The sequence below is a fragment of the Lactuca saligna genome, chromosome 8 (genome assembly GCF_052625555.1).
Source record: "Lactuca saligna cultivar CGN05327 chromosome 8, ASM5262555v1, whole genome shotgun sequence".
In the NCBI taxonomy this organism is placed as follows: Eukaryota; Viridiplantae; Streptophyta; class Magnoliopsida; order Asterales; family Asteraceae; genus Lactuca; species Lactuca saligna.
The window spans coordinates 59,504,500-59,576,588 of NC_136424.1; the positions used below are offsets into that span (position 1 = coordinate 59,504,500).

Sequence of the window (72,089 nt, forward strand, 5' to 3'; positions counted from 1 at the left end):
CACTTGCTTCTAAGAGATCCCAAGGCCGATTTCTACCTCCTCTCTTCTCTCTCTATAGCCTCTCCAATCGCTTCTGGTGTTTGTGAGCCATTAGAGGCACTACACTTGTGGTGCTTGCTTTCAAGACTTAGGGTTTGAAGATTTAAGTTGTTATTGCAATATAACGACAAGAGGTATGTGATCTAACCTTATATATGAATTTCGAAAATAGCAATCTATTTTAGGGTTTTATTCATGTGTTCATAATGTTGTGTATCTAATAATAAAAACATAGATCCAAATCTAGGGTTGCATGAACACATAGAATTGTTTGTATAAAACCCATCACGTCAAACAGATCGTCTATGCACGGTAAGGGATATCGGTTCTTGATCGTGAGTTTGTTCAGTTTCCGGTAATCGATGCACATGCGAAAAGATCCGTCCTTCTTGTTTACGAATAGGACCGGTGCTCCCCATGGTGAGAAGATCGGTCTAATGAATCCTTTGCTTAAAAGTTCATTCAATTGGCTGGATAATTCCTACATTTCTGCCGGTGCTAGGCGGTACGACGATTTTGCTACTGGGGTAGCTCCGGGAATAAGGTCGATCCTAAACTCGACTTGACGTTTTGGTGGGACTCCTGGAAGATCTTCAGGGAAAACGTCGGGGAAATTGCAGACTTCCGGAATGTCTTTAATGTCTTTCATTTCCCGTTTCTTGTCTACCATGTGGGCTAAAAAGGCATGATGTTCTTTGCGAAGGTATTTTCGGGCTTTGACGCAAGAGATGATTTGCAAATTGGTACTGGGTTTGTCCCCATAAATGACAAGAGTTTTGCCGCTTGGCAGGTTAAGGCGAACGACCCTTTAGTGACAAAGTATATCGGCATGGTGAAGGCTTAACCAATCCATACCGATGATGACATCAAAACTTCTTATATTAATCAGCATAAGATCTATTTGGAATGAGTGTTCATTTAAATTTAATGTACAACCTATGAACATATCGTTTGCGCTTTCCGTTTTACCGTTTCCCATTTCTACTGTGAATACTTTATTGAGTTCTTGGGGTTTTTGATTAAGTAAGTGTTTGAATTTATGACTCATGAAACTTTTCTCTGCACCACAGTCAAAGAGTACGCATGCATAAATGTTGTTGAGGAGAAACGTACCCGTAACCACTGTGGGATCGACTATTGCCTCGTTCTTCCCTATTGCCAGTACTCTTCCTACACCGCCAACGTTCTTTGCTTTAGGTTAGTCGCTCTTGTAGTGCCCAGTTCCCCCACACCCATAACATGTCTGGCTCACTCCATTACTAGGAACTTGCGTGATTAGTCGCGCTGGTGCTTTATAGAAATGGGTTGTGTGCCCTTTCCTATCGCAGTTTTTACAGTGCATCTCTCGGAAATTACTATGGTGGTGGTAATTACATTTATTGCACTTTGGCAGGTTCCCAACATATTGTTTTCTCGGCGGGGTTTAGCGGGAACAGCAGTGGGTGCAGTAGCAGCATGGACCGCCACTATTTGTTTCTTTGAAGGTTCCTCCAAAGTTTGACCTTTCCTCTTGTTCCAAAACTTCTTCTTGTTGTTGTTGCCATTGTTGTCATTGTTGTTGCTCCCTTTGGTTGGTTCCGGGATGACGGTTGTGACACTTTGGCAGACTCCATGATCAACGAGAGATTGTGCCAGTTCCTTGGCGCTATAGAACGTTGTGGGTTTGGAAGCTAGCACACTTCCTCGAAGCTGGGGTGACAGCCCCCAGATGTACCTTTCCACCTTCTGGCTTTCCAGAATCATCATTCCTGGACAAAGTATTGTCAAGTCACTGAATCTATTTGTATAGCTTGTGATGTCTGAGCCTACCATCGTAAGGCCCCAAAGCTCTTGTTTAAGCTTCTGAATCTCGCCCCTTGGGTAGTACACTCGTAGTAGCAGCCGTTTCAGGTTCTCCCAACCCATGGAGTTTGCCACCACCAGAGTTAGTGACTTGACATGGCCATTCCACCACGTTAAGGCTCGTTCGGAGAAAGTACAGGCGGCAAGTTTTACTTTGCTTTCTTCGGGGCATGAGCATATCTCGAACACAACTTCCATCTTCTCTATCCATTGGGATATAGCCATCACTCCCCCAGTTCCATTAAAGGGAATGGGTTTGCTGTTGGAGAAGTCCTTATAGGTACATTCCCCGGAGCGACCTGGGTTTTGGCCATTTGTAGAGCTATTGATTCCTCCTCCTGATCCAGTGTTACTCATTTGTGTCATTGCTACGGTTACGGCAGCTGTTACAGCAGCCTGAAAGGTAGCAGCATCCATTGATGGAGGGGGTGGTGGAGGTGGTGTTGGAGTTGTGTTTCTATGTAATGATCTACGAGGAGGCATTGTTCTGGTAAAGAAATAACAATGAAGACTATAAGTCTTTAATGATTGACAATCGTGCATTAGAGGGTTAGTTATATTTGCAATTTGTTTTGACCTTAGTCAATGATTTCGAAGTTGATATAATAATTTAGATAATCTAGTGAATTACGAGAGGTGTGCAAATGTATTTAAAGAAATACTTCATATATATATATGTCAAACATATGGTGCGTTACATTTTTCTTTGCGGTTAGGAAAATTTGACCTATCTAAAGGTCTCCGATTACAAGGTTAAGGAATGTATATATATATATATATATATATATATATATATATATATATATATATATATCCGAGGTCCTATTCTATAACAAATTTTTTGGAGCCAGGCAAGTCCTACTTGCGACGCGTTTTGCGCTGGGAGCTAGACTCCGTGTCCAATTGTTTGGCTCCCATTAAACGTCTTTCTAAGACCGCTTGTTGTTCTTTCATCTCTCTTATTTCTGCAAGTGCTACCTCCATTTGGCTTTGAAGCGTCCCTGTGTGGAGTTGGGTATCTTCGTATAGTCCATCCAGACGACAAATATCTGTGGCGTTACCCTGTACATCAGCATTGATCTCACGAATTCAGACCGCTTGAACTCCCGATTGGTAGGTCTGGTTGACAATTTTTTCCACAATGACAGGAAGCTCTCGATCAGCTATAATTCCACCACTGACGTCGTAGAACTCCCGACACATGCCAAAGGGAGGGCGTACACCCTGTTGTTGGCTCCAATGGTGGATATGGCTTCCCCAAACGGGAGTGGGACATTGGTAGCCCATTCTAATTGCGGGGGGTCGGGGAGCCGGTGGGTTGATGATCTCCGACTCTGAGTCTGTTCCATCGGGACTTTCCTCTTCCTCCTCCATAGGCTCTTCTTCCTCTTCGGATTCCTCTTCTACTTCCTCTTCAAATTCCTCTGGGTCTTCTTCCGGATCTTCTTCTAACCATCCACCGTTACTTTGGTTCGGGTAGTAGGGATCTCCCGGCATATGGAATCCGACCATTTTGTCTGTACTAGAATAGAGGTATGAAAATTTTAATAAAAACTTAGGAGTAAAAAGGAAATTTTATTTGACGATTTCCTAAATATAACCAAATATTGAAGTTTGCACGAGTATTATTGTCCTTACGTTTTTAAAATACTCCTATAGTATTTCAAATTTTGTAAGTTTGATTCTAGTATTTTATTTGGTAAGTTTTCGACTTGTTGCCCACTACGACCATTCCTCGACATACATTGGTCACATCCAGGATAAATATAGTTGATCATGCTATATTTATTCTCGATTTGATTACATACCCCGATGCCTAATTGTAGAGTCGCAACTTGTCTTAATACTTTTTATAAAACTTTGCTATGACACGAGACCTTTGCATGCGTGTACTTATACTTTTATAATATATATATATATATATATATATATATATATATATATATATATATATATATCACTGTTGTAAAAATCTCAACTAGATCCCGATTAATCTCTGATTAATCCCTAGGCACTACCCGGCCGATTAGAGGGCGCCTAGCGATTAATCCCTACATACATAATGAGTGAAACAATATAAAAAGATAAATTTTAACATTTTGAAGAAGTTTTATCTCAATGGAGTCTATTTGAGGCATGATTAGTGTTGTATTAATCATATTAACCTATTTAGTTATGATATTAGTGGTATTTATGAACTTTGATATGATATTAGTCATATTTAATTTTTTTAAATTCAACAAGTTAGCAATTAATGGTCCCCGATTAATCACTTAACCCCAGTCCACCGACTAACTAACATCGAGCGTTTTTTACAATGTTTTACTATATAAAGATTACGGTTAATGGATTCACGATTAATACTTCAAGATGTAAATTCAAGATCGACACAATAGGGTTTAGGGTTTAGATTTTAGGGTTTAGGGTTTAGCATTTAGGTTTATGTTTAGGGCTTAGGGTTTAGGGTTTAGGGTTTAGGGTTAAGGTTTAGGGTTTAGGGTTTAGGGTTTAGTGTTTAGATTTAGGGTTTAGGGTTTAGCTTTAGTGTTTAGGGTTTGAATTTAGGGTTTAGGTTTAGGTTTAGGGCTTAGTAATGTTCACTTGGATGAAGTAATAAACGATAATTGAAGAAAGAAAACGGAGATGATAAAACGATAATGAAAGAAAGAAATGTTATGGAGAATGATATGTTTACCAAGTGAAACCAAATCGGGTATATTTATCATAACGACATATTTTAGAGGTTTAGTACCTAAGCTTAGGTGGGGTTGTAATGTATATTCCCTATCCCATATATATATATATATATATATATATATATATATATATATATATATATATATATATATATATATATATATATATATCATTTTTAATTTATTAAAAGTATCGTTTATAAAAACGTTTTGTCAGAGGGTTTTTGGTCCCTTTGCATTTGTAGTTTGTATATCTTATGTGGTCCGATATACTTAGTTCACTATAAACAATGCTCTGATACTAATCTGTCACACCCCCAAACCAGAATGGTGGAAACATTCGGAGGTGGATGACTTCATGTAGTATCATAACAGTTGAATATTACAAAGAAAGTAAACACAACCACCATAAATATAATAAAAGCTTACATTGTTGCGTGTAATACATGTTTCAAAAGAATATTACAAATATGATGATTTAAAATGTTTTGATAATAGACGCATTAGTGTTCCTTCTCCAAAAGCTGATGGTTACATGTATTACTGATTCCCTGAGAAATACAAGTAGTTTTGAAAAGTGTCAACAATTAAGTTGGTGAGTTCATAAGCGTTTTTGTGCTGAAAATTTGTATGTCCTTTAGCAAAAGTATCTGAACGTGTTTCCCAGAAAAATCCAATATTTTCTACATATAGTTAGAAAAAGTTTCAAAGGCTGGAGTGCAATAATATCTTTCGTGCTCAAAATGGTAAAAATGTATTTATACCCAAATAATGTTTTTACTGTATGCATTCAAGAGTCTCGTAAATTAAACTGATGTTAATACTTTCGTGTGAGTTTTATAACCATGTTATTGACCCAGACTGCATTCAGGCGTTGCAGTGTTATGATGTTTGTCACCCCAGACCTGTCGGTCTAATTGTAGCTAACAGTTTAGGTGCGAGACTGTCAATCCCATAAAGATCTATACACAAATATCATGCTCTCCCTCCAAGAGATTATGGTTTATAATACAGGGCTTGAAATGCGTACTTGAGAGTACGTTGAAGTTGAATATCTCACAACACTTAGTATTAATAGATTTATGAAAGAAAAGTCTATATTTCATGTAGATGAAAGTATTTCATTTTCACAATGTTTACGTAAAGATGTAATGAATAACTTGTAAACTATACCCATTATAGTTTTTCCAAAAATGTGTACCGTTTGGTGATAAAAAAAAACTCAATGTAATACTCACTTTGTATATAGTTTATACGTTGACATCGAAGTTGTTTAATATTTATAAAATGTAGGTGGTGTATTTGAATCTATATAAAACGATGAGTTTTTCCTCGTATTACACTTGTATCCCCCCCCCCCTAAAATATGAAAAGACGTGAAAAGAAGGTAGGGGTATGAACTCACTTGGAAAGTGTAACGATTCGAAGAAAGCGAGTTTTTCTCGGGTGGCACTTCGACCGGAAAGTGGCGAGATTCTCAGGAATTTCGGAACTTCGGTCCTTTGTCGGGGCTGGGATATGACACCGGGGTGTCGGGGGTCGTCTCGGGATGCTACACGGGGAGTAAAAGTGAGAGAGAAAAGAGAATTGGGCAAGGAAATTCGGAGGTCTCGCATGATATTTATAGGTAAGCTGTCAGGCTTCGTACGTTGGGCGTACCCTTCGTACGCGGGGCGTACGTCAGCGATGACGTCTCCGGGCTTCTGTCTTCGGATGGGATACCGTAGAGGGGGTAGGGGCGACGTGGCCGATCTGAGTCCGCACACTACGTACGCTGGGCGTACTCCTTCGGATAAGCTTTGTAATGCATGTCAAAAACTTAAAAAAATGTGTAACTTTCGCATACGAGCTCCGTTTTTTACGTTCTTTATATCCACGCGTAGGTGAGAATATAATCTACAACTTTCATTTAGACTACGTCAGCTAATTTTGACGTTAATTTTTATTATTTTATTTTAAATAGGCCAGGACAGGGTAATTTCGTTAAAAATTCATAACTTCTTTATCTGATATCTGTTTTCGTCTGTCTTTTTACCATTGTACTACTATTGTAGAGACCTTCAACTCTCGTTTAGGTTGCGTCGGCTAAAAATCTCTCGATCTTTATTAGGGGTGAGCAAAACCGAACCTGGAAACCGAAAAACCGATAAAAACCGACAAAACCGAAAACGAAGCATAAACCGACGGTTTGGGTTTAGATTTTTTGAAAACCGAAAATTTCGGTTTGGGTTGGGTTTTTGGGTTTGGTAAAACCGATAGAAACCGAACCGAACCGATTATATATACTTTTTATAAAAATATATAATTTATATACAAATATAAATATGTTTACAGAAGTAATGTCAAAAGGATGAGCTTGTTCAGGTAGGTAAGGCTCTTGCATGTGTTTCTGGAGGTTTCAAGTTTGAAACCTGTGGCCAAAATTTTACTTCTTTTATTTTCGCAGCTATATAAACCTTTCCCACATCGACACATGATCGAAACTTAGCTACATATGCTCGCCTACATAAGCTAAACATACATCCTCTTCAGTTTTATTCAACTATTAGCTTTGTCCCACATCGCTTGAGGGATCAAAGTAGAAGCCATCTTCACTTCTATAAAAGTGAGGATATGAAATGATAGAAAAACAGTTTTAGGTTTGGTTTAGCTCAAAAACCGAAACCGAAACCGAAAACCCGATTTGGAAACCGATAATCCATAAAACCGAACCCATGGGTTTAGGGTCGGTTAGGGTTCAAATTTTTAGAAATCGATGGTCGTCAGTTTGGGTTCTGTTTTAGGGCAAAACCGATCCATGCTCAGCTCTAATCTTTATCTCGAGTTTTTAGTTGTCTACCGCTGTTCCGAAATTTAGAAAAATCGTAACTTCTTCATTATAACTCGGATTTAAGTGTTCTTTATATTTTGGAAACCTTGGCACGATATCTAACACTTTATGCATCCCGATTTAGGTTTTAGAACACTTCATTTTTGACACTGATTCCTTTGATTCTAAATAGTTCATTATATTTGACATTTTGAATGTTACATTGGTTTGAAAAATATCAGGTTGTCACATAAACTTAGTGTAACAGTATTATTTTATAATTAATGTCTTATTATATTCAATATTTATACGCAAAAAATTAGCTATATAATTTTATTCTGCATAACACATGGATATTCAACAAGTTATAATAAATGAATGATTGTTTTGATAAATAAGTGAGTAAAGTAAGTAATTTGTATGTTTGGTTCCTAACTTATTTTTTTAATTCGAAATGTCCTTATAATTTGTTTTTGTTGCGTATTTGGTCCAAGTCTTATTTAAAAAGACTATTTTTCTATTATTTTTTAATTTATTTAAATAAGGTAGAGGAATGTAAGGTGAAGTAAAGTGAGGTTGAAGTGGGATTGAGTGTATGTTTATTTAAATAAATTAAAAAATAAAAAGTAAAATAATCTTTTTAAATAAGATAGGACCAAGTACGCAATAAAAACAAACGGTAGAACTTTAAAAAAAAAAATAAGTTAGAGATTATTATACTTTACTCTAAATAAGTCGTCACAGTTAGTCCCGGCAACTCAAACAACGCATTCAAACGAACCACCATGAAAAAGTTGAAAAATGTACTTCAGATATGCTTCCATCGCTCCAAATTTCTCCACCCCAGGTTTCATTACACAACCCTAATTCCATCAGCAACCCATCAAGAACTTGATCCGACCACAAGTTACATTAACTCCGTCTCCTCGAACCCATTATTTCATCTCTTGAGTTCATGCAGAACTCTGTCCTCAGTCAAGGAACTGCACTCTTTGCTCATAGTAAATGGCCACTCAACCCAACTCAATTTGCAAACCAAGCTCGTTAGTTTATATTGTTCGCTTGGGGACACGAAAATCGCCCGCCTGGTGTTCGATCAAATGCCTAACCCAGATATGTTCTCATGTAAAGTAATGATCAGATGGTATTTCCTAAACGATCTACACCTTGAAACTATCATGTTCTACAGGTGTATGACGAAATGCCTCAAAGAACATGACAATGTTGTCTTTTCGATTGTAGTCAAGTCATGTACAAAGCTGCGAGATATTAATGAAGGAAAAAAAGTTCATTGTCATATTATGAAAGCAGGAAACCCCGATGGTTTTGTTTTGACTAGTCTTGTAGATATGTACGCCAAATGTGGTCAAATTAACTGTTCAAGAAGAGTTTTTGATGATATTATCGATAAAGATGTTGTTTCTTGGACTTCTATGATAGTTTCTTATGTGCAAAATGGTTGCCCTGAAGAAGCTTTCATGGTGTTCAATAGAATGAGAAGTGGATTAATAAAAGGCAATCAACATACATTCGGGAGCATCGTTTCAGCTTGTACAAAATTAAGAGCTTTGCATCAAGGAAAATGGGTTCATGGGTATGCTTTAAAGAATGCAATCAATCTCAGTTCACATATAGTAAGTTCTCTTGTAGACATGTATGCGAAATGTGGAGCAATTCTTGATGCTCGATCATTATTGAACGAGCATCAAGAAGCCATGACTGGCTGTCCAAGTGTGAATATTGTCACTTGGACAGCTATGATTGTTGGGTACACGCAAAACGGGTACCCGAATGAAGCAATTGCATTGTTTACAGACAAAAATTGGATCGATATTTTACCGAATTCGGTCACAATTTCAAGTGTGATATCCGCGTGTTCACAATTGGGTGATTTGAAATTAGGTAAAGTGATACATTCTTTAGGGGTTAAGTTAGGGTTAGAAGATGGTAATGTGAGAAATGCTCTTGTGGACATGTATGCAAAATGTGAGATGATTAAAGAAGCTCATTATTTATTCGATACTATTTCAAAAAAAGACTTGGTATCATGGAATTCGATTATAAACGGGTACGCTAAAATTGGTTGTACTTATGAGGTTACAAGATTATTTAATCAAATGAGATCCGAAGGTTTTCATCCGGATGAAATTACTATGGTGTCACTACTTTCTTGTTTTGATCTTCATCATGGTTCTTCTCTTCACGCTTACTCCATTAAAGGGTTCCTTTCATTTGACAATGTTTATATCGGGACATCACTTGTCAACTTCTATGCCAAATTCGGAAAACTAAAAACCGCACGCCACGTGTTCGATAAAATGCCCAAGAGAAATACAATTTCATGGAACGCGTTGATTAATGGGTATAGGACACAAGGGGATTGTAGTGGCTCCATGGAACTTTTTAATGACATGTTGAAGGAAAACTTGGATCCAACTGATGCAACATTTACATCGATTCTATCAGCTTGTAGTCACACTGGAATGATTGAAGGATTGAAGTTCTTCGAATTGATTACAAAAGAATTTGAATTTGTTCCAAAAATGAAGCACTATGGGTGTTTAGTGGACTTGTTGGCTCGTTATGGAAACCTTGAAGAAGCATTTAACTTCATCAAGAAAATGCCTGTTAAACCTGATGTCACCTTGTTGGGATCATTTCTCCATGGATGTAGTATGCACTCGAGGTTTGACCTTGGTGAAGCTGTGATGACGTGGATGTTTGACCAAAATCCAATTGATGCTTCATATTATATTCTCATATCAAATTTATACGCTTCAGATGGAAGATGGAATCAAGTTTTAAAGTTACGCGAATTGATGAACATGAAAAAGATAAAGAAATCGCCTGGATGCAGTGTAAATTTATCTGGTTTGAATCATGCTACACCCTTGAAGCTTTCTGAGACCCGTGGTTTTCATCTTTGACCTCACATCTTCAAATTGTTTCCAATCTTGCCCTTCGGCTGATATATTAGACAACAAAGTGTAGTAACCCGTGTCATCAATCTTCTCAAGATTTTCTTGAATTCTGTTCATTATGTCTAGTCTTCTATGAATCCGACACCCGTTTAGCAAAGAACCCCATACACCGGAATTGAGTGGAAAGGGAATGGAATTGATGATTCCGTATGCGTCATCAAGATAACCCGCTCGACTTAAAAGATCAATCAAACAAGAATAATGTTCCAAACTCGGTTCAACTCCAAAATCTTTCATGGATTCAAAATAAAACTTGCCCTTTTCGACATATCCCGCATGACTACAAGCAGAGAGAATGTTCATGAATGTGATTCCATTCGGTTTCATCTTTGACTTTATCATTTCATCAAAAACCAAGGTAGCTAAGTCAACGTATCCATGCATTCCATAAGCATCAATCATGGCACTCCATGACACGACACTTTTGTTTGACATCATGTCAAAAACACGTTGAGCCATGAAAAGATCACCACATTTTGCATACATATCAACTAAAGCTGTATCTATATATGTATCTATATATCTATCAACATTTGTAACGAGCTTATGATGAATCCATTTTCCCTTTTTGAGATGCCTCAAATCTGAACAGGTTTGAATCGCGTTCAAGAAAGTCACCTCATCCATTTCTAGACCTTCCAAGAACATATGGTCAAAAAGATTCATGGCCTCGATTAAGTTGCCATTATAAGAAAAACCCCACATCATAGAGTTCCATGTCACAACACTTTTATGATCCATGTTGTTGAATATGTTATATGCTATAGTCACAAAACCACATTTAGCATACATGTCAATGAGCGAATTGTGGACAAATTCATTCAAAATCCCGGTTTTAGTAGCATATCCATGAATCTGATTTCCATGATTAAAGTAACTTAAGTTACCACAAGCGGATACAACACTTGCTATAGTGAATTCATCTGGTGATATTTTGCATGACATCATTTGTTTAAAAAGATCTAATGCATGATCAAACATTCCATCACGAGTGTAACCTGATATAACCATATTCCATGAAACTAGATGCCTGTTTTTAGCTGTATCGAAAATCTTGTGGCAAGAAATCAACTTTCCACAATTGGCATACAAATCGATCAGTGATGATTCAAGAATGTTGTTATCAGGGTCGAGGTGTTTTCTAATAACAAAACCATGAATTGACTTACCTTGTTTTAGTGAACTTAGTCTAGCACAAGAAGAAAGAATGCCCATCATTGTGATTGCATTTGGTTCTGTTTTAGATTCTTGCATTTTGTTAAAAACCTCCAATGCTTCTTGAAAGTAACCATTGTGATTGTAGCATGTGATCATGGATGTCCATGATGAAGTACAATGATTGGAAACACGGTTGAAAAGAGTCTCAGCAGTATACAGTTCTCCACATTTTCCATACATTGCAATCAGAGAGTTGATCAGTGTGTTATTCTCGTTGCTTTTGATGTTTCTTGTTATTGTGTAGCTGTGAATTGATTTTGATTGTAGCCCTAAACCCAATTCACCACATGCTTCTGCTATACTAAGTAGAGTCACATAATCTGGTTCATGTCCATCTGTTACCATTTCGTGAAACAATTTCAACCCTTGAATTGCTTGACTGTTACGAACATGCATTGAAATGATGGAACTCCAGGAGACAATATCCCGTTCAGGCATTTCATCGAACACCTTCCGTGCGTGGCTCAAGTAGGATGCTTCTCCATACATGTTGAGCAATGAGGTTTGAACTACAGGATCTGATTCAAGTCCACTTTTGATTATCCTTCCATGAACAGTTTGGCCAACATCCAAATCACGAAAACCAGAACAGGCTCTTAAAACGGATGGGAATATGAAGCTACTGATGAGGGTTAGTTCGTGCAACATATTGTAGTATAAATTAACAGCTTCTGTGAATAATCCGTACCAAACATAGCGCTTGATCAAAACACCATACATGAAAGAATCTGGTCTAGGGAAGGTTTGAAATACGAGTTTTGCAGAATCGAGAGGACCCATTTGGGCGTATGATTCAATAAGTTTAGTTGAAGCGAGATGGCTTCTGTGTTGGCCTGTGACAAGGAGATGAGCATGGAGTTGAGTGAGTGTTCTTGTGGTGTAGCAAGATCTGAATAAGGGCATGTACTGTGACATTTTGGGTGTTCTTAAATCTGCGCAGAGAGACGCATGAATCTGGAATCAGATTTGTGGAATTTGGTTGATCTTTGGTACGTGAAAGATGATTCTGGAGGGCGAGTTCAACCAAAATCATCTGGCATTTATAGTCACTTTTACAAGGAAATCTATAAAGATTTACGTGTACCCATTTTCGTTTTAATTTTATATACCTTTTATTTTTACAAGGAAATCTATAAGGATGTATTTGATTGGATAAAACGTAATGTCTAAAAAATAAAATGGATATATGGAAGTGATCAAGCAAACTAATGAAGCATACGAAACCATTGTTATAAAATTAATTCAATTTTCATAACAAAAATTTATATTTATTAATCAATTATTTTAAATAAATTATTAAATGATGAGATATACCAAAATTTTAAAATTAGTTATAACTTTAAATTTAACATATAACTAAAAGAGTTAAAATTTAAAATCTATTAGTTAAAACTTTAACCTCATTAATTGTGATAGTGATTTGCCTGATATAAATCTTTGACACATGATATAACTTTAATGTAAAATTATATTAGAGTGACACATAACAAAAAAGATTATAACTATTCTTTTATTAGCATATGAACTATTACTATTATTATTATAGGAAAAAATTATCTAAATAAATTAATGTTTGTCGAAATAAATTGATGTTTATATGGATTTTTATATTATATATAAATACAATATGTAGTTGCAGCTCTAGTATGCATATTATTTAATTATAATTTAAGATTTCTAATCAGTTAATCGGAAGGACTAATTTTATTGCATTTTTATCTGTGATTTTTTTTCTTCAAATCCTTACATTTTATACATTTCACAAGTGGGCCCTGCGAAATTAGTGAGCTGTTTATGAAAAAAAAAAAAAAAAAAAACCTTAATTTTTTTATTGTCTAAATTTTAGAAAAAGCTAATGGGAATTAGCAAAATTTGTCTTTTTCTCTGATAAAAAAATTATATTTTCTAATTACTTATAAACACATTTAGATGGATGGATTGTTGATATTGAAGGTTGAACTTGTATCTTTTCTCTATCTTGCCAAATTCACAAATTCGAATTTGAAAAATCCAACATTCCACTTGTTAATCTTCAAGAACAAGAAGAAAAGAAAGCATCCTCGATCCAAGTACAAAAATATATACATTCTATCTATACGACTACAAGGCAATATCACATCAATGGATTACATCCAATCAAGCATCACCTCCAGCCCTCTCATCCTTTGGATCATATGGCACCTCGTGTCGTGGTCTATTGTACTTCTCACGCAGTTGCTTCACTGGAATAAAATCTCCAGCCGAATCCATACCATAAAATAAAAAGGAAGCATACGGATGATCAAACCTAGCCTGCATATAAACACCCACAAAACATAACAGGTCTGGTGTCAAGTCAATCCGACAAAAAATGCAACTTTTTTGTGCAATAGACGTAAATGCCCTTGTCATTCTCAAAATCCAAAATAGCCCTCGAAAGCTTTGTCCAGTCTAGTAAATTACTTACCTTATCTGGTTCTTCTGGAGCCAGTAAATTTTCCTCTGGAACTAAGAAGATGGAAGAAACAAAAGTAAATACTAATATTTTAAGGCTAAAATTGGAATTTGGAATTAGGTTATGAAATTGTAGGAGAAAAAAACTTACCATATGCTACCAATAGATTGGGGTCTTCATGTACATCAACCAAAATCTGCAAGAAAATGACCAAAGAAAAAATAAACCATACAATAGACTGATTATCATAGTTAAGAATTAAAGTAATCAACAAATTTTTTTATGAAAATTAGAAATTAAAGAGATTTTTGGTGAGACCTGATAATATGGCTGATCAGGACCACGAGTCAACTGGTCAACATTTGCAGTTTCCATCCATGATTTTGTTTCACAGCACACTGGATCCATCCCACAAACCACACCTCTGTATCCTTTTATCACCACAACCATAAAATAAACATCATCAACACCTTTTATATATTTCAAACTATATTTAATGTCTTAATAAGGAAAAGAAACTGAAAAAAAAATATACCAAATTTTTTGTGTCTGACTTTCTGGCCTAAACGAAATTCAAATTGAGCATTTTGAAAAGCTTGTGCTTTTATTGAAGCAGCCAATGAATCGGCCTCAAGTTTGGAAATTTGATCACGTAATTCAGCTGCCAATGAATAATTTTCATTCTGAATTGCTTTCTGCAGGTCTGCTCTGAAGGAGAAAATATATATATACATAAAAAATGAAAAAGAATATTATATTAATAAACATTATTTAAAAAGATATAGACGGATGAAGCTATAAAAATATAATATTATATAAAAACTCACCGGAAGCGCAACAAGCTTAATCCCTTGTCTTGAGCTTCACTTTTTATGGATAATCCCCTCTTTGTTTCTTGTTGCTTAATCACTTCAGCTTCAACCTTATAGAAAATGTTACAACAGTAAGTCAATACACCCCCTGGATATTGAATGAAGATTAACAAAAGCATAGGAATCATATTCCTTCAAGAATCAGGTTTCCAATGGAATGAACCATTCCATTCCCTTCATGATTCCAGCATACCAAACACTGTCATAAACTATGTGTGAATAAAACATTACAACCATAAGAGCTGAACTAGATTATCAAACCTCATTGAGTTTGTTTCTCAACTGTTTTGCAATATCATACTCTTCCAAATTCAATGCATACTACAAACAAGAGAAGTGTAGAACTTGATAAGCAAATTAGAGATATCTCTATATAATAGCAATAATAATAATAATAATACAAAGAATGAAGTATGTGAAAAACCTGTACTCTAGTTGCCAAATCCAACTGGTAAAAGAATATGAGTATATCCTCATTGGCACTATCACTGTGCTCTAAACTGGCATCTGAACCCTGTTCACCTCCACCTTTAAAAAACCAACCTGCTTCAACCCTTGTATTTCTTTGTCCAGATATATCTGCAGGGGTTGTGAAAGGGTAATTTTGTACACATTGGTGTGAAAGGAATCTTTTTTCAGTTCCAAAGAATATGTGGCTTGTTTTCAGTCTCAAGTGCCTCCTTGAAGCATTGGTAGATCCACACACACTACTGTTTGTGGATGCTGTAATGGTGGTTACTGACATTCTTTTGTATGAATTGAACACAGATGATGTTGACTTTTACTTTGTTTAAGACAGATATGCTTTCTTTTCTACTGTTATGTATATGAACCTGATGCCAATTTGAATCATGATACTATGATTAGTATATTGATCAAAATAGGTAGCAAAGCAAATTAACAGAGGATGCAGAAACTGAATACAAATGCAGCATTAGAGTACTAATATAGAGATAAATTGACATTCAAGGTCGTAGTTTTTAGTGATTATAAGAAAGGAGAATCAGTAATTCAGCATTAACTAAAACGATGGTTATATAAACAGTTTATGGTCATATTTTTTCGTTTGTAATGAACATTAAATTCACGAACTTATATGCTAATTTGATGATTTCCACAGCTTTAGGGTTCATCATTCAGTGATAACTCTTTTCCTTCATCAAAAGACATGCACGCTCAATGAACCTCGGAATCAGATAATAATCAATTTGAAACAAAACTAAAGGAAACTGCGTCCAGTATAAAAGTAGAAAAAGATCCAAAATATACTGAACTTTTGAACAACGATAATTAGATAGGTGAAGAAATGAGATTACTTACAAGAAAAATCGGAAATCAACGTGAATATCGAATACCGCAGGATTTAATTTCTTGAACCCTGATTTGTTGAGGTTTGATTTGTGCTTCTGTTTCAGCCTCAGAATTTGACTGGTGTATATGGTGTTAGTCTTTCCTGTGCCTCAGAACTCACTATCGACTGCCATAACTTTCAATTTGGAGAGCTGCTTTTCCTCATAACAATTAATGACCGCTACCTTTGGAGTAACTTTGACTTTTTGGACGTTACTTTTGCAAATTTACAGTTTTTTGATATCCATTTGCAGAGAAAAAAAATATGTTACTTAATGAATTTTTTTTCTTTATATGATATTCATGAATTTTTATTTTTTATGCAAAAATTATGTCATTTGATGTCGTTTTCATGAAAACTAAATACATTTACACAATTTTGTTTGAATCTAATTTTGTTTAAATTTGAAAAAGTTTTTATGTAAAAAGAATCAATTTCACAAAAAAAAATGTCAATATCTGTGGATAATATAAAAATTCATGAGATGATGGTGGGAGCACTGAAAAACACATTCGCAAAAGGAAGGAATTTCGAAATGCCATTTTGCAAAATAAGTGGTCCTTTGTGATAAAGGTTAAAAGTAAAGTTATTTTGTGATATAGCCCTCCTATTCTTTTATTTAACTATCTTTTAAGTAATATTAAGGGTTGTAATAAGGGAAAATAACTTATCAGTATAATTATTTTTGTTGTTTTGTTCATATTTAGATAATTTTTTTATTTTTGTACATATTTAACCATTTAACTTTTTATATGTGTTCACATATTATCATTGTCACCGGATATAGCAGGTGACAAGAATAATATATGAATAAATTAACAAGTTAAATGGTTAAATGTATAAAATTAAAATTTAAAAAAAAAATAATCTAAATGTGAACAAAACGAAAAGTTAATTACTCTGATAAGTCATTTTTTCCACTTTTAATAACGATTTTATTTTTCATATTTGTTTGTATTATTTTTTTCAAACTTTATTTTTAAAATATCCATAATTTCCTAAATATTAATTAAATATTGATAAATTTTAAACTTTACTTTTTAATTAATAAATATGTTTTTGTTTTGTGAAATATTTTATATTGCCTCTTATATATATATATATATATATATATATATATATATATATATATATATATATATATATATTTTTTTTTTTTTTTTTTTCTTTTGTTTTAAAGCACATACAATATCTTTAAAGTAAATAGTATCTAACAATAAAAGTAAATAAATTAAATATGTAACAATAAATATGAAGGGTCTTTAAAAAAAAAAAAAAAAAAAAAAAAAAACTATTTAGCAAATAAAAAAACAAAAAGAAAAATCTATATAATGTACATGTTTTAAAATTATTCCAACTTTTTAATTAGAAGTTTATAATCTTCCAATTTTTTTAATACAGTGTTTGAAACTAATATTTAATAAAAGAATTTTAAAATGTTTTAAAAAATATTAAATTGTCATACAAAATCTGTAAAACACTTTAAAAATGTTGTAAAAGAAAGTTTAGAAATAAATATACGAAAGTTATAAAAAATTTTGTATGAAAAAAAATAAAAATAAATAAATAAACACGTTAAAAACCTGTAAGAAAATTTTAAAACATTTATAAAATATTTGGTTTAAAAGCACTTGTAACAAACTTATATGAAAGTATAAAAAAAATTATAATCATGGTTTAAAACATAGTATTAGAAAAACCTATAGGAAAAAAATATCATAAAAATGTGTAAGAAATTATAAAAAAATCTTAAGAAATTTGTAAAAAAAATAAATAAAAAATAAAAAAATTGTTCACATTTAGACAACTTTCTTATTTGGTACACATTTGACCATTCAACTTGTTAAATGTATTTACATATTACCATCATCACATGCTATAACCTTATAATTATTATTAGTTGATCTATAACCTCAAAATTTTAAAATCACTTAAAATGTTACAAGTTTCTCTTGAAATGTGTATCACACAGGACACCATGTTCTTGCTTCGGTTCTACATTATTGCATCTAGCTTCATTTTCTCTAATGTCAACAAAGGTCAGATTATTCCAGATCTTTTTTTTTATTATTATTATACTCATGGCTTTCTCATTTATAGAAGTAAAATAATTAGTACACAAACATATTTGCATGTTTCTACCAATACAGGCAACATACTTTATCTTTTACCCATAAAAGCAACCAACTTACTTTATCTTTTACCCATAAAAGCAACCAACTTACTTTATTGATAAAAAATATTTACAAGCTGATTGCTATAATGGATAAAGTTTATGTAGCAATTTGCGCATAAAATCAAGTATAATATAGTCAAGGTAAAGAAAATCAACAACATTACTATTAAAATTTATTCAACATGATTATCAGTCGGTCCAAACAATAAACAAATATCACAAGAACAATCTAAAGTGTTGAAAACTTTACAGGAGGAAATAAAATACATCACAACTCGCATCTATAAATAGAAGGAAACTTGAATAAATAAAATGGAAACTTTACAGTTGTGTCACAGATTTGAGTCACATCCTTGTGAAACTGAAGAAGAGCCTTGGTGTACTTACTTTTTGCTCAAATTTGCATAAAAATGTCTAAGGTCGTTGATATACATATTTTGTTCTTGGATCCACAATAAGCCCTTTTCCTCCATTCACTTCCAAATCATGCCTACATCATATATCACATTTACTAAATGTAAGAGACATGACTTAATCTGGTAAGCTATTCTTTTTTCTTTTACTTGGTACAGATAGAAGGACTTAACAGAAAAAGTAAGGATTAAGGATGAAGACTCAACTGGAAGACAAAGTCAGGAATTGTTAGCTGTTCACGAGGAACATATCTGAAAAGCTGAAGAAGTCGATCAACATACACAGCCTTTTTCCACACCTGCAAAATCAATATAATTTTATATATTAATTAATTTCTCATCAACTTTCCCAAAATGAGAAAGTTACAAACTAAGGGTAGAGATTTTTGAAAATTAACATTGAGAATGACAATATTACAGCTATTTAGTGAACATTTTTATTATACATTTAAACTATCTATATATACTATAAAATGTTGTAATTTTTATAAAATGTGAGAAATTTCAGGATAATTACGTACCATGCCATCGACTAATAGTTGCAATGCAAGTATGGCAGCCTTCAGTCCAAAGGTCGGGTGGAGGATGTATATTGCCTGCATACGTGAGTCAAACAATTAATTACTCCATAATTTAATGAAAACAGCCTTTTTATACATTTTGCTATTTATAAAAAAGTCAAACATGTTATTTAAACTATAGTCAAAGTCAAACATCGAATTGTTCTTTGTCTTACATGAAGATTGCGCTGGCTTTTCCTACCAAGTATTTGCTGCAATTTCCTCATAAATCCCAAATCTGGCTGCCTGTTATGTTAATTCCACAAAATGATATTTACAAAGTAGAAAAAAAAATCCAACATACTCTATTTCTTACATATTTAGCTCAATATTACAGATAAAAAGTAATGACAACTTACACTTGTAGAGATGCAGCAGAGTGGAAGTAAACAATGCTATAAGGTTTTTGTATCAAGGGTTCAAACTCCTGAAAATATTAACAATTTCAGTATACTTTCACTCCAAAAATGTCAGAATAATTGTAATAAAACATGTGTCAAGAATTGTATTTTACCTTTACTACATAAAGAACAAATCTTTCAAGATCAAGACAACGGAGGAGAAAATGTGCTCCAACTACAACCATTACTGGTCTACCTTCACTATCTACCCCTCCCCTGTATCTGAAACATGAGTATACACTGTAAGCACCATATTATTTAGTCTAATTAAAACACAACAACTGCTTACAGAATCTTCATTTCTGCTATTTCAGAAAGATTAAGAGAATTGGCTTTAGCAAGATATCTAGAATGAAGCGAATATTCTTCAGCAGCAGAAAGTTTTGGGCCTCCAAGATCACCAAACCCTAACATTTTAGCAAAATTAAATCCATTTTGTGCTCGAGCAGTTCTTTCCCATTGTTCCTTACGCCTTTGATCAGGATCTTTAATTATAGACATAAAAGCAGGATCTAAATATGCTTCCAAATGCGAAGAGTTCCTGTCAAGATTCAAACAAAATGAAGTGGGACCCACGAAACCTAAAAAGATTAAAATGGCATTTTTTTTTTTTTTTTTTTGTAATTAATTAACTGAGATTTAAAGGTCACTAACCTTCTAGCCATTACAAGATCACTAACAGGAACATCTAGTGAGGCTCTTTGAGGTTTAGGGCTACTAGTTTTCTTGAGATTTGGTAATGGTTTTATTCTGATTTTTCTTTCATCTATTACTGTTTCACCATTTTCATCTCCAACATCAGCAGGAAGCTTTGAAATTGCAATCTCTTCTTCCTTTTTGTCACGGGGAAAGTAGAGTGGAAGTAGTCTGCATTTTTGTAAAGAAAATAAATGTCATATAGGAAAACAAAACAAAACAAAAAAAAAAAAAAAAAATCCATGAGTTTACCTTTTATATATTTCAGTATCATTTGTTGTTGTTAAACAAAAAACAACACCTGTAATTTTATCCTTTTGTTTCTCAAGTAATCGGCGAACAGTTCCTGATAGAAATAAGGGTCGTTAAGTTTCCAAAACACACAACAAGGAGGGTATTTTTGTCATTTTTGTAAGCAAGTAAAGAACTGGAATTGTTACTTATTGCCACATGGGCTGCTGGTTCTCGTGGATAATTCTTGGCTTCTGTGTATATACACCCCATAGCAATGCTACATTTAAAGATTCCAAGGGATAATAAGCTCAAGTCTATTACATAAAAATAAATATAATAAATGATTGTTAAATTTAGCCTATGGATTTGAAACAACCTTTGGAGTCCATTTTCAATGAGGAGTTCTAAACAAGCACGATAGCAGTGACTCAAAGCATTTTCTGCTGCAGTATGATATTTTACAGCATACTTAGGCCCAACTGTATGTATAACCCTCCTGCAATATAAAATGAAATCAGAACATATGAAAATAATAAAGCAAACAATTTTCACAAAAAACTCACCTTGCAGGAAGATCATATGCATTAGTAACTTTTGCCATCCCTGTTCTACAGCCACCCTGTGAAGCAAAAAGTCGCATCACATCTTCCAATTACCAAAATGCCCTTTTCAAATCACATTACAACTATAAATAGAAAAGCTGTGTTACCAATGTTGCACATTCTTCAGCTAGACCAGGCCCAGCTGCAGCATGCAAACCAGGGCTGCATTGTGATTCATCCAAATTCTGTAGAAAACTCAAAAGTTTGACCAATGAGGTGATAACAAACAAAAAATAAGAAACAAGTCAACAACTGCATACCTCATTTGTGGAATTGACAACAGCATCTACTTCAAGATTCCATGGGTTTCCTCTCCAAAGATAGATTTTTGAGTTAACTTCATGGTCAACAGGAAACCTTGAGACCTTTCCACTACTTTCAGCTCCAGAAGAAGAAGCCAAGGGATCAGGGAAGTTTGAATTTGGAAAATTGGGATCTTCAATTTCATAAGAATATCTAAAATCCCCATCACTCCATCTAGGAATTTGATCAAGAGTCACCACCACATCTCCGCTATCAGTAGGTTGTCCACCATGAGTCTGATCTGCCGCCATATGCCGGTACATTTGTTTTCTATAAAATCTCCACCAACCTCCTTTATCCTTCTCGACTCATACAAGTTCAAAAAACTGCCATTGACAAGTTTTTCAAGCCCCCAAAGACCTTCACAAAACCAGAAATTTAAACAAATTCTATCAATCTCAAAAACTTTACCCATCATATAATTTAGGGAAATTAGGGATTGGACGAATGTCGAATTATATCAGAATCAATCAATTTGATGCGAAATTGAAAAGGGAATAAAAAAATTCCATCAAAGACAGAATCCTCAATCGCTAGCTATTGCAAAACTAATCGAATGAAAGCTCTATGATTTCCGCAAATTAACTAAATACGATGGAGTTTTGCATCATATCATAATCATACAAAAACTGAAAAACATCAAACAAACAAGCAGAAATTCAGAAACTTTTGAGATTATAACAAGTGTATTGAACATATACGACGGATGTTCAGATGCAGGAACTGAAATTACGAAATCCATATACATACCTGCTAATCGGTGGAGAGATTTGGGGGTGTCTATCTAGAGAATAGAGATGGAGAGAGAGGATCACAATTATTGGTTAAACCTGGGTAGAGCTTGTGTCAAAATTACAAAAAGTTAATTTAAAAATAAAAATAAATACACCCGGAGCTTTCATTGTCTTTTTGTGTGGTTTCGACTGCGGCTTATGTATGTTGTAAGAATCACCCTCCATCTTTTTCTTTTTTTCCCTTTATGGTCCTTCTGTTAAATATTGAACAAATAAACCCTCAGGGATCATTGTATAAAACTTCATATTATAAAGAAATCTTATCTTATAAAGTTATAAATAAATTTATGTTACCGGTAATGGTATTATTAAATTATAACCCATGATTTTTTTTAAGATGACTTGCCTGAAACTGGTTGTTTGTTATGTCTAGGTGCTGGAAAAATCCATCGTTGTTTATTTTGCTCAAATATGTTCCTACGTATAAATGAAAAAATGAAAAAGGTGATATGTTGTATTGATATTAATCTAAAGTTATTTTAGCACATTATATAATATTTTTCTGTAATGGGCAAACACACTAAACACTAGGGGTGAGCGTTTGGACCGGTGACCCGGATCGGACCGGTGAACCGGACCGGACCGGACCTTTTTTTGGACCTCCGGGCCGGTTCTCGGTTCTAAGGTTTGTGCCCGCTTCGGTCCGGTTTTTACCGGGTCCGGGACCGGTTGGACATGGTATAAAAAAAAAAATATATATATATATATATATATATATATATATATATATATATATATATATATATATATATATATATATATATATATATATATATTTTGGCCTAGTTATACAATTGCAAAACCGATCGTTCCCTATCCCATAACACGTGATACGGCAGCGGCCGATAATTTGCAATCCAAAATAACCCTCGTGCGAAGTCGAGTAGTCGAGCATCAATCCTCGTTCGAAGTCGGCCGATAATTCTCGTTCGAAGTCTAGTCTCAATTCTTTTCTCTCAAGTCTCAACTCTCAAGTGTGGTTTCTCTCAAGTCTCGATTCACAATTAATGGAATCAAAAACCGGGATAGCTAATTGGATTGCACTTGATGATGATGAAATTCAAGTAAGGGTTACGATTTTTGGTTATTTTTTTGTTAAATTTTGTTGAAATAACAAACAATATTGTTATATTTAGTTGAATACTTGTCAAAACAAAATTATTGTTATTATATGTAAACTAAGGGTATGTTTTTTGGTTGAATTTTGTTAATATTTGTTGAAAGTTATAAAGTATGTCGTTATATTTTGTTGATTAATTGTGAAAAAGTTTGTGTTTTGATTGCATGTAAACTAGGTTTATGATTTTTTTTGTTGATTTTTGTTAATGTAGATTGAATGTCATAAAGTATGTTGTTATATTTAGGTTATTTGTTGGTAAAAAAAAACTTATTGTGATTGTATGTAAAGTAAGGGTATGTTTTTTGGTTGAATTTTGTTAATATTTGTTGAAAGTTATAAAGTATGTTGCTATATTTTGTTGATTAATTGTGAAAAAGTTTGTGTTTTGATTGCATGTAAACTAGGGTTATGATTTTTTTTGTTGATTTTTGTTAATGTAGATTGAATGTCATAAAGTATGTTGTTATATTTAGGTTATTTGTTGGTAAAAAAAAACTTATTGTGATTGTATGTAAAGTAAGGGTATGTTTTTTGGTTGAATTTTGTTAATATTTGTTGAAAGTTATAAAGTATGTTGCTATATTTTGTTGATTAATTGTGAAAAAGTTTGTGTTTTGATTGCATGTAAACTAGGGTTATGATTTTTTTTGTTGATTTTTGTTAATGTAGATTGAATGTCATAAAGTATGTTGTTATATTTAGGTTATTTGTTGGTAAAAAAAAACTTATTGTGATTGTATGTAAAGTAAGGGTATGTTTTTTGGTTGAATTTTGTTAATATTTGTTGAAAGTTATAAAGTATGTTGCTATATTTTGTTGATTAATTGTGAAAAAGTTTGTGTTTTGATTGCATGTAAACTAGGGTTATGATTTTTTTTGTTGATTTTTGTTAATGTAGATTGAATGTCATAAAGTATGTTGTTATATTTAGGTTATTTGTTGGTAAAAAAAACTTATTGTGATTGTATGTAAAGTAAGGGTATGTTTTTTGGTTGAATTTTGTTAATATTTGTTGAAAGTTATAAAGTATGTTGCTATATTTTGTTGATTAATTGTGAAAAAGTTTGTGTTTTGATTGCATGTAAACTAGGGTTATGATTTTTTTTGTTGATTTTTGTTAATGTAGATTGAATGTCATAAAGTATGTTGTTATATTTAGGTTATTTGTTGGTAAAAAAAAACTTATTGTGATTGTATGTAAAGTAAGGGTATGTTTTTTGGTTGAATTTTGTTAATATTTGTTGAAAGTTATAAAGTATGTTGCTATATTTTGTTGATTAATTGTGAAAAAGTTTGTGTTTTGATTGCATGTAAACTAGGGTTATGATTTTTTTTGTTGATTTTTGTTAATGTAGATTGAATGTCATAAAGTATGTTGTTATATTTAGGTTATTTGTTGGTAAAAAAAAACTTATTGTGATTGTATGTAAAGTAAGGGTATGTTTTTTGGTTGAATTTTGTTAATATTTGTTGAAAGTTATAAAGTATGTTGCTATATTTTGTTGATTAATTGTGAAAAAGTTTGTGTTTTGATTGCATGTAAACTAGGGTTATGATTTTTTTTGTTGATTTTTGTTAATGTAGATTGAATGTCATAAAGTATGTTGTTATATTTAGGTTATTTGTTGGTAAAAAAAAACTTATTGTGATTGTATGTAAAGTAAGGGTATGTTTTTTGGTTGAATTTTGTTAATATTTGTTGAAAGTTATAAAGTATGTTGCTATATTTTGTTGATTAATTGTGAAAAAGTTTGTGTTTTGATTGCATGTAAACTAGGGTTATGATTTTTTTTGTTGATTTTTGTTAATGTAGATTGAATGTCATAAAGTATGTTGTTATATTTAGGTTATTTGTTGGTAAAAAAAACTTATTGTGATTGTATGTAAAGTAAGGGTATGTTTTTTGGTTGAATTTTGTTAATATTTGTTGAAAGTTATAAAGTATGTTGCTATATTTTGTTGATTAATTGTGAAAAAGTTTGTGTTTTGATTGCATGTAAACTAGGGTTATGATTTTTTTTGTTGATTTTTGTTAATGTAGATTGAATGTCATAAAGTATGTTGTTATATTTAGGTTATTTGTTGGTAAAAAAAAACTTATTGTGATTGTATGTAAAGTAAGGGTATGTTTTTTGGTTGAATTTTGTTAATATTTATTGAAAGTTATAAAGTATGTTGCTATATTTTGTTGATTAATTGTGAAAAAGTTTGTGTTTTGATTGCATGTAAACTAGGGTTATGATTTTTTTTGTTGATTTTTGTTAATGTAGATTGAATGTCATAAAGTATGTTGTTATATTTAGGTTATTTGTTGGTAAAAAAAAACTTATTGTGATTGTATGTAAAGTAAGGGTATGTTTTTTGGTTGAATTTTGTTAATATTTGTTGAAAGTTATAAAGTATGTTGCTATATTTTGTTGATTAATTGTGAAAAAGTTTGTGTTTTGATTGCATGTAAACTAGGGTTATGATTTTTTTTGTTGATTTTTGTTAATGTAGATTGAATGTCATAAAGTATGTTGTTATATTTAGGTTATTTGTTGGTAAAAAAAACTTATTGTGATTGTATGTAAAGTAAGGGTATGTTTTTTGGTTGAATTTTGTTAATATTTGTTGAAAGTTATAAAGTATGTTGTTATATTTTGTTGATTAATTGTGAAAAAGTTTGTGTTTTGATTGCATGTAAACTAGGGTTATGATTTTTTTTGTTGATTTTTGTTAATGTAGGATACGAATGTTGATGAAGAGGAATTTATTGAGGATACACCACAAATCAATTTTGTTGATGATTCGGCAAAAGATGATCAATCAAATGTTAACAAACGAAAAAGAACAAATAGCAAAACGAAAACAAGTCACAAAAAAAAAAAAAAAAAAAAAAACAAGTGGCAAAGAAACATCCTCTTGTTGGGACTCATTTGATAAAGTTATGATAAAAGAAGATGATGGTATGGAAAGAAGATATGGAAAATGTCAATGGTGTGAAAGGCTACTAAAGGCGGATGTGGAAAGGAATGGGACTTCTAGTTTACTCAAACACGTAGATCGGTGTCCAAAAAACCCGAATAAGCTACAAGATCCAACTCAAACCAAATTGAATCTAAAAAAGGAGTCAAATGGAGATACTAGTGTTAAAACATGGAAACACGATGATGCAAGGATCAAAAAAGCATTACTTAACCTTTTTGTGGTAGGCGAATTACCTTTCAAGTTCGTTGAAAACGAGGCTTTTGTGGAATACACCAATGCACTTAATGCTAAGGTTGTGTTGCCATCTAGACATACAATATCCCGAAATGTTTCCAAATTTTACATAGAAGAAAGAACCAAAATGCTTCAATTTTTAAGTAACCCAAAGACCGCTATACATTTGACAACGGACACTTGGACGTCTTCTTGTCAAAGGACTACTTACATGGTGGTCACGACTCACTTCATAGATGAGAATTGGATGATGCACAAGAGAATTATAAACTTTAGGGAGATAGATAGCCATAAGGGAGAGGATATGGGCCGAGAATTACTCGATTGTATTCGTGGATGGGGAATGAAAAATGTCATGACCATTACCTTGGACAACGCCGCTACAAACGACAAGGCAATGGACTTTTTGGTCAAAAAGTTGCCCAATCTTTACGAGGGTGGAAAGCATTTCCAAGTTAGGTGTATGGCTCACATTTTAAACCTTATCGTAAAGGATGGACTAAAATACCAAAACTATCATGTTGAGTGTATCCAAAAGGCGGTACGGTACATTAGATTGTCACCACAAAGAATAAACAAGTTCAAGAAGGCGATGAAAGATTGTGGCTTACAAACGAAGAAGTTTCTATGTGGTGACACTCCTACCCGATGGAACTCGACTTTCGAGTTATTGAAGTCCGCATATGAGTTACGAGAGGCATTTACGGAATTTGGCATAAGAGGTAATATTTATTTTTAAGTTATATATCATTTTTCAGCAAAATTATTAAGATTTTGTTTAGACTATAATTTTGTTTGTTTATGTATCTTTGACAGATAAATCATATGAAAGGGATCTCGGTAGAGTACCGGAAAATTATGACTTTGAAGTTGTAACCGAAATGGTGAAATTCTTTGAAAAATTCAAAACAAAAACAGAGCTTGTTTCGGCTAAATCAAAACCTTTGGTAAATATTTTTATCAGGGAAGTCTTAGATGTGGACATACATCTAAGAAAGTGGTCAACCAAACCAATGTTTCTCGATATGGTAAAAGATATGAGGACGAAATACGAAAAGTATTGGGGTGCATATAACAAGATGAATGATTTTATGTACTTTGCGGTTTTACTTGATCCTACCACCAAATCACCTTTTTTGTTACATGCTTTTAAAAAAATGATCGGGTACATGGAACCATCATTGACCCCCGCGAGCATAGACATAAAAGCACGTCAAATGGTCCGAGAGGTTGAGAATAGGATGGAAAATTTATTTATGACCTACTTGGAACGATTTGACAGCGGTGATCCATCTCAACAAGAAGCGAGTCAAATAGCCATTGATGTTGATGATGATAATGATTTTTTCGGTGATTTTCTTTGTACGGGAGGTAGCAACTCGGATCCAACGGATAACGAGTTACGAACTTATTTGAAAGAGAATATAGTTAATTATAAAAAAGATTTCTCAATTCTCGGGTGGTGGAGAGTAAACGCAATTAGGTTCCCAACAATTGCTCGGATGGCGAAAAGTGATTACTTTTTTTTATACTTTCATAATTTATTTATAAATTAATGTTATTACAATTTAATTCTTTGTTGTTAGATATATTGGCGATACAAATCTCAAGTGTAGCGTCCGAGTCCGCGTTTAGCACATGTGGTAGAGTTGTAAGTGAGTATCGGACTAGTTTATCGACATTGATAGTTGAAGCTTTGTTATGCACCCAAGATTGGGTGAGAAAAACTACAAATCCGATAATTGACAACGTTGATGACATCTTGAACGATGATGACATAGCTTTGGGTAAAAAAAATTACAAGCTTTGTTCTTTTTTTATACAATATTACTTTTTATTAAATACTAACAACATTTTCATTTGTGTTTATGTAGAGATTGCACAAGCTTTAAATATATTACATATTGATGACAATGATAAAGGGAAGAAGCCAATGGAAGATTAGATTACGAGTTTATGAATTTTGTTGTTTTGATTGCTTTTAAAGTTTAAACTTTAAACTATGTTTTTTGTTGCTATGGTATTATTTTTGTATGTTTGTGTTTAAATTGTTAACTTTTGTTGGTGAACTTGAAATATATGTTAGTTGTTTTTATTTGGAAAATTAAGTTTGCAAGTTATAATATTTTACATCAATGTAGATTACTTAAATTTTACGCAACTAAAATGGTACCGGTCCAAACGTGTCCAAAAACCGGAAAACTTGGACCCGGACACGGACACGGACACGGACACGGTGCATCCGGTCCGGTCCATGGTCCACGATTTTCTCCCTAACCGGTCCGGTCCAAGAGCCGGTCCGGTCCGGTTCGGTCCAAATGCTCACCCCTACTAAACACATTTTTGAATCTACATGCTTGTTCAACATGATGAACTCTCAATTACTTGAGAGAGAGACACATTTTCATCACAATTTGATAATATTAGGTCAAAGGTCTTTTGATTGTCACGTTATATAACTAAGTTAGATAACTTGGTGTTTGTTATAAATGTTTTTTAAGAAAATATACTTCTTTGCATTTTCTTCAACAAACTCACCGACTTTTTGCTTAAAAAAGAAACAAAAAAACTTATGCACTTAGTTACAAAATAAAGTGAAAAACATGATTTGTAGACCATAAACTTTATCAGGAACGATCCAAATATATTTGGATCGGTACCCCCTCAAAGATATATAGAATAAACAAACCATTTAAAAAAAATGAAAAACCTTAGAAAAATTCACCGTATTATTTTTTAGTATCCGAAAAAACCATTATATAATTATTTTGTACAATAAAACCATTTTATTTTTTATCATTCCTAAAATAATGTTTCTTAATCGAAAAACCCTTAATATTCGGTTACCTAGCAATTGTGGCTTTAGAAAAACTCAAATTATAATCATACGGTGCACTAAAGAACCCATCATTATATTTTTTTATGGTAAAACCATTTTATTTTTTGATTTCGTACAATAAAACAATTTTATTTCTTGATTTTATACGATAAAACAAGTATCTTCCCCTTTATGCCCTCATATTTTTCTTCATAAATGATAATAGGTAGATTTTGCACTGATTCTATAAATGAAGTACATGTTAGACTACTTGATCTTAAAAAAGTAAATGCCAATCTTGTTATGGTTTATGTGTTGATGTTGTACATGAATCAAATTCAAGTATATGACATTGAAGTTGACACAATATGAAATGGTGGCCCCAATGGAGTTCATTGAGGAGATTGCAAATCCAACATTGATTGACAATTGCATTACTTATGGTATTCAACTTCGACCCTAAAACGAGAAATAACGCTCTGGTACTTGGATGTACGAGAGATGATATTATCACCTAGAAAGATAAAATATATGGATGTGGAACAACAAGAGTACCTTATATAAAGTTGGAGAGCAAGATCAAAAGTACCTTATATGTAACACACGATGTGTCTCATGGAATGAAAGTGTAGCTCATGAGGATCGGTCATAACAAAATCATTGTGGTGGAAGGAGATGATGATCGTGTAGCTCATGAGGGTCGGTCATAGCAAAATCATTGTGGTGGAAGAAGGAGATGACGACTGAAAGAATACCAAAAATAGAGAGAGAAAAATGTCAAGGAGGGAAGGGGTATATTTTAGGAGGGTGGTTAACTAAGAAACCCTTAATATCATGATAATTAGTAAATGTCTAATTGATTCAATAAATAAAGTACATGTATGATTAGCGATGCATTAAGTAAGAGTTTGAACGGGCTAGAAATCTAAAGATATACTATGGCTTATGTCAGGTTATTGTGTTTCATATGTGGAATAAATGGAAAATTTATCAAGTATACTTTCTCAAAAGAAAAATATAAGGCATAATGGGGAAAACAAAAGCATTTCTTGTATACAACTAGAACATAAAATAGTTTTATTGTACAAAGTCATTACATAAATGGTTTTATTGTACAAATTAATACATAATGGTTTCTTTGTGCATTATAGGATGATATGTTATATTTTTCTAAAGCCATAAATACCCACTAACGGTAACAGGCTATCTAGGATTTGTTTGTTACAAAGAATTATATTAAGTATGATTAGAAAATAAAACTGGTTTTATTGTACATAATAATAGCATAATGGTTTTTTCGAACATTAAGGTTTTCTCTAGCAAAATCTACCAATTTTAATAAAATTACTCCTTTTAGCCTTTTTAGATGTAAATATCTTTAATAATAATATGAGTTTGGTAGTTAAATCATGATCTTAATATCCTATGATTGTTTTTTGGTAGGATGATAAAAATGCTTGTAAGATCGATCGTAATATTGTTATTATTTAGTTTTTTAAATAATAATTTTATTTTGGGTTTAACTAAGTAATTGCATATATATCCTACAAAACTTCTTTTTAATGTTTTATTGTTAAACGATACATTAGAGATGTATTTTTTTTTCATGTTTTAAACTATTTATTGTTTGATTAAATGGTTAACAGATGAATGTATATGTGATTTTTATGTTTTAAATTGTCTTTTGTAGGATTTTACGATCACAATTCGATTTTATGATTATGATTTTACAAAGTGAAAACGATCATATATTAGATTCTGATCTTGACAACTTTGGTACCTATTCGCTCATGACCACCTTTTGATTTGAATTTTCACGAAACTAACAATCAACCGTTATCGAGTGTGCTCCCTTTCGCCTCCGCTCTCCAATCTTGTATCTAATTTTAGCCCTTAAACTATACTCTTATCACTTTTGTTTTCGAAAATATGGTTATAAACTCTATAACCCATACAAATTTTGGGCTCGTTGATAAAGATATGCCATCATAGATTGTCGTCCATGTTGCCCACTTGACTTTTAATAACAATAAACTGTGTTTAGGTAATATAAATTTAAGTGTTGTTTCTACTTTGAAATTATAATACATTTTTTTTTTCATTCGCATATATTATCAAAAGATCAAAGCGATGAATATACATACACTAATGTTTCTACTTAGTAATAAAATATTTGAAATTATTTATCAAAGTTGTACCTATTGTGGTGGAATATCCTCATTGTATCCGTTTCCTATAAGCATCAACAACGTGCAAATTTCAAATAATGCACATGGTAGCAATTTTATTTTGCTTTATTGTAAAAAATTCTCATTTAGCTTATCACCATTTTGGAAATCCATTGCTAAAAGAATAAATTTGCTCTCTCCTTATTTAACTACACATTTTCATCTTACTTTGCAAAAAAAAAAAAAAAAAAAAAAAAAAAAAAAAAAGTTTCCTCTAACACGGTTACTTTAATCATCAAACAACTCTCTATATATCATGAAATAAATAACAAACTAAGCATTTACGCTTCATCTTCTTGACCAAGACAAAAAAAAATACAGTTTTTGTTTCATTGACATCAGTCTGAATCCTAATCAAAAGCACACCAAACACAGTACAATCTGTTCCACTCAATCCATCTGTCGATTCAAATTCTCCAAAACTTCATGAATATCCTCTATTTTATAATTTATTTTCTCACCCGCAACAAATTCATTAACCACACCACCGACCTCAATCGAGCTACACCCAGGTACTTTATCGACCCCACAGGCTCGCATCATCTTTCTAGTCTTTTCCAAGCTATCAACATCATTAGTACTTGAATACAAATTAGACATAATTACATAAACGCCACTATCATTTTCCAATTCCATCAATCTCTCAGCTGCCATTTTTGCAAACTCAATCTCTTTATGACTCTCACAAGCACTTAAGAAAGCTCGCCAAGCCACTGCTATTTCTTTAGGGCTACAAGAATTTGGGATTTTATTAATTATGTCTTTTGCTTCTTTAAATAAACCAGCTCTTGCAAGAAGATCGATTATGCAAATGTAGTGTTCTGTTTTTGGGTTGATGTTGTATTCCTTGCACATTTTGTTGAAAAACTTTAGACCTTCGTGTTCCATGCCTGAATAGCTACAAGCAGTGAAAATGGCAATGAAGGTGACATCATCTGGTTGAGTTTTAGTCGTTTCCATTTGTGAAAAGAGTTTAATAGCACGCAATCCTTCCCCATGAATTGCTAATCCTGAAATCATAACATTCCAGCAAATTGTATCTCTTTCAGGCATTTCATCAAACAGTTTGTGTGCAACATCGAGTTTCCCGCATTTGCAATACATGTCCATCAATGCAGTAGCTAACTTCACACTAGGTTGTGATTTTATTGCATTGATTCGTTTATGGATCCATATTCCGATTTCGAGAGTTCCTAGATGAGCACAAGCGCCGAGTATGCTCACGAATATAGCTTCATCAGGGATGATGCTGGTTGATTGCATTAATCTGAACATTTGTAAACCCTCTTTGAAACAATTATTTTGAACGTATCCAGAAATTATAGAACCCCAAATCCCTCTATCTTTAACCGGTGCTTCATCAAATGCGATTCGAGCTAGCTCTATGTCGCCGGTTTTAGCATACCCAGAAATCAAAACAGTCCATGACACGACACAGTGAGTTGGCATTTCATCAAACACGTAACGTGCGGATTCCATGTTACCAAAGAGGGAGTACATCATCATCAAAGTGTTACCAACAAAACTGTCGAACAAAAACCCTAATTGCAAACAATGCGCATGAACTAGCTCTCCAAGACGAAAACTTTCCATGTATGCACAAGCTTTTAAGATGTAAGGAAGTGTGTAATTGTCAGGATACATACCGTTTTCAAGCAGGCGTTTGTATAACTGAAACGACATGTTTAATTCGTTTCGAAGCAAACAGGCTTTGATCATGGTGTTGTATAAGCAATTAGAGGGTTGTTGAACGTGTTGTAGGATGTTTAAGCCGTGTGATAAGCTACCATGATGATGAGGTTGTGAACAGAAAGCTAATAACCTGCTTAAAGCATAGTGATTATCTCCGAGGCCACATGTGATTGCTTGACCATGAACTTGTTTTAGTTGCTTCATGTTCTTGCATTTTTCTAACAGCAAGAGGCATCTTCTGGTTGTTGTTGACATGAGCGATCACGATCTTCATTGAGCAAACACCTGCCACGGCATGATGAGTACACATTTAGCAAACTTTTCTTTTTCTTTTATAATTTAGATTTTATAACACAATAAATATTCAACGGGTTGTAATTTTATTTTTTAAAATAAATAGTATTGTGAGACAGTGATGCATTTATAAAGTGGCTGAAATAAAACAAAAAAAATAAAAAAATTTAAAGTTAATAAATACAAAGGCATCATTGAAAATCTATATAAGTTACAAAAAATATATTTAATATATATATATATATATATATATATATATATATATATATATATATATATATATATATATATATATATATTTATGTCAAAAAACCGATAAGATGGAAATAAATCACTCATTATACCACAAGATATATCATTGTTGTGAGAAAAAAAATGATGTACTATGTGAGATATTCTATAAAATCATGGGGTATACACGTGATGAGAGTCTTGTGATGATGAGTTAGAATCATGATCGTTGTCTTATATGGTGTATACCACTAGAAACAACAGTCAATCAACTCTTTTTTTTTTTCCATTCTTCTCTTCTTCTCGTTGCATGTACATTAACTAACAATGGTTGGTGTGTCCCCTATACCCCATGGCCTAAGAGGGGGTTAATACTTTATAGTAGTAGAAAAGATGTTATTGATTTCTATTATTATATTTTATATATTTGAGATTGATTTTGTATTTTTTTTAATGGCACGGTTAGTGGTTTTGTAGATTTGACTACTGATTAAAAAATTGAACTATATATCAAGTTAAACTTTGTATTTTAAGCTTGGGAGAGTGGGTTGACATTTGTTTGACATTTGCATGACATGGGTGCAAGAGAGAGAGAGAGAGAGAGAGAGAGAGAGAGAGAGAGAGAGAGAGAGAGAGAGAGAGATGTTTATTTATTTTACTTTTTTTACCCATTTAACCCACCCCTCAAAGTGACATGTCATGCATCTCTTGTGGCAAAAGTGACATGTCATGCACCACCAGCCCTATCAAATCCAATTCCAGCCACAAGAAAGGGATAAAACTTAACTTATGTTTTGCGGACTAGCTAATAGCTAAAAAAACTAGTTGGTAGATAGTAGCTAAAAAACTAGTTAATAAAAAATGACGTTTGATAAAACTAACCGATAAGCTAACTGAAATAATTAAATGACATATATGATTTGAGTTTTTTTTTTTTATAATTAATAAAATGTTTATTTGGGAGAATGTTAAAAAATGTATCTTATTAGCTATTTTTTGGTTTGCCAAATAACCTGAAAAAGCTCGAAAAATAAGTTAGCAGCAACACGTACAAAGAAAACAGAGAAACAACATTGTATAAAGCAGTGATGGAATCCTTAAAACTCAAAAGAACATATAATACTATATTCTATACATTTAAGTTCCTTTGGAACTTTCGAGTTTTATCACGTATACAAAAGATTAAACAATCACAGCTATAAAATATCTGTATCATCAAAGGAAAATCAGCCGATTGGTTTCGTGGGGCCCACTTCGTAAACTAAGTACTAACTAGACAAAAACAGTGTAATCAAATTGATTAAAACAAGAAGTCCGAGTCTGAAAGTTCAAGTACTTTGTGAACACCAATCGGGTTCACCCCTGGCTTAAATGCATTTCCTTCAATGTACCTACAAAAAATAGAAATGTACTTTACTCTTTTTAACAATATTTGCAATATACTTTTTTTGACCCATAATACCAACATACTTACACTCTTTTACTAATAATAGCAATATTGTAACCCTACTTACATTTTCTTTACACACAATAGCAACATACTTATATTTCCTTATTCATAATGCCAATTTTGTGTCTACTTATTTTCAATTTCACCAAATAATTTTTTTTTATATATCAGACAACAATCGTGCATAATCTTGAAATGAAGGAATGAAAAATAAGAGTAAGCTTACAATTCTTTCAGATAAGAATGTTTGTAGAAGGCATCAGGAATCCTTCCACTAAATTGATTGTGATCCAGATACCTGAAATTTGGAAATTTCTGGGAATTATTACACTTTCAGATATAAGTTAAAGATTAAGAGAAAGGAGTATATACTTACAAGTAGGTCAATTTTGGAATATGAGCAGGTCCAAATGGAACTATCCCAGACATTTTGTTGTAAGATAAATGCCTGAAAAAATAAAAATAAAAACAACAAAATATACATTACAATTTGTTTTAAATAATACTTTTCGTTTATGAAAAAAAGTATTAACATTCAATACTCACAGAATTTCCAGATTGGTCAAGTTTTCAAGCTGAGTTGGAATGCCTCCAGTCAGATAGTTGTTATTTAGATATCTGAAAATCATAATAGGAGGGTAAATAATTAAATATAAATAATATCTTCAAAATACTACTTATAGATTATAAATAAAAGTTAATGAGATTAGACATACAGATTGCGAAGAGCTGGAAAACATCCATCTATACGTATCAGTTCCCTAATAGTTCCAACCAAATGATTATCACCAACATCCCTACAAATCACAAACACAGTCATCATTAGAATAATTCACATTTGTAAGATGAACAGATAAAGTGGTAATGAAAAAAGATGAACATTACAAATGGCGAAGATTTTGTAAAGACCCCAATTCATGTGGAATACGCCCAATTAACCGATTTTGATGCAGATGAAGATGCTGCAGTTCTGGAAGATTAGCTAGCTCCCTGGGTATTTCCCCTTTAAAGCTATTGAAACTTAAGTAGCTGTAGACATATAGGTAAAGAATCGAATCAGATGTTCATCTCATAAAGCATATATCCAAAAAAGGGTAAAGAAAAGTAGAAAACACTCACAGGTGTGTTAATTTCTTTAGTTCACCTATTTCAGGAGGAATTACATCCTGCAGCTTATTCCACCTCAGATTACTACAAAGAAACAACACCCATCACCAAAATGAGTACTAAGATCATGTATTTGGGAGTATTTAATGTTTATTTCACTAGCTATATGCAGAAGAAGAAGCAGAAGCACCACAAATTAGTGATACAAAGTATTTAGAGAAGAATAATACAGTATCTTAAGCCGCTTTAATCGCCCAATTTGAGGTGGGATTGGACCAGTCAACTTATTATTGTGAAGATCCCTGAAAACAAAAAGTAAGTAAGATAAAAACACATATCCAAACAAAGTAAATTTGCATTATTGAACAATAAAGAAACAAAAAAGAAGAGCAGTAAGTTATTAGGATAGAGATTTGTACAGTCTAGTAAGATCCAGTAGATTGGTTACTGCAGTAGGAAAGGGTCCCACAATTGAAACTGCATATACTTCCCTGAAATGATTACATAATGTTAGAAAATATCAGATTGGTTCCACAATTTCAAGATTCAAGGACACATACATGATGAAGTAACACTTACAGTTCAGTAACTACTCGATAATCACCTTGTGTGGAGCATGTGACACCAGACCAAGCTGGTAAATCACCATCTCCACATGGATCATCTCCAACCCATGCATATACCACTCTCCATCCAAGAGATGCTTTAATTTCGTTAAGAGCTTTCACTGCGAGTGATGAAAGATTTCATTATTTCCCTCAAGAAAACAGATGAATTATGCATCGATTTTCATTACTTTCAGATCAGAATCTCATTAATAGCAAGTCTAAAAAGCAATTATCAGAGTTCCTAGAACCAAATGAAGGAAGTATCAAGACATCAGTACAACAGTTTCTAGAGGAACGTCAAGAGATAAAACCAACTTTCAGTTTATTGAAGTTATGGAGCTTAATTTCGTAGCTTAAAAGCATGATTGGATCAAGATCAGTTTAAACTTCGAATCACCAAGTAATCATCCAAAATTTTAAAATAGTGAGATCTAAGAGCAATTGAAGAAAGCCGGAATAAGCAACAAATTCACAGATACTCGTGCTAAATTCATAGATATTCGTGCATCTTCGGAATACAGAGCATAGACAATACCATATATGATATATGACCATGTGTCCCGGAAAATGATAAACAACTTACCGTCTCTTTTTAGGGTTTTGCAGTGCACAGAAACGCTGAGAAGGCAAAAAAGTAATATGATCGATGAAAATCCTGTAGATACTCCGAGACGCAACATTGTTGATGTCGATTTAGAATCCTTTTTTGCTTTCGAATTTCAAATCAACATTCGTCTGTAATTTGTATGTCTGAGTGTATCTAACTATACATCAAGTAGATAGGAATACAGATCAAAGACTGTGTATCCGAGTAAGATCTAAGATGGAGTGGGAGATCTTCAGGAATGAGACAACGCGTAAACTTGGCATGTTATCGTCGGCGGATCCTTAAACTCAATTTTCTCTCCTTTCCTTTATTTTAATTTAAACTAATCATTCTAATATTTTAATAAACTATTTAACAAAAAAAAAAAAAAAAAAACTATTTTAATATATATATTTTTTTCAAATTGATGGTTTGGACCTTTTTTTTTTTCAAATAACTCTTTCGATTTATATTGTAATGTAATTTCAAACTCTTTAATATTTCTGTTTTTCAATCAAATGTATATATTTCATATTTGTAATGTTTGTTAAACTTTTGGTTAAATTTTAGTAGAAAACAATATTTTTCTAAAAATTTAGAATTTTTTTTATCAGATTTCATATTTGTTCTTGAAAGTTTTTTTTTTTTTTTTTTTTTTTTTCAATCTGAAATACTTTATTCCAGACTTGATGATTGTTTTGCCAAAAAATTGCTTATTTTGCTTAAATACAAATTACATTATGATTAAATTACTCAACTTCCCTTTAGTTTGTTGTTTATTCCATTTTATAATTTACGGTTTTGAAAATTCATCAAAAAAAATAAAAAAAAATTCTGTTTCATAATCGATTTAGTCCCTATATTTATTTTTTATTTAATTAAGTCCAAAATACCGGTAATTGTATTCAATTTAACCCTTTGATCCGGTCAACAAGTCATCCAACTTTCATAAATTACATTTTTGGCCTAAATTTCAAAATTTAGTACAAATTTGGTCCAAATTTTACACTTTTGGCCCAAATTTTAAATGTTGTTACAAAATTTATCCAAACTTTATCCTTTTTGCCCAAATTTTAGAATTTTATTATGAATTCATCATAACTTTAGTTTTTTACAACTTTTTTTCTCAAAAAATTGTTTCTAATATGTTTTTTCTTTATAAAATCATATTTATACAAAAAAAAAAACCTATTTTCACATAAAAATATTGTATTTTCTATATAAAAACTTTTTAAAAAAAACCTTTTTGTATATGAAGTATCTAGTTATAAAAATATATATATTTATTAAGTATATAAATATATACAAAACTGTTTTTATAAAAAAATGTATATAAATACCTATCAGCTTTGTGTGTGTATGTGTGTGCATATATATATATATATATATATATATATATATATATATATATATGCACACAAATATAAAATCATGTTTGTTTATACTTTTTATAAAAATGTGTTTGACTAATTTTTTTATATAATACGTGTTTGTATACATTTTATAAAATCGTGTTTGTATACATTTTATAAAAATGTGTTTAAATAATTTTTTATATAATACGTATTTGTATATATTTTATAAAATCGTGTTTGTATACATTTTATAAAATGTATACAAACACTTATTATATAAAAAAATATTCAAACAAGTTTTTATAAAAAAATATAGATAAAATAGGTGTTTGTATATGGTTTTTTTGTAAAATACATTTTTGTATATATTTTTTTTATTAAAACAGATTTGTATATATTTATATACTTAATAAATATTTATTTTTATAACTAGATATTTAATATAAAAAACTTTTTAAAAAAGGTTTTTATATAGAAAATATAAGATTTTAAAGTGAATACGTTTTTTTTTTATATAAATATGATTTTATAAAGAAAAAACATATTAGAAACAATTCTTTGAGAAAAAAAGTTGTAAAAAAACTAAAGTTAAGATGAATTCATAATAAAATTCTAAAATTTGGTCAAAAGGGTAATGTTTGGACCAAATTTGTAACAAAATTTAAAATTTGGGCCAAAAGTCAAATTTGTAATAAATTTTGAAATCTGGGCCAAAAATATAATTTTTAAAAGTTGGATGACATGTTGACCGGGTCAAAATGGTTAAATTGAATACGATTACCGGTATTTGAGACTTAATTGAATAAAAAAAATATATAGGGACTAAATCGATTATGAACCCAATATGTAGGGACTTTATTGCAGTTTTCCCTAATTTTTATTTTAAATTTAAAGAAAATCATACCAATTTCATTCTCAAATAAATAAACAACTATTTGTTTCAAACTATAATCAAACTAGAGTCATTATCATAATAAAATCAAGAGTGCAAAAATCGCTAAAATATATCTATGGATGCAATGCAATGCAATCAAGTTACACTATTCCCCTTAATGTCATAACAATTGTCAACGTTAAATATTTTAAACTTAAATAGTAAACACAAAATTTAATAAGTTTCCTAAAATATTAGATACTCATGTGAGTGTTATTATACCATCATAGTCTTAGGTTCACTTACATTGCTACAATACCACTATAGTCTTTCATGTTATAATTCAACATAGTTTTTCATGTAGTTGTTGTGGTACCACTATGGATGTACCAAGTTTTTTAAAACAACTAATATAATATTTTTAGTATTTTTATAATTATAGACATAATATTTATCATCTTTCACATTTTTGGCAAAAATCTCCAATAAAATAATATTTTTTTGTTTTGATTTTTTATGACATCATGTTTTTATAAGTACCCGTTGTCATATATATATATATATATATATATATATATATATATATATATATATATATATATATATATATATATATATATATATATATATATATTGTGAGATCGTGAGACGCAATCCTAACCATTCATTTCGTAGATAAAACAAAAAACATTTTTAAAATGCAAAATAATTGAAAATTTTCGAATTTTTTTTTTCAAATATTATTTTTGGAATTTATATTTTCCAAAAAAATACCAAAAAATAAATAAAAAAATAAAAATAAAAAACCTTTTTTTTACATATTCTAATAGAATAAATAAAATATTCTACATATATGATAAATCTAGTATAATATTCTAACATTTTAAAAACCACATTAGAATATTTATAGTATAAAATTATATTAGAATATTTCACATATTTTTCAAAAAAAAAAAAAACGGTAATTATTTTTAGGTAATTAAAGTTCCGACAATAATAATTAAAAAAGAATTTTTGGATTTTTCCTTTTATTTTGCATTTTAAAATTATTTTTAAATTTCGTCTCATGGTCTCATAAAATTAACAGTCTCAAATGAACCTGAACATATATATATATATATATATATATATATATATATATATATATATATATATATATATATATATATATATATATATATATATATATATATATATATATATATATATATATATATATATATATATATATATATATATAGCGTGGTGTCATATATGTCTTTAATTTAATTGTCAAAATTTCTATATTATACATATTTTATTTTAATTAAATGTTTTTGTGGTGTAATATTTTATTTTAAAATATTGATATTTGTGTTAAAAAGGATAAATTAGATAATAATGTTTTATAATACTTTCCTTATACATACAATAATTATATATTAGTTAATTAAAAAAATAGTTAATGATTGGTGAAGATTTAGGTTAATAAGTTTTTATTTGATAATTAATTAATTATACAAGATGCCTTCCCTATAAATGTTCTATCAACGAAAAATAAAAACAAAAACAAGCAAAGTTGAAAATTAAACAAGTTAATTAAAGAAAGGCTCGAATAAATAGTCCTTATCATAATCTCACAAGTCACTATCATTTTGGCGATTTGATATAATTTGGTCAAACTCTCTTTGGTCACATTGTAATGACCAAATTTGTTGCCTGAAAAAATTTAGAAAAAATAAAATAAAATAACTATTTCACTTCCAAAGATTTTATATCCATGATAAAACTATATTTTTTAAAAGTATATACAAACATACCCGTGTTACTCTGCATCTTACTGTTTCGAACTTTTATATTTGAAGACAGTGAGTGAGTACATTTGTTGTTTGAAAGGATCATGGATTTCATGACCTCTCAATAAATTCGTACCCCATATATTAATTGGCATAAAATTAACCAAGTGTTTCAATGGCAAAACAGAAAATTCATCTAAAAAAACTTCATTCAACCCTTCATTCATTCATTGGCATAGTAACTATTTACATGAACATGTTTAACATAGATTTGGCAAATAACCATACAAAAAGACAATTTTACCCTCAGCATTACCATCTTCCTCATGGAACCTTCAAACTTTTAATGCAAGTCATGGGCTTCTCTTGATACCAAGTACTTCCAGTTCTTCCTACAAAAACAAAGGTACAACTAATATAGCTAATAGTACTACTACGAAGTAAATCTTGACTATTTCCATGCTTGTTTTTGCTTCTTCTAGCTAGGTCAAAATGTCATAGCCACACGCTCCTTCATGCTTGCATCTCCTTTAACAGACTACCAATTCGAAAACATGGACTGGAATAGTAATAGATGCCGGAAAGAACGAATATGGGTGGCCGGGAAAACAAAATAACTGTGATATTGCTTTTGATCATGGGGTTCAAGAAATTATGAAGAATTGATGGAGAGAATCTTGAATTAGACGGTGGAAAGAAATGGGTTTTGTCAATTATGGAGTGGGTTGGGTCCAGAAGGGACTAATCTTTTTGAAACGCCGTATCTTGGATCGATTTCTTCATTGATTGGCAGCGGCGGCGGCGGTGGTGGCGGCGGCTGTACTTGTGGATGCCGGTGTAGCAATGGAGGGAGAGGTGGAGGGCAACGAGACTTACAGAGAGGCGTGGGGTGTTCTTTTCTGGAGATGGTGATGCAAGAATTGTGATAATGGAGTTGGTGGCGGCGGTTGGGCTGATATGTGATGGCGGAGTCTTCCGGCAAGGTGGTGGATGAAGTAATGGTGATGATGAAGATACAGATCAGTAACAGATGGAAAAGGGATTGAGATGAAGAGAGAGAAGTCTTCATTTCGTGTTTGAGTGAGGGATTGGGTGGTTGATGTATTTGTAACGGTGGTGGTGGTGGTGGCGGCGTTGGCTGCGGCAGCGATGGCGGAAGACGAGAGATGTGATGTGATGATATAAAGGAGTCGCGCACATACAGGCGTTGTATCTTCCTTTCTCTAGTTATTTTGACAAAATCATGGAAAAATTACAATATACTCCCATAAAGTTCAGAACTTTTTGCATTTAAGTCCCCTTAAATATTTTCAACAAACCAAGGTTAATAATTGCATTTCGGGTTCGAGTGTTTCCATGGTTGTGGAAATATTTATGTAATTTACTGATATACAATGTTTGTCACAGTAGTAAAGCTCCGGTGATGGATTTAGGAATATTATTCGGGTAGGGCATTAAAATGATCAGCTACATATTTAACAATTTGAATTATGTAAGAATAATCAAAATAATAAATTCAAGTTAATATGGCATACTTCTTCATTCCAAATTAAGAATAAAGAAAAACGTTTGGTTACATGCTATAATCGTTTTTGATGAACCGGAAAAGATAAGATTACCACAAAATTCAAAATTTTTATATAACGGCATAACCACATCAGTCATCACATAACTATCCTAAGTTCAAACAATTCAACAAGTTTAATATCTTTAACAAATACTGGGTCTGCCCATCATCGAGTCTCACTCGGTATACAGATCTGTCAGTCATTGGGTCCCGGCCGGCATCGAGCCCTGCCCAGTATACATATAAACATATGAACATATAAACACATACACATGAAATAATCACAAAGATAAACAACCTACAGAATGGTTATCGGACCCCCGCTCAGTAAACATGCAAACACATAACATATGTAATGATCTCAAAGATATTTTTAGAATGTCTCCTTCTTCCAAACTCTACTATGTTTTTCAGGATTCTTGGGGTGTTTCCTTGTAACAATGTAATGTGCCATTTCTTGTACCAAATCATGCATATCAAACCTTCCATGTTCTGTAATAGTTATGAGAGAGTTTTGAACCAACACCTTTATGCCTATAACAGGATGATAACCACAAGCATCAAGTATCATCATAATCTTTTCATTTTTATAATCATGCCCTCAAAAGAAACATGCAATATCAAGGAACAACTATTTCTCCAGAGTCTTGAGTCCATCAAAGCTGATTTTTAGCTTTTCCAAGATATTAGCATCTAGAATTTCTTTCAATCTATCCAAGGCACTCCTCCACTCATTCATCTCTTTGTCACCTAGAAAACGACCGAGAATTCTAAGGGCTAATGGGAGCCCACCTGCATAAGAAACTACATCTTTTGAAAGAAACTCGTAATCTTCTAAAGGTTTGTGACCACAAGGTGCATGCTTGCAAAAGAGCTTCATAGCCTCATCATTGTTTAATAAACTAATATTGTGTATAACATCTACTTTGTGTCCAGTTAATATATGTTCATCTCTAGTTGTGATTAGTATTCGACTTCCTTCACCAAACCAATCACGTGATCCAGCTAACTGTTCTAGGTGCTCAAGGTTGTCGACATCATCAAGAACAATCAACACCTTTCTATGGTGTAACCTATCCTTTATCGTGCGCCTTCCTTCTTCAACTCTCCCTACATTTAGTTGCTTCTGTTTCAAAACAGTACAAAGAATTTGTTCTTGCAATCTTTCCAAACCGTTTTGATTACTTGATTCTTCCCGAATATTTTTTAGAAAGCAGCGACCATCAAACTTGATGGAGATTTCATCATAAACAGAAGAGGCAAGAGTTGTCTTACCACCACCCCCAACCCCCCATATTCCAATCATCCTCTTACCACCAAACTCAATTTGTAATTTTGACATAAAATGTTGCATCCGAGCCTCTACTCCAACCAGGTTGTCATCCCCGCTTGAAGTTATTGGTTGCAACCTTTGTGAAATTGTGTCAACAATTTCTTTAATGCACTTAGACTCATGCCTTCAAATTGAATATATAAGGATCATTAACACACACTCACATTGACAAATAGCCTTATCATAAACTTCTACCCTAGAGAATTCTACCATGTGAGTTCTTAGCATATGTTAATCTCCCGCAGTAGTGATTATTATCCGGGTTTTGTCAAGTGATCTAGTTAAAGCCTATGAAAGCCTAAAATATAGACAATTGTTATTAGATTATTGCATAGCACAGGTATAACTAATTTCATCATTATACATGACTAGTGTTCTCTAAAAACATGTATTTTACCATCATGAATTTAGCATCATATCTTAAACATAAAAAGTGTAAATGTCTTGTAGTAGAGCACACATATCTTAAGCATAAAAAGTCACAGATAAAGAAGAAAATTACCCGTTCTCAACATACTCGGTTTCCCATCCAGAAATGTTACTTGCATCCACAAGTGCTTTTCTCCAAGATTCAACCTTGGTCTTGTTCTTCAACTCGTGTTTCACAAATGCTTCCCGGTATTTGTGTTTTTGTTTTCGAACTTCAGAAGGATCAACATCATAAAATATGGGTATCACGATATGTCCTCTTGTATCCTTGCATTTAATGATATGTACAAGTTCATCTAAGCACCATGACGAATCTACGTAGTTTTTAGAAAATATGATGATGGCTATCTGTGATTCTTCGATAGCCGTCACAAGAGATGGACCAATTGATTCGCCCCGAGGAAGTGTTTCATCGTCTTTGTAACTAAAGATCCCTTGTTGTACAAGAGCTGTGTACAGATGATCCACAAACGTCTTACGAGTATCTTCTCCTCTAAAACTAAGAAAAACATGGTACTTCCACACCTCAGAAGAAAAGGTCACATCGGAAGGAGAAGATGATGAAGATGCCATCGACATGTTGATTTGTTGAGATAGAATGTACGTGGTTTGAGCACCCTAATGAAATAAAATATACAAGGAGATGCGAGTCTCCGTTACAACCTGTTATCATGTAGAAAAACCTTGTCAGAACTCATAATTGAAGTATCTCTCTCCCTCCCCTCTCTCTCTCTCTCCACAAGAGAGAACATATTTACCCTTCAAGATTTCTTTACTAAGCACTATATGTTACAACTTTACTATCATATTATGTACAAAAACAATCGCACAAACTGAAAGCCCCCTAAGAGTATTACAATTATTAAAAGATCTTTAACTTGGATTCCTTACATCAAACATTAAACTCCTTATGTTCCATCACTTAGACTTGTCCCACACAAAAACAACCTCTCCCTCTTAATACACTTACAAGCATAAAGAATTTATTAAGATCTTGTTATTACCTATAATATGGATGTTCATAACTTCTTACATACCAGGGATACAGGTTCCATTGCACAAACGGATTTAACTATCATTTCCTCAACAATATGAGATTTTAACTTTCTCATCAACCCTATGGATACATCGTCTAAGGTGTTGTTTGTCTTTTTGGAAAAACCCTCTTCAAACCTCTTACTGCTGCGCGACGCAACACACACGTAACACTTTTCATCTCACAGTTGTTTGTTTTTTAGAAGTCTTCTGAGTCAAAAACCTCTGCGCGTGCTCTGTTTGGCACAACACTTGTACTGCCTCTTCCAACCTCTTCTTCTTCTTTTTTTATTGCTGAAATTTTGATTATATGTTATTAAAATTTTATTTCACATTTTTTTTCGTTTTTTCTTATTGAATTTATTTTTCATTTTTTTATATTCAATAATGATAATTTCTTGATGAAATATCATTATTTTTTATTAAAATATCTTTATTTTTTTTTGTTGAAATATCATTCTTTTTTACTCAAATATCATTAATTTTTACCGAAATGTTATACATTATTAAATTTTACGTATTAAAAAGCTATTTTCAGTTTAAAAAAATAGTTTATTTTAATTTTTTAATATTTGCAGCAGTATGCAGATGTTAAAAAAACAAACACGCTTCTTATTATAGTCTGCAGCCGTTTGGTCCACCTCTTTTACTGCAGAGGGTTGCAGAGGTGGTCCACAGACTTCATTAATTTTTGCTTCAGAAAATCAAACTAACACCTAAGACTCTTTACCACCATTCTCAATTACTAGGTTCATCATGGTTAGTTGTCACAAAATGGTGACAAATAATCATATTATAATCTCAAGCCTAATTAATCATACTTAACTCATAATACAGTCACGTAAGCAGTTCAAATCCTACAAGGGATACACATATCATAACAAGTATATAAACAAGTTATCAAATAGCAACATGCCAACTCTCATGCATTACTCAACTCATTAGACTTCTCATTTCAATCCTCAACTGTGTTACACTAACACTTATCATTACATTAACAGACACATGTATCATTTAAGACTAGCACATGGGGATTTATTTTTAAGATAGTTGACCCAAACTTTTTTTTAATAGCAATGAAGATGCATTTCCTCAATGGAAAATAAGAATGTGTAGCCTGAATGACAAATATGAAAGCATAACCTCCATTGTAAACATAAATGTACAAAATTTATAAAAAAAGTAAAAGTAAAATCTCCATGACATTTATAAATACATGCATTTTATAACTAGTAAATGGATCCCCTGTAGTTATTAAAGATATAGTTGTAACTTCCAAGATAAATTTAATTACATAGCGCCTCCATGGGAAAATGTATCATACTCATCAAAACAGTCAAATTATAGCCATGACCTCCATATGTTATATGCATATAATTTCCATAGTTCACAACATATAAGGCCTCCATATTTATTATGACGACTACCTCCATAGTATTTCAGTCACATTACCTCTATGGTATTTCTCTAACAATACTTCCATGGTATATAGATATAATCCACATGGTATTTCAATAACTTTACATTCATGGTATTTCATTTTTCTTACCTTTATGGCATTTTTATTAATGACAATACCTATATAACAATACCTCCATGGTATTTCAGCATTCACATATTAACACGATCTCTGGCTTTTCATTGACAGAACCCACATAATGTATCATAATTCCTCTTTTATATGCCCTTCAACCGTATGACTCATCAGCTATTTATGTGGTTATGCCACCACCATAATCCAGCACCTTTGATAAACACTTTCGCTAACCACATCCATAATGAAATTTATCACATAGCTTTATACAACTCGTCACACCATCATTATTCTCAACTAATGATGCATAAAGATTCAAGTTAGAACCCCATACCATTCATCATATGTTAATAATAATCTATATTGTGTCAATGCTATAGGTGATAATTATGTTTTAGGTGGGCCTCTGTTTACACCAAACGAGTTCCAATCACTACCCATACTCATTTAAATTAATGTCTCCATCCCCCTGTTCGATTTTCTTTTTGTATCCACAGCACATATGCACATCATTAAACTCATTTCCCTCTAATTACATTCGTTTATAACACACACAACAACGTATTAACTTCAAAAATGATTAACTTACTATAATAATTCAAAAACTTCACAACTTTGACTAAATTAGGTCAAAATACGTTTCTGACATTCCATATTGACATTAATTCTCTTAACTTAATGATAGAATTTAGTCAATAACCACTAATACTTCAATTTTAATTATTGATAACTTATACTGTATCAATTTATCATTTTCAGGAACATACCTCAAATTTCCAGCAGCACCCAACTTAAGCAGAGTCCATTTTGCGATCAAGTTACTTTTGCAAGATTATACTTCAATTTCATAGTTAATTTCTACTTTCAACTTGGATCGATTTGAGTAGATGGGTACTTTCCTCTTTCTCTCTATCTGCCAAGTGTCAACCAGGGTGCGAAGATAGTGAGGAAGTAATTTATAAATCGTTCATATATTTCCTCAGGTATTGGCGTTTCAACATTAGCTTCTATATTTTACATTCTAACCTCCAAAATGTAAATACTTAATAACAATTCTCAGAATTATATTTAATCATTTTTGTTAATTTGACAAAAAAATTATACTTATATTTTTATACCCCCAAAATTTATTATCTAACTTCAATGGCAAAAAACAGTATTACAAACTATTATGGCCATTTTTACATAACTTTCTATTCTAAAATCATGAAAATTGTAACCTAATAGATCAATTTTTACTTTTTAATTTCGTCCAAAATAGTCGGTAACCTTAGATTTACCGGTTTTAAGTCATATGCGGCTTAATTGTTCATGGAAACAAAAACACACACAAGCTATCATGGGCTTCTTATTATTTATTTATTTATTTATTGCATTTGATGACTTGATGCAAAACGAAAACAAAAACAAACAATCATTCAAAAAGATAATAATTATTGATTCCAAGATGTTATTGAAAGACAAATTGCTTTTATATAAAAAGGAGCTAAATTTGCAGGAATTAGCAAATTTTAGAAAACTAAAATTGACAATAAAATTCTTTAAGTTTAAGTATGCTCCTCAATAAATGTAGGAAATTAATAAAGTAATGAAAAATTTTGTTTATTAAAACGTAATAAAACAAAAATAGAAATTGCATAAAATTTGGAGGAAACCGGAATATGGATGCTTAGAAGTGGATTTTGGAGATTAAACATGTCATTTACTCTAAATAAAAAAAGATTACAAATATGAGTAAAGTACATGAATGGTCCCTATTGTGTTGGATAGTATGTATGTTTGGTCCTTAACTTTTTTATTTAACTCAGTAACTTTTTTTTTTTTTTTTTTTTTTGGCATTCCAGTTGACCAAATTTATAGATATATAACATTATATCGTATTTTGCATTCCAATTCCAAATTACTTACAAACATATGCATATGACATATATTCTATTTCGACCAAACAATTTGCCTACATAGTATGCATAACAAATATATATTTACGAATTACCATGAATAGGATATAAAAATATACATGCATATATACATATGACATGTATGCATGTTGGATACATACATTTTCATATTACCAAATTTGCATTTCGGTTCTAAGTTCCATATGACAAGTCGCCCATGGTTCACATGTATCATATGAGAAACAAACATTTTACCATGTCATTCTTGATCTAATCGGTTTGTGTGTAATCCTTGTTAAGAAAAACAACATTCATGATCGATAAATAAAAACGAAGAATTTGAGACTAAAGTGACTCTTGACTCTTGAGTATATTTCTCAGCATAAACTTCGGTTGACAGTACCCAATTCATGAAAATAAATTGGTACCACAGATCAATAATGGTGATGCAAAAGATCATCTAGAGAGGAAAACTGGTAGGTAGTCAAAGGACCTCTGGGAATATATCTACCAAATCAAAGGTCTCCATAAAATCTTATTAGAGGAGTTTAAATCATGTTCTATGGTAAATGTCTTTCCATAAATGTCTTTCTTATACCAAAATTCTGAGGAATCTATTGTATACATACCTAAACCTACAACTATCTGCATACATAGACCCGTCTTCAGAGGAAAACGAAATGAAATTGTATGTTGATTTCAAGCATGTGATGTTCCTGCTCAACGAACTAAAGGAAACATATCCTACATATGTCGACTCTTCATATTGCGCCTCACGTGTTTCATTAGACTCAGATTGAAAAATGTTGTGTACACCCAACTTGATGGTTCCCATTAAATCTCTTGTTTTGGAAGAATATCAAAATCCCAGAAAAGTGATCGTACCAATCATGTGGAAGCGACATATTATAAGTCTTCACCCACTTGACCCAATATAGAAACAGATTGAACACATTAATAGTGTGTGATCTTGTGTATTTATAATTAAGAATAAAAACATACTCTCCTATAATCATGGAGAGATAAAGACATAAACAAATACATACTAATCAATACAAGATCATTATCTAATATCCCCCTTCAAGCTTAGCGGTGGTGGACCAAGACGAAGCATGGTGTGAAAATGTTCAAACTGAGCACACGGAAGACTTTTAGTGAATATGTCAACCACGTGAAGCTTGGTTGGAATGAAATTGGTATATAACTTGCCAAATGCTACAAGTTCTCGAATAAAATGATAATCAAGACCAAGATGTTTTGCACGTTTATGAGAGATCGGATTCTGAATCATGAAAAGAGCACTCTTATTATCAAAAAGCAAAGTCGGTCTATCTGGAGGTAGAGCATGTAATTATCGAAGAAGATGAGTGATCCCAACAATTTAAGTAGTTGTGTTAGCCATAGCACGATACTCAGACTCATAACTATAACGAGAAACAGTAGGTTGCTTCTTAGCACTCCACGAAACCAAATTACCTCCAAGAAAGATCGAGTAACCATATGTAGAGCAACGTGTTTCCAAACATCTGGCCCAATCGGCATCAAAGTAACCTAGAATATTAGTGGAGTGAGGACGACTATAGGTGAGTCCAAAAGCAATAGTTCCCTTGACATAGCGAAGGATACATTTTACAGATTGGAAGTGAGCAATCGTAGGAGCATGTAAGTACTGACTTGCTTGGTTGACATCATACTACATACCAGGTCGTGTAATCGTAAGATATTGTAGAGCCCCAACAAGAGACCTATAAAGAGTAGGATCAGAGAACGGAGTACCATGAGGATTGAACGTCTCATGAGTAGCAAGTGGAGTGGGAACAGGTTTAGACTCTAGAAGGTCAGCGCGAGTCAAAATGTCTTTAGCATATTTCGATTGATTAAGGAATAAACCATCATCGATATAGCTGACTTCTAACCTCAAAAAATAACTAAGATCGCCAAGGTCTTTGATAGCAAACTCTTGATGCAAATGGTTAGTAAAAGAATGAATCACAGATTCTTGATTACCTGTAAGAATTAAATCATCCACGTATACTAGAAGATACATAAGACATGAGTCTCTAGAAAAAATGAACAAAGATGTGTCAGCTCGACTACAAGTAAACCATTTGACAAGAAGAAAAGAGCTAAGTCGATGAAACCATGCTCTAGGAGCTTGTTTTAAGCCATATAAAGCTTTCGAAAGTTTGCATACATGATTCGGAAAAATAGAATTAAAGAATCCTGGTGGTTCTCCATATAAACTGTTTCATTTAGATAACCATGTAGAAAAGCGTTTTTAACATCTAGTTGAGGAAGACGCCATCGATGCAAAACAGCTAAAGATAGAACAATTCTAACAGTGGAAGCTTTAACTACCGGGCTAAAAGTATAGGAGTAATCAACTCCATGAAGTTGAGAAAACCCTTGAGCAACGAGATGTGCTTTATATCGTTCAATAGAGCCATCAGAGTTGTATTTTATACGATAAACCCACTTGGAACCAACCACATTAGATCCAAGAGGTCGTGGAACTAAACTCCAAGTTTTGTTTTGATGTAGAGCCACGATTTCATCACGCATTGCCATAAGCCACTGTGGATTTTTAGAAGCAGACTTGTATCCTTTGGGTTCTTTTGTAGAAAGCAACGAGGCATGTAAGGCATGCTGAGCAAGAAGCCCAAAATCAGTAATATGGCGTGGCTTGAATATACCTGATTTGGAATGGGTAATCATATGATGAGATGCCAGTGGAGAAGTGTGTAGGTTGTCTGTGGTAGAGGCTGGTGGAGAAGACAAGTCATCATCATTAGTCATGTTGGATGGGGAATCAGAAGTAGGTGATGGATCCTCAGCAGGTGGTGAATTGAGATGCGACATGGTTGCTGGAGCCCCAGAAGTGGAGTCACACAGTTAACACATAGTAGGCTGAACAGGCTCGTTAAGAGCAAAGGTGGACCGAACAGTCGTGGGTTTCGAAACCAACCCAGACGAGGTAACAATAGTCGACCTATCATCTAAAAAAGATCACAACTCTAAAAATGATAGATCTGTGTGAGGAAGAGAACCTTTGAAGGGATAAGCGACCTCATTAAACCTTGCATGCCTTGTGATGTACACACGAGAGGTAACCGGGTCCAAGCATTTGTATCCTTTATATTGAGTTTGATAACCAATAAAAACACAAGGAAAACTCTGTGGTGACAATTAGTGAGCAGAGTAATCTCATAAATAAGGATACACAAGGAAACCATAAGTTTTGAAATTACCATACTGTGGTATGCGTGAATACAGAAGCTCGTAAGGAGACCGATTGTCCAGCAGTTTAGTGGGTAGGCGATTAATAATAAAGACTGTAGAACTAAACACATCAACCCAATGAGATGTGGGAATGTGAGAATTGAACAACATAGCTAACCCGTGTTTTAGCCTGTAAGAATAATTGGTAAGTACTTGACCCGATTGTACATGGTCCTTTTGGGTTGCCTTCACCAAAGTAACTTGACTGGAGAAATAATAGAGAGAGAGAGAGGTTATTATGATTTATTAATATGTTAGAAGAATAATATATTAAAGGAGAAATCATATTTGTTTAATTAATATTGGTCAATAATTAATTAAGAATTAATTTTGTGATCAAATGTAATTAATTAAACTAGAGGGGCTGAATTGTAATTATGTGATAGTTACAAAATAGGGTAAGGATTATCCTAAGGATAGGTTGGACGAATTTAAGGTGATAAGGCCTTAAAATTCGTCCATGATAAGGATTCAAAGCTTATCTTGTGGTTTGCTTGGTGGGCAAGCAACTAGATAAAGATAAGGACTGAAACCCTATCTCTACACCTATATAAACACCCCTTTGGCTCATGAATTCGTCCATACCTTCCCAAGGCTTCTTAGGGATGAATTTTTATACCTCTCGTCTCTCTCTATAGCCTCTCCATTTGCTCTTGGTGTTTGTGAGCCATTAGAGGCACTACACTTGTGGTGCTTGCTTTCAAGACCTAGGGTTTGAAGATTCAAGTTGTTATTACAATATAACAACAAGAGGTATGGAATCTAACTTTCTTGGTTAATTTCGAAAATAGCAATCATCTTTAGGGTTTTATTATGTGTTCATAATGTTGTATATCTAATAGTGAAGACATAGATCCAATGCTAGGGTTGCATGTACACATAGGATTGTTTGTATAAAACCCAACAATAAAACCTTGCATGCCTTGTGATGTACACACGAGAGGTAACCGGGTCCAAGCATTTGTATCCTTTATATTGAGTTTGATAACCAATAAAAACACAAGGAAAACTCTATGGTGCCAATTTGTAAGCAGAGTAATCTCATAAATAAGGATACACAAGGAAACCATAAGTTTTGAAATTACCATATTGTGGTATGCGTGAATAGAGAAGCTCGTAAGGAGACCGATTGTCCAGCAGTTTAGTGGGTAGGCAATTAATAATAAAGACTGTAGAACTAAACACATCAACCCAATGAGATGTGGGAATGTGAGAATTGAACAACATAGATAACCCGATTTCAATAAGATGCTTATGTTTTCATTTAGCACGACCATTTTGTTGAGGAGTGAATGGGCAAGAAATTTGATGAAATATTCCATTGTCTTAAAAGATTTTGCAAACAGTGTTATTGGCAAATTCTGTACCACCATCACTTTGAAACACCTTGATGTGCCTAGAAAACTGTGTTTGAACAAGTTTAATAAAGGCGTTTAAGACAGCATAAAACCCATTTTTAGTTTTTAAGGGATAAAACCAGGTGAAGCGTGAGTAATCATCAACAAAAATAGCATAATAAAGGTACCCATCAGACAGAACAAGAGCAAGCCCCATAAATCACAATGAACAATATCTAAAGGATTTGTTGCACGTTTCGGATTGTTTTCAAAAGGTAAACGTTGTCCCTTTGAAAGTTGGTAAGATTCACATAAAATAGGTTTTGGTAAAATAGAAGTAACATTCAAAAGACCCAATCTGTTCAAAGAAGAAATAACATCAACCGAAGTGTGCCCTAATCTACTATGCCAAATTTCAAACGGTGCTTTGCTAGAAACTCCAGAAAGTGCAACCAAAGTCGTTGGGTCATCTTTTAGAACATATAAACCATCTTCACACTTTCCTTGTGCTATCACTTGTTTGCTTGCCCTGTCTTGAATGTTAAAAAATGATTGAGAGAAAAGCACATCAACGGGGTGATCTAGAGTAAGTTTGCTAATGGAAATTAAATTTTTGGTTAATTTAGGAATAACCAAAACATCTCGTAGCAATAAGTTTTAGAGATTTTATGAGAACCCATGTAAGAAATAGGGAGCTTTTCTCCATTACCAAAAGAAACTTGTAGATTACCCATGTAGTGTTCTGGTGCAGTGACATTGGCAGCAGAGGATGTCATATGTGCACGAGTCAACATACTAATCATGGTTTCCCTGAGTGACGTGGCACTGAGAATGAAAGGCTTGTGCTTAAGTCGAGTTTGTGGTGGATGCATTTGAGGCATATGTGGCCAGTTGCTGAATCTCCACTGTTAGCGCAAACTCAGCCCTAAAACTGGTCACAAATCCTTACCAAGTCATACCACTGTTAGCGCAAACTCAGCCCTAAAACTGGTCACAAATCCTTACCAAGTCATAGCCTCAATGGTTGGGCCTCCCAACGAATCACTAACTGCCTCCCACCAGTCTCTAGCTCTGTCTCTCAAACACCCTGCAACATACCGGACCTTCGACCCCTCAGGGTAGAAGCTCGTTAACTGTGCAGAATCGATGTATGCAATCCACCTCTTGTCCACAATGGGGTCCTTCACCCCGTGAAAGTCTGGTGCACCACATCCCCTAAAGTCCTTGAAGGAGAGTGTGTACGTCCCTGGCTAGATGCCATGTCACTCTAGAATGCCTTAAGACGATCCTCCATCAGCTCAATGATCTCTTCCTTGATCGACACGAAAATCACCAGGGTCGCCTCAAGGATGCCACTCGTAATCTCTGACGTGGTGAACTCACATGACCCATCATCAACCGACTCGGAACCCACCCCTGAACCTGAACCCGAACCTCCTGCTCTGAAATGTGTCACCACCATTCTGAAACAAAACACCTAATCGTCAGGGTCATACATAATCTTGAGAGGTATTACACACTCTATAAGTTCCCTGGTTCTATCTCAGCCCTCCTTGACTCGGGTACGGATCCTCTGTTTTCAATAGTACTGGCCCATACTACCTTCCACATCTATCCGTACTTTCCTCAAGGATTGCCTTGGCTTCACCAAGTCCCTTTCACTTTTACTACTTGTTGCACTAATCTCATCCTAGGCTTTCCCTAGGGTAACTCTCCAACCCCACTCTCCACCATCAGTTGCATAAGAAGTCCCTGCTCTCTCTCTCCCTAACTAGCTCGTGAATACCATTACATATCACTAAGACCATATAATTCTTCGAATGAAAGGTCTCCCCCTACAACGGTTAGACTCAAACGAGAGTTGCGAAATAAGGCTAAACCTAACCTTCTGAAATTATTTAGTCCTCGTAATATGTAACTTAACATATTCATTTACTAGTTAGTTAAACATAACTAGGACTCCTAAAAGCACAAAGCAAGCAGCATTCGTGCATTGAGTAACGAAAACCAAGCATACCATAACCAGGCTATCATATCACTGACCAGTCAGTACTATCATGTAGCTCCATAAGCACATATAACAGGCATATCAGGCATCCTCCTAGATCTTTAGCCCTAATCTAGGATGTAGTTCTCATACGCATACAATAGGCATATAAGGCATCCTTACTAGATCCTCAGCCCTAATCTAGCATGCAGTTCTCATAATCACATCATATATCATAACGTAACATGTATGGGTATCTTGGGGAAAACTTACTTGAGCTCGGTTGATTGCACGCATCACACACCTTGTTCTTTCTCAAAGCTCTTTATTTTAATTTTTAAAAAAACTATTTTCTTGTAAAAACCTTTCAAACCATCGATTTGAGTCTAGACACCCCCGAAAGTGCGTCTGAATCCCTCAAACCAAGGCTCTAATACCAACTTGTAACATCCCAAAATTCTAGACCAAAATTTTCATTTTGATATAACGAATCATAAAACAATGTATAGAAAACATCATCAAGTTATTTCATTTCATAAAAACCATAGATCATATGTCTCAAAATCATGTCATAAGATAGTAACAATTTCAGAGTACAAATCCCAAGAATCTCATAATGCAGAAAATCATGTGTGTGATGCGCTGCTACCGTGCCAACTCCTTTTCCTTCGAAGAAGAAGTACCTGAAACAAAAACTGAAAACCATAAGCACAAATCTCCACTTTTCCCCTATTTTATATAAAACCCATTTTTGTATCATATTCTCTATCATACCACATACCACATAATCACAAAACATTAGTGACTTCCCCCATCATAACACATACCATACAATAAACATACTGTCTAACATATCCTGGTACTAGCTACCCCTCCAGTCCCTTTCAACTGATCACTTGCCTAGCATATCAGGGTGTTGGCCTACCCCTTCGGTCTTGTTGACCGGTACCTTGCCTAGCATATTAGGGTGTTGGTCTACCCCTTCGATCCTTTCGATCGGTACCTCTCCTAGCATATCAGGGTGCTGGCCTACCCCTTCTGTCCTTTCGACCGGTACCGGGGACTATCTCACCCCTACTTCTACCACAAAGCATCCTAGTGCATAAACATAAGTCATATACTACCTAGCTTATTCAGGTGTTGGCATACCCCTGCAGCCCTATCGACCGGTACTGGGGTCTATCCTACCCCTCCTACCACTATTACATAACATCATAGCATACTAGCACATAAAGCATAACAAATTGTGACATAACAGATAATTATCACAAAGACAATCATCTATACTATAGCTCTTACTAGTGGGCCGATATTGGTGCCTTCAACCCACTTCTATTGGAAGGTAACTCACCTAAAATGTCGTGAAGTAGCTGATATGTCCTCGGCTCTAGAATCAACTCTCCTCAACTCCTACACATGAAATCCCTTATAATTACTCTTTCATACTCATAACCCTTTTAAGTGTCAACTCTGGGCAAAGGTCAAAGTCAAATTCAACATCCTGATTAACTCAACTCGCCGAGTTGGTCCATCAACTCGTTGAGTTCCATGATCCATTAAACCCTAGAAATCTCGATCCCACTCGTCGAGTTCCTCCTCATACATAGTCGAGACATTTCGCTCACAACTTGTCGAGTTCCTCCTTGAACTCGTCGAGTTCCTCAATCTTCATAATATAGTTGGGACCTTTCACTCACAACTCGCCGAGTCCTTATTTGAACTGGTCGAGTTCCTCAATCTTCATGAACCAAAACCATGACCAACTCGTTGAGTCATCTCCTAGACTCAACGAGTTTACTTAGTAACAGAAAAGGTTGGTGGACCACGACCCAACTCGATGAGCTGTATGAAAAACTCGTCGAGTCCCCCATAGTCTAAATCCATACAAACGTTTCTAGTCGGGCTTACTGCATTCAAATCATAGATCTTGTTCCCTAGGGTCAATATACCACGTAAAGTTTCCAACTTTACGTCGGTGCATGGGTTATTTAGCTCAAAAGGACCTAAAAAGTGGTTCACAAGTTGCATGGGACTCCCATCGCCATAAAGTTGACACCTTTATGCCATGAAGTCCCTCTAGGGATCTAGATATGAAGTCATGACTCCAAAACATGCTTGCATCCATGAATGGTTCCATAATCGGCCCTTTAAATCCCTAAACTACTCCGTAAAGAGATCTAGTAAATGAATAGTCAATGTATAGACTTTATACCTCAATAAGGCTGCTTTGACAAAGAACTCTCTGGATCTGAAGCTTCTTCCTTCAACCAAGCACTTCTAACTTCCATCCCTTTAAGGAAATACGACGGAATCACTCTTATTTCACTCACACACACACACTCAAAAGGCTCAAGATCACGAATTAGGGTTTTGCTGGACCGAGGGAGGCGATGAAGGATGCCACAATGAAGTGTTAAGGTCCTTAAATAGGATGCAGACCCCAAAAATTAGGGTTTCACTCTAGCAACCCAACACGTTGAGTTGAGGCTTCTCAACTCGTCGAGTAGACTTCAAGTCTTGCGTCCCAAAAGATCCGTTTCTACTCGACGAGTTTGGGGCCTCATCGAGTCCCTTGCAAAAATGAATAATTCTTATTAAAATACATAGCAGGAATGGGCGTTACACAAGAATCGTAAGGCAAGTACACCACCTTTGATCAATCGATAAGATCTTGAGTTTTTCTAGAGAGAGAAAGTGATTTTGAATGGGTTTTCTAGAAAGAGAAAGCAAAAATCACTTGAATTCTAGTGAAGAAAATCAAATTAGGAATTGAATCAAGGATGAATTCGATTTCTAGAATCCAAAACTCTCTAAAACATGAAGATCAAAGTCAACGAAGAATCACCAAATCATATGATGTGTTTCAAGGGAGCTAGTACAAGAACCGATGGTCATAGGGTGATTGGAGGGGGAAGGTGGAGGAGAGTGGAACAAGGAAGAATTAGAGGAACTTTCTAAGGAGGGAGAAGATTCGTGATTAGACAAAGGATTGCTATCGGGAACAATAGTAGAAGGTGAAAGAGAAGTATCATTAGATGTCGTAGGAGAGACAACTAAGAGAGTGATGGTCGTCACAGTTGGAAGGGTCATCAAATAGGAAAAGGATCATAATCGGAGGGTAAAGGGGCAACTTGAAAATCAGGGAAATGGTATTGCTCCTCATTAAAAATAACATGTCGAGAGATATGGACATGTTATATGACAAGGTCAAGGCAATGATAACCTCTATAGTCGGGGGAGGGACCGAGGTAGACACATATACTGTGTTTGGATAGCAAAGGACTCCAAACACTCGAAGGTGATCATATATGGGAAAAAAACCTAATATAATTTCAAGTGGATTCTTAAAGGTAAGTGTTGTAGTGGGAAGAAGATTGAGTATGTGAACATTAGTTAAAATAGCTTTAACCTAGAACTTTGGTGGAAGAGATTAATGAAGAAAAAAGGTGCGAAGAATAGTGTTGACGGAGCGGATTACACGCTTAGCCTTTCTGTTTTGTTTAGAGGTGTACGAGCAAGAGAACCGAACTTTAATGCCATTTTTTAGAAAGAAATTTAGTAAAGTTTGATTATTGAATTGTTTGACCATTATTACATTGAAAAAGTTGAATGGTTTGTTTGAATAGTGTTAAAACATAGGGATGAAAAGTAGAAAAATCATTAAAAACATCAGATTTTGCACAACGCAGAAACATCCATAAAAATACGAGAAATCATCTAAAATAATATGTAATATTTGAAACCTTTGGTGTTTGAAATTGGGGAAGTCCACAAATCTGCATGTATAAATTCAAACATATGAGAAGTTTTAGTTTTGAAATATTCAAAAGATAAATGACAATGTTTCCTTCGCTAACAAGCATGGCAAGTTGGGAGTTTATTTATAGATCTAGAAATAAAATGTCTAGATTGCAAAAAATTCATAACAGAAGATACGAGATGTCCTAGTCAACGATTCCAATTCCATGTAGTGAGAGCCACATCAGCTAGAATAGTGATCGATAGCAAGGAGGAAAACGAGTAGAGAATAGGGTAAAGATCACAGACAATGTCACGTGTTCACAGTGAAACCAAATAGTTCAAATGTAACATAAACCAAATTACAAAAGCTAAACAGCTAGGAGAATGCGGAAAACGCTTTTCCAATGTGAGTGATCGGAAGTATGACACCATTACCAATCATTATGGACTTAGAATTACATGGTTGTAAAAAGAGCATGTTACATGAGTTAAAGGATATGTGAGAGCTTGCACCGGAGTCCATATAATAGTCTTATATATCAGCAAGGCAACTTGTAATCACTTTCCATAAACAACATTTGATAATGCAGAAATGGAATATCAACCAACAGGTGCGACTTGTAGAAATGTTATTAAAATCACATATATCGTATGAGAAAGACAAATTTTTCCCATACAATTTTCGATTTCATCACTTCGGATGCAATCTTATCTAATAAAAACAACCATGATCAATAAACAATCCAAGACACTCAGGCTAAAGTGACTCTTGAATATATTTCTCATCCGAGATTTTGGTTGACATCAACAAACTCATTAAAAGAAATTGGTAGCACAAATCATCTAAAAGTAATAATGAGCAATAGGTTCCCATAAAATCTTGATAGAGGAGTTTGGATGATGATGGAAGGTAAATGTCTTTCTTTTATAAACTTCTTCCTCATCCCAAAATTCTGACCAATCTGTTTCAACTTCTGTTGTTTGCATCAGATCATCTTTAGGAACGAGTACAGCCCTAAACCTAAGCTCACCTCCATACAAATACTCATTTTCCAAGGAAAAGGAAATGGTATTGTACGTTGAATTCAAGCATCCAGTGTGCCTCAATGAACCAAAGGAAACATATCCTACACATGTCTCTTGAGATTGAGTATCATGTCTTCGATTAGACCCCTGCCAAAACTGGGATTGAAAATTTTCATCTAAGCCCTGCTTGATACTTATATTAATGTCCAGAAAATTGCCGACACAACTGACGAACATTAAAATCCCAGAAAAGTGATTGTACCAATCATGTGGAAGCGACATCTTATATGTCTTCACCCAGTATACCCAAATTACAAACCCCCTCCAAATGTCAATGGCTGAAAGGCAGATACTGAAAAAGTAATCTTTCGCGTTTCCCTACCACAAAACAAACACGTTCAATTATGATTCACCTTTATTCTTCTTGTACAGAATGAAAATGAAAAGCCAAACCTGGAGCATGGAGTTTAGTACTATGTCACCAGCAAGTGGACTAAGTTTGTGGTTCCCAATAAGTGAGACTTTCCACAACCATTTACAGTTTGAAATATCTCCAAAGCTTTCAAGTGACTCACAACCATCCGCTACAACAACAGCTATACTTAATGGCAGCTCCGCCAATTCTAAAAGGTGTTTGCAGTATCTTATGTTGAGATATTTGAGCCGAGGAAGCTGCAAGAGACTAAAATTCAACCTTACAAATTTATTTCTTTCTAGATTTAACTCTTGCAAGTTGGTTAATTCCCAAAAAGCAGCAGACTTGATGTCTCCATCTCCCAAATTGCATCGGTTGAGATCTAGTTTCCTTAAGCATCCACTAATAAGCCGTAGCCCTATGTGGTTCATGTTGTGAGGTACAAGATGCTCCATATTTTGTTCGATCTTTGAAAGATTATCAAATGAAGTGCATCCCGAGAGCACAAGAGTCTCAAGTTTCTTCAAGCGGTTAATGGGTGGAACTATCATAAGATTGTCACAATCTTGTATCACCACATAAACAATATTTGCCAAACGTCCAAATGATGGATGAATCTCTTCTAAAGACCAACATTCATAAACCAAGAATCTTTCAAGGTTCGGAAGCCCCTTAAAATCAGGTGTCTTGATTAGGCTATCCAAACGTGAAAGTTTGATCATCCTCAAATTTGGTAGATACTGTATGCACAAAGTTTGCCAGCAATTCATGAACAATAAGTGAATGTATGTATGTATATATACATGTATATGTACATGTTCGGTTTCAGCTTTAAAATAATTTAAACAGAAGTGAAATGGAAAAACAATAAAACAATTATATCAAAAACATAAACTAATTTAAATAAATTCGGTTTCAGCTTTACACATGTTTGGTCCCAAACCCTTTGAGTATATTTTAATTTAAAGAATATAAACCTATAAGACTATAACATTAATGTTTTTTTGTTTAAAAACAAAACCCGAATGGATTACATATGGAGAAAAGAGTCTTTTTAATTTTGTAAGGGACCAATTAAATCCAAAACCAAATTAGGAGAAAAGGACAATATCCACAATTTTGAAAAGTTTGGATTGCATTCATTAACGAATAAGAATTACCTTGTAACCTTCCCAGAGTTGTTTTGCATCGAGCCACCTCAATGTTAGACAACAAAGCTCCCTTGGTGGAAAATTTTCTGGAATTATAATTAATCCAAGTGGAGTCTCAATCAATCCATCTTCTATCGGCTCAAAATCAAAATCAAAATCAATCCACCGAAGTTTCTTCATGTTTGCAGCAACCTGAACAACTAGTTGTGATTCATCACTCCTAAAACACAAAACATGTATAGCCTCAATCCTGTCAAGGTTCTGGAATACAGAAAAAAAATGGTTTCAGGATCATCAAAATCTAAAAAGTGTTTCTTTATACAATATATCATGATAAAGCTAAATATTACCGTTGTTTCATCCATAGCACATATTTTTAAAACATCTTCCTCTTTCCAAACTCTACTATGTTTTGCAGGATTCTTGGGGTGTTCCCTTCTAACAATGTAGTGTGCCATTTCTTGTATCAAATCATGCATATCAAACATTCCATATTCTGAAATAGTTATGAGAGCCTTTTGAACCAACACCTTTATGCCTATAACCGAGTGAAAACCACAAGCATCAAGTTTCATCATTACATCTTCATCTTTAATCCGACCTCTAAAGAAACATGCGATGTCTAGGAACAACTCTCTCTCCTCGGACGTAAGTCCATCAAAGCTGATTTTTAGCTTTTCCAGAATATTAGCATCTGGGATTTCTTTCAATCTATCCAATGCACTTCTCCACTCATTCGTCTCTTTGTCACATAAAAAACGACCCAGAACTCTAAGTGCTAATGGGAGCCCACCAGCATATGATACAGCATCTTTCGAAAGCTGCTGATAGTCTTTTATACGTCTGTAACCCTGAGGTGCATGCTTGCAAAAGAGCTTCATAGCTTCATCAGTGTTTAACAAACTTATATTGTGTATAACATCTACTTTGTGTGCAGTTAATACATGTTCATCTCTAGTTGTGATTATTATGCGGCTTCCTTCACCGAACCAATCACGTGATCCAGCTAACTCTTCTAGGTGCTCAAGGTTGTCAACATCATCAAGAAGAATCAAGACCTTTCTATGGTGTAACCTATCCTTTATCATATTTCTTCCTTCTTCAACTCTCCCTACATCCACTTGCTTTTGTTTTAAAACACCACAAAGAATTTTCTCTTGCAATCTTTCCAAACCATTTTTATTACTTGTTTCCTCGCGAATATTTTTTAGAAAGCAACAACCATCAAACTTGCTAGAGATTTTATCATAAACAGAAGAGGCAAGAGTAGTCTTACCACCACCTCCAAGCCCCCATATTCCAATCATTCTTTTACCACCAAACCCAATTTGTAACTTTGATATCAAATCTTGCATGCGAGTCTCTACTCCAACCAGGTTGTCATCCACACTTGAAGTTACAGGATGCAAGTTATGTGAAATTGTGTCAACAATTTTTTCAATGCATTTTGACTCGTGCCTACAAATTGAACATACAAGGATCATCAACACACGCTCACATTTTGACTCGTGCCTACAAATTAAACATACTACCCTAGAGAAACTTTACTTTGTGAATTCTTGGAAAATATTAATTTGCAGTAGTATTTGTTATTATTCGTCACTTATCAAAGCCTTTGTTTATCAATTAAGGTCATGAACATCATCAAGAACAATTGAACCATTTGTATGACAACCTCTGTATTATCATGCATCCTTCTTCTTAAATCTGTTCTACATGTTTTCAAAATAGCTAATAAAACTTCTTCAAATCATACTTGTTGGATCCCTTTTATATATATATATATATATATATATATATATATATATATATATATATATATATATATATATATATATATATATATATATATATAACTTATAAGGTATAATTATAAATGTCTTGTAGTAGAGCATGCATATCCTAAGCATAAAAAGTGCACAAAGAAAGAAGAAAATCACCCGTTGGCAATGTGCTCGGTTTCCCATCCAGAAATGTTACCAGCATCCATAAGTGCTTTTCTCCAAGATTCAACCTTTTTGTTGTTCTCCAACTCATGTTTCACAAATGCTTCTCCGTATTTGCCCTTTTGTTTTCTAACTTCAGAAGGATCAACGTCATAAAATACAGGCATCACGATTTGGCCTCTTCTATCCTTGCATTTCATGATATGTACAAGTTCATCTAAACACCATGAAGAATCTGCATAGTTTTTAGAGAATACGATGACGGAGATCTGTGAGTCTTCAATAGCGGTCATTAGAGATGGGCCAATTGATTTGCCCTGAGGAAGTGTTTCATCGTCCTTGTAAGCATAGATCCCTTGTTGTACGAGAGCTGTGTGGAGATGATCAACAAAAGTTTTACGAGTATCTTCTCCTCTAAAATTAAGAAAAACATGGTACTTCCACACATGAGAAGAAAAGGCCACATCGGAACGGGAAGATGATGAAGATTCCATCGACATGTTGACTTGAGCACCTAAATGAACTGAAATATATAAGGAGATGTGAGTCTCCAATACAACTTGTTTCATCTAGAAAAACCTCATCAAAACTCATAATTGAGCCAAACGGTTATAATGTAGAAAATCTCATAACTAGCCTTACATTTTTTTTTTCATTTTGTCATAAAAACTTCTTTGAAAGTATAATACAAGTTATGATTCAAAAGATAGGCATGAATTAATTTAGGCGACCTATGTTAGTTTCACACAATCAGATCATACAAACTAATGTTTTACTATCAATTCTGCATTGAGTTGTAAACTCATTGCTTAATTTGCAACCAACTTACCTTTGCAATCTTATAACTTAATTTCTATAGATAATTTCCAGAATTTCTTCTTTCAACTGAACCGGTTTGAATATGTGGATACTTTTCCTCCACACTTCTACATTGTACTTTTTCAACTTTCTACCCTTAGAACTATATTTAATTATTTATGTTATTTATCAAATAACCTATACACCATATTTTAGCATTTACTCCAGATACATAGATACCACTATTTTAATGTTCTCATCACCCCTATGGATGAATCGTCTCAAACTCTTCATCACCATTCTCCAAATATACTTCGTTTTCACACAATGGTCATTATAGTCTCAAACCCAAGCACTCATACTCAACTCTCATTATACAATCACATCAGCAGTTCAAATCCTGCATGAGATACACATATCATAACAAGTATATAAACAAGTTACCAAATAGCAACATGCCAGCTCTTAGGCACTACTCACCTCAGTAGACTTCTCATTTCAATCCTTGATTGTGTTACATTGATACTTCTCATAACATTAATTGACACATGTATCTTTAAGCTATTATGTTCTAACCTTTCATGATAAAATCTACGCTGTAACCACCAAGGTTTTCTAATGAACCTGGTCAATTTATAATTCCCACCACTTAGCCCAAGGTTTAAATCTAGCACCTAGGGATTTTGATGATAGTTGGGCCCAAAAGGCCCAAGTAATAAGCTTGGCCCAACCCCCCCTGTTTTTCAGAGCAATGAAGATGCATATCCTGCATGGAAAATAAGAATTTGTAGCCTAAACGATAAACATGAAAGCATAACCTTCATAGTAAATATAAATTTACAAATTTTATAACAAAAGTAAAAGTATATCTCCATGACATATATAAATACATGCCTTATATAACTAGTAAATGCATACCCTGTAGTGATTAAAGAGATAGTCATGACCTACATATGTTCTATGTATATAATTTCCATCCATATCCATAATGAAATTTATCACATAGCTTTATACAACTCGTCACACCATCATTATTCTCAACTAATGATGCATAAAGATTCAAGTTAGAACACCATAACATTCATCCTATGTTAACAATAATCAACGCTTTAGGTGATAATTATGTTTTTAAGTATCCGGATTCATTTTGAAACACATAAACACCTCAATTGATAATCGATTAACTTATACAGTGCCAATACTTGGACTGCGCAATAAACATAGCAGCGCACACTGGGGATCAATCCCCTCTCAAAGCATCGTTTAAATTAATGTCCCCATCCACCTGTTCGATTTGCTTTTTGTATCCACAATACAATACACATCATTACACTCATTTACCCCTAATTACATTCTTTTATAACATACACAACAGCATATTAACTTCAAAAAGTTATTAACTTACTCAATTTAACTATACTAATTCAAAAACTTCACAACTTTGACTAAATTAGGTCAACATACGTTTCTGACATTCCAGATCGACCTTTCTCTTAGATTATTGTTAAAATTTACTCAATAACTTGTATAAATCTTCATTAACACTTCAATTTTAATTATTGATAACTTATACTTTATCAATTTATCATTTTGAGGAACATACCTCAAATTTCCAGCAGCACCCAACTTAAGCAGAGTCCATTTTGCGATCAAGTTGCTTTTGCAAGATTATACTTCAATTTCGTCGTTAATTTCTACTTTTAACTTGGATCGATTTGAGTAGATGGGTACTTTCCTCTTTCTCTCTATCTGCCGAGAGTCAACCAGGTGCGAAGATAATGAGGCCATGAGGAAGTAATTTATAAATCCTTTATATAGTTCCTCAGGTATCAGCGTTTCAACATTAGCCACCACACTTCTATATTTTACATTCTAACCTCCAAAATGTAAAAACTTAATAACATTTCTCAGACTTATATTTGATCATTTTTGTTAATTTGACAAACAATTTATACTTATATTTTTATACCCCCAAAATGTATTATCTAACTTTAATGGCAAAAAATAGTATTACAGACTATTATGATCATCTTTACATAACTTTCTATTCTAAAATCATGAAAATTGTGACCAATAAAAGAAATAGATTAATTTTGACTCCTTAAATTCATCCAAAATAGTCGGTAACCTTAGATTTACCGGTTGTAAATCATATGCGGCTTAATTGTTTATGGAAAAAAAAAAAACACAAGCTATCATAGGCTTCTTATTATTTATTTATTTATTTATTGTATTTGATGGCTTGATGCAAAACGAAAACAAGAACAAACAATTATTCAAAAAAGATAATAATTATTGATTCCAAAATGTTATTGAAAGACAAATTTCTTTTATACAAAAAGGAGCTACGTTTGCAGGAATTAGCAAATTTTAGAGAACTAAAATTGACTATAAAATTCTTTAAGTATGCTCCTCAATAAATGCAGGAAACTAATAAAGTAATGAAAAAAATTGTTATTAAAACATAATAAAACAAAAATAGAAATTGTATAAAATTTGGAGGAAACCGGAATATAGATGGTTAGAAGTGGATTTTGGAGATTAAACATATCATTTACTCTAAATAAAAAAAATATTACTAATATGAGTAAAGTACATGAATGATCCCTATTGTTTTGGATAATATGCATGTTTGGTTCCGAACTTTTTTATTTAACTTAGACAATTACTACATTTTTTTTTTTTTTTTTTTTTTTGCATTTCAGTTGACCAAATTTATAGATATATAACATTATATCCTATTTTGCATTCCAATTCCAAATTACTTACAAACATATGCATATGGCATATATTCTATTTCGACCAAACAATTTGCCTACATAGTATGCATGACAAATATATATTTTCGAATTACCATGAATAGGATATAAAAATATATATACATATACATATGACATGTATGCATGCTAGATACATACATTTTCATATTACCAAATTTGCATTCCGGTTCAAAGTCCCATATGACAAGTCGCCCACGATTCAGATGTATCATATAAGAAAAACAAACATTTTACCATATCATTCTTGATCTAATTATCAGTTTGTGTGTAATCCTTTTTAACAAAAACTAAGAATCTGAGACTAAAGTGACTCTTGACTCTTGAGTATGTTTCTCAGCATAAACTTTGGTTGTCAGTAACAAATTCATGAAAGTAGAACTGTTACCGCAGATCATTAATGGCGACGCAAAAGATCATTTAGAGGGGAAAACTGGTAGGTAGTCAAATGACCTCTGGGAATATATCTAGTAAACCAGAGGTCTCCATAAAATCTTGATAGAGGAGTTTGAATCATGTTCTATGGTAAATGTCTTTCCATTAATGTCTTTCTTATCCCAAAATTCTGAGGAATCTATCGTGACTTTTGTTGTTTGCATCGGATCATCTTTAGGTATGAGTACAACCCTAAACCTACAGCTATCTCCATACAAAGACCCATCTTCTGAGGAAAACGAAATGAAATTGTATGTTGATTTCAAGCATGTGATGTGCGTTAATGAACTAAAGGAAACATATCCTACATATGTCGTCTCTTCAGAATGCGCCTCAAGTGTTTCATTAGACTCAGATTGAAAAATGTCGTGTACACCCAAGTTGATGGTTATGTGAGGGTTCCCATTAAATCTCTTGTTTTGGAAGAACATCAAAATCCCAGAAAAGTGATTGTACCAATCATGTGGAAGCAGCATATTATAAGTCTTCACCCACTTGACCCAAACTACAGATGGTCCCCTCCAAATGTCCACGCAATTAAGTTTGACATTGATAAAGTAATATTTGGCGTTTCCCTGCCACAAAACAAACATGATCAATTATATGATCAATTACGTACCTTTATTCTTCTTATAAAGAATGAAAATGAACAGACAAACCTGGAGCATGGAGTTTAGCAATATGTCACCATCAAGTGGACCAAGTTTGTTATCCCCCCAAAGTGCGACTTTCCACAACCATTTACAGTTTGAAATGTCTCCAAGGGTTTCAAGTGACATACAACCATCTGCTAGAACAACAGCTATACTTGATGGCAGCTCCAACAATTCTACAAGATTGAAGCAGTACGACACATCGAGCCATTTGAGCCGAGGAAGTTGCAAGAGACTAAAATTCAACCTTACAAATCTATTTCCTTTTAGATCGAGTTTTTCCAAGTTGGGTAACTCCCAAACAGCAATAGATCTGATCATGTGTCCATCTGCCAAATTGCACCAGCCGAGATCCAGCTTTTTTAAACATCCGCAAGAAAACCATAGTCCTATGTGGTTCATGTTGTCAGGTACAAAATTCTCCATATTTTGTTCCATCTTTGAATGGTTAAAAACTATTTTGCACTTTGAGAAAACAATGGTCTCGAGTTTCTTCGACCGGGTAATGTGTGGAAGCATCTTGAGATTGTAACAACCTTCTATTGCTACATAAATAAGCTTTTCCAAATGTCCAAATGATGGATGAATCTCTTCTAAAAGCACAGATCCGTCAACCATGAATCTTTCAAGGTTCGGAAGCCCCTCAAAATCAGGTGTCTTCATAAGGTTCCTCATGAAAGTAAGACCGATAATCTTCAAATTTGGTAGATACTGTATACACAAGAGGACATAGTAAAAAGTTTGCCTTAAAACACTCATGTGACGAAAGTCTAGGGACAAAACATGGATATATATTGTGGGAGACGTTATCTGCAAATTTTCTATTAGGTACGAACTATTTTTGTAACTTTTTTAAACACATGGACCATTTCTGTAAAAAATTGCATAAGGACCTTTTCTGTAATTTATTTTCTACACATGAGCCAAACCTGCCAACATACAAAAATCTTAAACATAGAGACTGTTTTTGAAAAAACAAACTCATAGGGACCTTTTCTGTAAATTACAATATTATAGGGCCTAAATATGCCAATATTGAAAACATTTTATATAAGGACTAAATGTGCCAATATCGAAAACATTTGTGGCAAAAATCTGAAATGCATAAAGTTTACTATTAATTTCTACAAAATTATAGGGACTAAATGTGCCAATATTGAAAACATTTTATATAAGGACTAAATGTGTCAAAACTGAGAACATTTTATATAAGGAGTAAATGTGCCATTATTGAAAACATTTGTAGCAAAAATCTGCAATGCATAAAGTTTACTATTCATCTGTTCCCCACATTTATTGTGTGTTAAAATGGACCAATAAAAATTTAGTAAAATTAAATTATTATTTAATCAAAGAAAGATATATATTAAATGATATCTATAATTATAATTTATTTTGATGGAAACTATATAAATTCGTCATTACTATCAGTAAGATATATATATATATATATATATATATATATATATATATATATATATATATTGATAAGCCCAACTAATCCTAGAGTGCTTTTAGTTGATTTGCTTTAGTAGAGTTATTCTGCTATCTTTTTGGCTGTAGGGGTAGTTTAGTCCTTTTGGTATTATGGCTGTTATTGGCTGTTATGTTAGTGGGAACAGCACCTGATTATGCTGGCTGTGATTCCCTTTTATCTTGTCTCTAGTGATAGTATATATAGTCCTTTGTTTTAGAGAGTCAGTAGCTAAGAATTAATTTGTAAGAACATTGTTCTTCTTTTGGAGAGACTCTCACCTCTAGAATTGTGAGAAACTATCTTTATGAATATTATCAAGAATTTCTGTTAGTGTGAGCTTTACAATGCCTGGAGTATATGATAGATTCAACAAGGATCTATCATATATATATATATATATATATATATATATATATATATATATATATTACTGGCATTAATGATGAATTTATATAGTTTCCATAAAAAAGGAATTACAATTATATATATATATATATATATATATATATATATATATATATATATATGGCTGAGTTATTGTGAGAACTAAAAAAAATGTGTGAACTTACGAACTCATAATCAGTTCATAATTTTTCAGCATCAAAAACACCAATCTTCTCCAAATGGTGCTCATCAGCAGTCATAAAAAAACCAAAAATTAAAAATTAAAAATCATCAAATCTTTTTTTTGAGCCTAGATATGGCTTAGACGCACAATTTGAAGAAGATTGGTGTTTTGGTGTTGAAAAATGATGACCTCACAAATCTTTTGGTTCTCAAAAAAACCAGGCACTCTCTCTCTCTCTCTCTCTCTCTCTCTCTATATATATATATATATATATATATATATATATATATATATATATATATATATATAGAAGTAAATAATCAAACAATAAAATCGAAAAATGAGCTGATTTAAATAGATACAGTTTCAGCTTTTAACATGTTTACTACTTTGTTTTCATGTATTAAACAATAATAATTACCTTGTACCCCTCCCAAAGTTGTTTTGCATTGAAGCCATCTAATGATAGACAACAAAGCTCCCTCCGTGGAAAACTATCTGACATTAAAAATGTTCTCTCATCCGATCCTGGAGGGTTTCCCAAAATAATCCACCTCAGTTTGTTCATGCTTGCAGCAACCTCAAGAACTCGTTGTGCTTTGTTAGTCCTAGAATATATAGCTTCAATCTTGTCAAGGTTCTGGGAGAACAAAATGGTGTCAGGATTGAGTTCAATTTTTCTTTTTTTATAAATAAATATCTTGAAAATCTAGCTTAACCATTACCGTTGTTGCATCCACATCACATATTGTTGCAACATCTTCCTCCTTCCAAACTCTGCTATGTTTTTCTGGATTCTTAGGGTGTTTCCCTCTAACAATGTAGTGTGCCATTTCTTCTACCAGATCATGCATATCAAAAGCCCCATATTCTGAAATAGTTACAAGAGCCTTTTGCACCAACACCTTTATGCCTATAACAGGGTAATAACCACAAGCAT

The 72,089-nt window shown here is 33.1% G+C and overlaps 7 protein-coding genes and 2 pseudogenes across 14 annotated transcripts in view; 1 reads left to right on the forward strand and 8 right to left on the reverse strand.

Moving 5' to 3' along the window:
• The first annotated feature begins 8,486 nt into the window (after positions 1–8,486).
• On the forward strand, positions 8,487–10,191 carry LOC145009662 (Pentatricopeptide repeat (PPR) superfamily protein). Its single transcript, XM_078968309.1, has 2 exons — positions 8,487–10,091; positions 10,168–10,191. Exons 1-2 carry the CDS (start codon positions 8,487–8,489, stop codon positions 10,189–10,191), a joined length of 1,629 nt encoding a protein of 542 aa, XP_078824435.1.
• On the reverse strand, positions 9,199–12,643 carry LOC145011755 (Tetratricopeptide repeat (TPR)-like superfamily protein). The gene has a single exon (XM_078970488.1). It carries the CDS (start codon positions 12,498–12,500, stop codon positions 10,251–10,253), a length of 2,250 nt encoding a protein of 749 aa, XP_078826614.1. The 5' UTR covers positions 12,501–12,643; the 3' UTR covers positions 9,199–10,250.
• A 942-nt stretch (positions 12,644–13,585) lies between these two features.
• On the reverse strand, positions 13,586–16,428 carry LOC145011915 (uvrB/uvrC motif-containing protein). 2 transcript variants are annotated; one of them, XM_078970661.1, is made up of 9 exons: positions 16,212–16,428; positions 15,316–15,724; positions 15,153–15,212; positions 14,847–14,941; positions 14,555–14,727; positions 14,338–14,450; positions 14,170–14,215; positions 14,032–14,072; positions 13,586–13,877 (listed from the first exon to the last, which is right to left on the reverse strand). In XM_078970661.1, exons 2-9 carry the CDS (start codon positions 15,634–15,636, stop codon positions 13,722–13,724), a joined length of 1,005 nt encoding a protein of 334 aa, XP_078826787.1. In that variant the 5' UTR covers positions 15,637–15,724; positions 16,212–16,428; the 3' UTR covers positions 13,586–13,721. The 2 variants fall into 2 exon arrangements, with proteins under 2 accessions (XP_078826787.1, XP_078826788.1); XM_078970662.1 differs by lacking the exon at positions 16,212–16,428 and adding an exon at positions 15,984–16,159.
• A 2,132-nt stretch (positions 16,429–18,560) lies between these two features.
• Positions 18,561–22,499, reverse strand: LOC145011592 (uncharacterized). Its single transcript, XM_078970330.1, has 15 exons — positions 22,378–22,499; positions 21,585–21,987; positions 21,432–21,509; positions 21,286–21,341; positions 21,099–21,218; positions 20,929–20,999; positions 20,741–20,834; positions 20,447–20,659; positions 20,082–20,333; positions 19,906–20,014; positions 19,751–19,818; positions 19,568–19,637; positions 19,353–19,427; positions 19,039–19,130; positions 18,561–18,908 (listed from the first exon to the last, which is right to left on the reverse strand). The coding sequence occupies exons 2-15, from the start codon at positions 21,888–21,890 to the stop codon at positions 18,833–18,835; spliced, it is 1,680 nt and encodes a 559-aa protein (XP_078826456.1). The 5' UTR covers positions 21,891–21,987; positions 22,378–22,499; the 3' UTR covers positions 18,561–18,832.
• Positions 22,500–32,018: 9,519 nt separating this feature from the next.
• On the reverse strand, positions 32,019–33,817 carry LOC145008093 (pentatricopeptide repeat-containing protein At5g66520 pseudogene; annotated as a pseudogene).
• Positions 33,818–35,064: 1,247 nt separating this feature from the next.
• LOC145012783 (uncharacterized) lies at positions 35,065–38,078 on the reverse strand. The gene is made up of 11 exons (XM_078971579.1): positions 37,757–38,078; positions 37,145–37,292; positions 36,985–37,056; positions 36,796–36,867; positions 36,578–36,649; positions 36,344–36,487; positions 36,175–36,255; positions 36,005–36,076; positions 35,835–35,906; positions 35,685–35,756; positions 35,065–35,399 (listed from the first exon to the last, which is right to left on the reverse strand). Exons 1-11 carry the CDS (start codon positions 37,851–37,853, stop codon positions 35,309–35,311), a joined length of 993 nt encoding a protein of 330 aa, XP_078827705.1. The 5' UTR covers positions 37,854–38,078; the 3' UTR covers positions 35,065–35,308.
• Positions 38,079–43,583: 5,505 nt separating this feature from the next.
• LOC145013076 (TMV resistance protein N-like) lies at positions 43,584–48,652 on the reverse strand (annotated as a pseudogene). The gene is made up of 3 exons (XR_013664823.1): positions 48,429–48,652; positions 45,166–45,755; positions 43,584–44,787 (listed from the first exon to the last, which is right to left on the reverse strand). The product of XR_013664823.1 is annotated as a TMV resistance protein N-like (transcript).
• Positions 48,653–60,286: 11,634 nt separating this feature from the next.
• LOC145008157 (TMV resistance protein N-like) lies at positions 60,287–67,013 on the reverse strand. 6 transcript variants are annotated; one of them, XM_078966775.1, is made up of 7 exons: positions 66,843–67,013; positions 65,816–66,005; positions 64,436–64,964; positions 62,846–64,007; positions 62,505–62,756; positions 61,383–62,084; positions 60,287–61,307 (listed from the first exon to the last, which is right to left on the reverse strand). In XM_078966775.1, the coding sequence occupies exons 2-7, from the start codon at positions 65,820–65,822 to the stop codon at positions 60,747–60,749; spliced, it is 3,213 nt and encodes a 1,070-aa protein (XP_078822901.1). In that variant the 5' UTR covers positions 65,823–66,005; positions 66,843–67,013; the 3' UTR covers positions 60,287–60,746. The 6 variants fall into 6 exon arrangements, with proteins under 6 accessions (XP_078822901.1, XP_078822903.1, XP_078822904.1 ...); XM_078966777.1 differs by having other exon boundaries at positions 65,720–66,005; XM_078966778.1 differs by lacking the exon at positions 65,816–66,005.
• A 1,055-nt stretch (positions 67,014–68,068) lies between these two features.
• LOC145010774 (TMV resistance protein N-like) overlaps positions 68,069–72,089 on the reverse strand; it is a 7,530-nt gene continuing 3,509 nt past the window's right edge. The window contains exons 3-6 of the mRNA XM_078969304.1: positions 71,875–72,089; positions 71,571–71,789; positions 69,111–69,815; positions 68,069–69,026 (exon numbers count right to left, since the gene is read on the reverse strand). The exon at positions 71,875–72,089 is cut by the window's right edge and continues 890 nt beyond it. Coding sequence (XP_078825430.1) covers positions 68,484–69,026; positions 69,111–69,815; positions 71,571–71,789; positions 71,875–72,089 — 1,682 coding nt within the window. The 3' untranslated portion in view covers positions 68,069–68,483. The remainder of the gene's footprint in view (positions 69,027–69,110; positions 69,816–71,570; positions 71,790–71,874) is intronic.

Coding starts and splice junctions, on each gene's coding strand:
- LOC145009662 (XM_078968309.1), top strand. CDS start 8,487: ATGCCTAACCCAGATATGTTCTCATGTAAAGTAATGATCAGATGGTAT. Junction 10,092..10,167: donor GGTTTGACCTTGGTGAAGCT/GTGATGACGTGG, acceptor TATACGCTTCAG/ATGGAAGATGGAATCAAGTT.
- LOC145011755 (XM_078970488.1), bottom strand. CDS start 12,500: ATGTCACAGTACATGCCCTTATTCAGATCTTGCTACACCACAAGAACA.
- LOC145011915 (XM_078970661.1), bottom strand. CDS start 15,636: ATGTCAGTAACCACCATTACAGCATCCACAAACAGTAGTGTGTGTGGA. Junction 15,213..15,315: donor ATTTGGCAACTAGAGTACAG/GTTTTTCACATA, acceptor TCTTGTTTGTAG/TATGCATTGAATTTGGAAGA. Junction 14,728..14,846: donor TTAAGCTTGTTGCGCTTCCG/GTGAGTTTTTAT, acceptor TTTCTCCTTCAG/AGCAGACCTGCAGAAAGCAA.
- LOC145011592 (XM_078970330.1), bottom strand. CDS start 21,890: ATGTACCGGCATATGGCGGCAGATCAGACTCATGGTGGACAACCTACT. Junction 21,510..21,584: donor TTGTCAATTCCACAAATGAG/GTATGCAGTTGT, acceptor AGTTTTCTACAG/AATTTGGATGAATCACAATG. Junction 19,428..19,567: donor AAAGCCAGCGCAATCTTCAT/GTAAGACAAAGA, acceptor TCACGTATGCAG/GCAATATACATCCTCCACCC.
- LOC145012783 (XM_078971579.1), bottom strand. CDS start 37,853: ATGTTGCGTCTCGGAGTATCTACAGGATTTTCATCGATCATATTACTT. Junction 35,907..36,004: donor TTGACCAATCTGGAAATTCT/GTGAGTATTGAA, acceptor TTATTTTTTCAG/GCATTTATCTTACAACAAAA. Junction 35,400..35,684: donor CATTCTTATCTGAAAGAATT/GTAAGCTTACTC, acceptor TATTTTTTGTAG/GTACATTGAAGGAAATGCAT.
- LOC145008157 (XM_078966774.1), bottom strand. CDS start 65,010: ATGAAACAAGTTGTATTGGAGACTCACATCTCCTTATATATTTCAGTT. Junction 64,008..64,435: donor ACCGAGCACATTGCCAACGG/GTGATTTTCTTC, acceptor TTTAATTTGTAG/GCACGAGTCAAAATGTGAGC. Junction 62,085..62,504: donor AACTCTGGGAAGGTTACAAG/GTAATTCTTATT, acceptor TTGTGCATACAG/TATCTACCAAATTTGAGGAT.